The sequence below is a fragment of the Prionailurus bengalensis genome, chromosome B2 (assembly GCF_016509475.1).
Source record: "Prionailurus bengalensis isolate Pbe53 chromosome B2, Fcat_Pben_1.1_paternal_pri, whole genome shotgun sequence".
Taxonomy (NCBI): Eukaryota; Metazoa; Chordata; class Mammalia; order Carnivora; family Felidae; genus Prionailurus; species Prionailurus bengalensis.
In genome coordinates, this window is record NC_057349.1 from 70,943,156 (window position 1) to 71,015,244 (window position 72,089).

Sequence of the window (72,089 nt, forward strand, 5' to 3'; positions counted from 1 at the left end):
TCTGTGCACAAGGACCATAACTTGACTATAAGGAGGCGGTAAAGGCCCATGGGTTAGGAGCACGGGTTCTGGAGCAGACTGCCTTGGTGTTACCTTAGGCCATTTACTTAATTCTCTGTTCCTCAGTTCCCTTATTTATTAACAGGGGGCATAAGGATGGTAATAGAGTACCCCCCTGGAATAATAATGTGGATTACCTTGCTTATCATATATTCCACCTCCCTTCTCGGTCCTTCCTCTCTTGCAGAGGTTGAAAAGCTAAAATCCTGCATTTCTCAAACTGTTTTGCAGCTAGGAGTTTGGCTGTGATTTAGTTCCCGTCATTTAGATGGATTTGTTTGAAATTTGGAAGGCAGACACGAGAAGGCCATCCTCTCATCTCACTTGGCCATCTTACTGCTGGCACTAAAAATCCTGGAGGCGTGAGGTTTCATCTGAGCAGTGCTCCGGGATTCTTTTTCCAGCTGCCTGGGTGTCAAAAGTTGTGGCAGTGGTAGCAGCTTTTTGAATTTGGATTCCTGTTCTGGCACATGGTTTGTAAATTTACTAACTTCAGTAACCTGGAAGGTAACTGCTCTCCTCGTAGACCGGTTCTGTTATTTCTCTGGGAATCAGTTCTGGAGGCCCCATCTAGAACCTGCTCCTCTGGCCCATCTAATAGTTTCGTAAACACCCAATTCCCTGTCTTATATCCTACCTTGCTTAAAATACTTAGAAGGGTTCCTTTTGTTTTTTGTACTGAATCCTGTTGGAATCAATATCTCCTAGGGTTATTGTGAGAATGAAATAATGTAAAGCACAAAACCCAGTGTATGTAAGTACTCAATACTTGTGAGCTTTATTATTATGCAGACTAATGACCAAGAATGTGAAATGAACTCTTTCAGGATCCCTGAAGAGTTCCATTTTTAGAGATGAATCTGGCTCCAGCAATGTGTCACCAGCAGCAACTAAAGTGGAGTTTAGTCATACACAGTTAATTTGCCCACACTCCCCTCACATGCTAATTCAGGGAAAGCTATTTGGCCCTCTGCTGACCCCATTACACTGATAATTGCCATTTCACCTGGTCCTGAAAGGGCATAGCCCCAAGTGACTCTTTAGTTCTTGGACTCTCAACAAAGATGTTGTGGATGGAGACACAAATAAATGCATCAGGAACAGAGGTATTTTATTAAAACTCTCTCTTTTTAAATCAATTTATTTAGTTTCAGAAGCTAGCTAAAGATAAATTACTGGCTGTTCTAAAACAAATGCTAATATAAAAGGAGAAAGTGTGAAACAAAATTACACTTGGTCACTCTGAAGCTTCCTTTAAGATTTAAAAAGCCTAATTTAACATTCATTATTTCAACCCGAAATTCATTCAGTCTGCCTTTCCTATAAATTACCTTTTTAATGCATGCTTTGCATTGGAGCCACAAGAATTATCTTCCTTTGCTGTTCCTTTTATTGAGCCCCTGTTTTGAATCTAAAGTGGCCATTAACTTGCTGTGTATGAGGAATTTTCCCAACTCAACATCATTAATGAAAATTGAGTGCCTTCTTTTTGAGAATGGCAGATGTTTGTCATCAATGATGAGGATGATGATAATGATGATAATGATTTTTTGACAAAAGAGAGTTTATTTAACTAGATATTTCTGGAAATTATAATTCATGTTTACATTGACACCCTTGCACAATTGATAATCCATCATATCATCAAAGAGGAATTGCTGGATGCCAGGTGGAAGAGAGGAACCAGGTGGACTTTCAAGAGATTCTTCCTACAACTATTATTACCAACTTCGGGCAAGAATTATTCTTGAGTTCCTGTTTTTTCATCCATGAAATGAGAACAATAGTTTCTCCTTAGATTTATTATAAAGATTAAGGGTCACACTCTATATGAAATGCTTAGCACTGTGCCTTGGCACAGCAGATCTTTTGAGCTGTTCTATGTGACCAAAGGCAAGTTACTTTAGTTTTCTCACTAAAACTTCTTTGAAGAAGATTAGGGCAAGTTTGTGTCAAGGCCTAGCACATGTATGCATCTACTATTATGCATATTCTTCTTCTTTTAGTTTATTTATTTATTTTTGAGAGAGAGAGAGAGAAAGAGAGAGAGCGTGGGGCAGAGAAAGGGAAAGAGAGAATCCCAAGCACACTCCATGCTGTCCACACAGAGTTTGATGTGGGTTGATCTCACGAACCATGACATCATGATCTGATCCGAAATCAAGAGTTGGACACTTAACCAACTCAGCCACCCAGGTGCCCCTATTACATTATTCTTTACAAATAGTCAATGCTTTCTTTGAACTAAAGTATTTGGCTAACACAGTACTCCCCCAATACATTTATTTACAACTGTGTTTATTTACCAAAGGTAAAGGAGGATATTTTCCTTTTAGGCTCGGAAAAAGAAAAGAAATGCATAACTGGCAATTCAAATACCTTTTGATAGCATTTATGGATAAAGTCTGTATGTTATATATTGTAATTCCTACTAGGTGTTCATTGCATTCACTTCTTGCTCAACTGGACAATGAAAAAATTACTCACCCCCTACAAAGCCTCCTCTCTTTTCCTTCATAATTTCTCAATACCACTTGATTTGATAACTTTATAAACTCCTTTCAATTTCATATCCATTACTAGCTTATTGCTAAGCCTTACTCCTTTTCTCTTATCATATTGCCTCTAAAGGCTTCTCTCTTTTATTTTTTTAATATTTATTTTTAAGAGAGTGAGAGGGAGACAGAGAGAGAGAGAGAGAGAGGGAGAGAGAGAGAGAGAGAGCAGGGGAGGGGCAGAGATAAATGTAGACACAGAATCCAAAGCAGGCTCCCAGGCTCTGAGCTGTCAGCACAGAGCCCGACTCAGGGCTGGAACTCACAGACCTGAGCTGAAGTCAGATGCTTAACTGACTAAGCCACCCAGGTGCCCCATGGCTTATCTCTTTAAATTGTTCCTCTTCCATAAACATTGGGGTACAAGTGCCCCTATGCATCAGCACTCCTGTATCCCTTGGGTAAATTACTAGCAGTGCTATTGCTGGGTCATAGGGTAGATCTATTTTTAATTTTTTGAGGAACCTTCACACTGTTTTCCAGAGCGGCTGCACCAGTTTGCATTCCCACCAACAGTGCAAGAGGGTTCCCGTTTCTCCACATCCTCTCCAGGATCTATAGTCTCCTAATTTGTTCATTTTAGCCACTCTGACTGGCATGAGGTGATATCTGAGTGTGGTTTTGATTTGTATTTCCCTGATGAGGAGCGACGTTGAACATCTTTTCATGTGCCTGTTGGCCATCCGGATGTCTTCTTTAGAGAAGTGTCTATTCATGTTTTCTGCCCATTTCTTCACTGGATTATTTATTTTTCGGGCCTTTTGTAGCAACATGGATGGAACTGGAGAGTGTTATGCTAAGTGAAATAAGTCATACAGAGAAAGACAGATACCATATGTTTTCACTCTTATGTGGATCCTGAGAAACTTAACAGAAGTCCATGGGGGAGGGGAAGAAAAAAAAAAGAGGCTAGAGAGGGAGAGAGCCAAAGCATAAGACACTCTTAAAAACTGAGAACAAACTGAGGGTTGATGGGGGGTGGGAGGGTGGGGAGGGTGGGTGATGGGTATTGAGGAGGGCACCTTTTGGGATGAGCACTGGGTGTTGTATGGAAACCAATTTGACAATAAATTTCATGTTAAAAAAAATTATTCCTCTTCTCCTTTCTCCCCGATCATCTCATTTAAAAGATAGGAAACTGGTCTTGAAAGCCAAAGATATCTTCTCTATTGTTAAAGCTATTAAAAAATTTTCAGATAAAATATCAATCCACGCATTTATAAATTCCCATCTTGATTAATGTAAACTTCTATTGGCCTTACTTATAGCTCACTTCTGTTCACCAAAATCATTTTTCATCTTTGTTTTTGTAAGAATATACCTTTACTGACCTCTTTTGTTAATTCCATTCCTCTCTCAAGATCTTCATTACCTTATGAATCTAGTTCATCCTCCATGAGTATCTCTTGCAGTCTGTTTTGGCTAATCTTTTAAGTTTTAAGGTGCAAAGCAAGCCAAATCTGAGTGGACTGCAGTCTGTGTGGCTATCCTCTTGAAATCATTGTTTCTCTATCCATTTCAGAAAGTAGCACTCAAGCATTCACGTATTTACCAACTGGAGGGTTGGAAGCCAGGGAATGTGTTCTGTTCTGGTCATCTGTGTACCCCCAGCACATAACACAAGTCCTGACACACAGATGCCTCTTCACATTCCTGGATAACTAGCACCTTCCATGTGCCCTATAACCTGCTGGGTTCTGAGGACAAAAAGAGGAAGAAGAAACTGCCTAGGGCTTTGATGAGCTCATGATCCAACTTCAGGCAGTGTGAAAAGGACAAGTCATGATTCATTGTGATGAGTGCTATTATGGAGGTATGGGCCAAAGTGCTGGGGACTCACAGCCTGGGGAGGGTCAGCAAAGTTTCAGGAAGAAAGTGGCATTGGAACAGGGCCTTGAAGTGCTGGAAGGGAATCTAAGCAGAATAGGTCTATAGACAAATAAGCTGTTGAAGCAAGGTAGAAAACAAGTCTATTAAGAGCAAACATTCCGGGCTCTAGTCTTGTCTTTGCTATGTTGTAAGTCAAGATCTTGGATCTGTCACTTAGCTGTTTCCTATCTTTTAAATGAGAATGACACTAACAATAACCCTCTCAAAACTTCTGTGAGGATCACATGAGATGATGTGTGTGCAAGTGTTGTGTGTGCTTATAAATTCTAAGACACTATGTGAAAGTAGCTTAATTTTAATATATGCTGTACATATGGAATAAACATTTATATACCCTATTTGAAAGCCAATAGATAACATTTATGATTATAAATTACTTTAATAATATGTATTATTATATGTTATACTTAATAATATAATTTAATCTATAATTAATTATATATAATATAAAGTTCTATTTAATTACATAATTATATATAAAATATAAAATTATATATAATCATAATGTAATTATATATAAATTTTAAAAGATTATGATTTAAGCCATCAATCCCTAAGGGAGAGAAAAACATATTTTGAATTATGGATACATAATACCAGAGGAAATATCTGAAAGTATATACCTTTGGGGAAAGAGCTTGATGGGGAAGTATATAGCAGGTAACTGTTATGTACTACTTGACTTTCAAAACATTTAAGTAAAAAAATAATGTACAGGGGTATTCAGGCTCAGTTGGTTAAGCTTCCAACTTTGGCTCAGGTCATGATCTCATTGTCCGTGGGTTTGGGCCCCACATCAGGCTCTACACTGAGCAGAGCCCACTTGGAATTCTCTCCCCCTCTCTCTCTCTGCCTCTCCCCTGCTTGTGTGCAGGTTCTCTTTCTCTCTCTCTCTCTCAAAAAAATAAATAAACTTAAAAAAAAATAAAGTACACTAAAATTAAAAAGGTAGAATGGAAAAACACAGGAAAGGAGGTGTATTTGTGACCTTGATGCCATCAGGTCCCCAAACAACAGCAGAGGCTCCATCACTTGGGACCTAACCTCATGCCCAGATTCATTCCCATTCTGACTTCACCAAGAGGATACTAAAGTTCTAGAGTGGTGTTCCTTAATGGAGCCTACCCCTCTGCCCTCAGATGGTATTCTGGTCTTTTGTGGAGTCATTATTAGTTGTCACAATGATCAGAAGTGGGGAGGTGGGTGAGAGGTGTCTGGAGGAAATTGCTGGCATTTCCTGGGCAGAGACCAGAGGTGCTGGACATCCTGCAGTGTGTGAACAATCCCACAGAGTGTAGCATTCTTACATCTCTCATGATGTTCTCATGTCCCCATTGGATATTCATGTATATATATTTTTAATGTTTATTTATTTTTGGGAGAGAGACAGAGACAGAGTGCGAGTGGGGCAGGGATAGAGAGAGAGGGAGACACAGAATCTGAAGCAGGCTTCAGGCTCTGAGCTGTCAGCACAGAGCCCGACGCGGGGCTCAAACCCATGAACCGTGAGATCATGACCTGAGCTGAAGTCTGGTGCTTAACCAACTGAGCCACTCAGGCCCCCCAGATATTCAGGTAGATTAAAAAAGAAATCACGCTCATAAGTTTCTAAGCCTAGAACCTAACTCTGTTTTAACATATACATACTGAGTATTCTGAATACCTTTTGCACAGTTTTAAACACTGCTTAGTTTGGAGCTTTAACAAGTGTCGTGCACCATTTCAGAACACCACATCACCAACTGCAGCGCCCTTGTAGTATTTGAGTCTCTGATACGACTGCAGCTCTTGTGTTGCAATGATTCCATGCACATATAAACATATTTAACTCCTATTTCAAAGTTTCCAGTATAAAGGAGGTATGTGGATAATTCACTGAATTTGTGTTTTCTTCAATCTAAACTTATTTTGTGCATCTATCTACTCCATTATGTCTTCTTGTTAAATCATGATCAAACATTTACATACAGAAATAGTTTGTTATAAATTACTTTCCTTTTAAATTCTTCTGCATTTTGCAGTTAGAGCAGTATATTGAGTTTTTAAAATTACACCTATGGGTATATTACCTATAAGCATTAGTACAGTATAATAGAGGAGACAAATATTTGTTATGCAAAGGGGGTGGCTCTGATTGGGTCTAGTACAACTGTACTAAGAAGCCCTGGGTCCCTTCTGTCCCTGCTTAATGCCACTTTCCATTGGCAGTCATTTCCTCCCTCCCATTGGGGATGGAAAAGAGCTACTCAGAACAACCTTAATTAACATTTTCCTTCATTTTTTTCAAGTCCAAAAGTATAAACGATATAATATCTTATGCTCACCAGGTTTGGCATTACAAAGCCTTTTTGTGGGTATAGATTTGCATAGCTCATGGTTCAAAATCCATGTTCCTGTGCAATCAGCCAAAAGATGGCAGCAGCTTTTCTGCAGTGTTTTCAGGGCAGCCTTTCTTGAGTGTCCCCCACGGGCGCAGGACTGGTCCTGCTTCGTGATCTGTGGGCCTCGTATGTGTCCACCCCCAGTGCTGGGGCCTGCTGCACTCTGCATTCTGGCCTTCGTACTGCTAATTCACCAAGCTAATTAGGCTAGTTAAGGGTCCATAAAGGCAGAAATCTGTTGGAGTTTAGTCTCATTCATTTCTTTTAGAACAACTTGCAAGGAAGCTCCTGTCAGCTTTTGGAAAGGGAACAGAATCTCAAAGGCTTGGCATGAGAAACAGTCGAAGGTGCCAACCTTCTAGGCCAAAGATTCTAGTCACAAAGAGTCCCAATTCAACTTTTTCCCTTGAGGCAAACTTCAAAGTATGCAGAATCAAAAAACTCATATAATGAAAATAAACCGAGGGGTAACACACTTAGCTGAGACTTGCTTGAAACACATTTCTCCCACTGTACCTCAATTCTATCTGCTCCACAACTGCCTCACGGTGCTAAATTACTTAGAAGGAGGACAAAGGCGGGTTTCTCATGTTCACTCACTTCATTCCACTTGTGACCCAGACATTTCTTCTGCTTGTGTTAAAAAACTGTATTAAACAAAGTTATACAGCTTACTACGTGCAAGGTGCTGTCCTAAGCACTTTAAAAATATTAATTCATTTAATCCTCACAACACTCCTATGAGATAGGCACTTTTGGTATTGTGGGGTTTTTTTTAAGTTTTTTTAAAATTTATTTTTTAAAATTTAAATCCAAGTTAGTTAACATACAGTGTAATAATGATTTCAGGCCCTTGCACTATTCTCAGTTTATAGAAACACTGTTTCCTGTTTTCCTTTTGTAGTGTGTGTTTTTTTTCTTCTTTCTTTGTTTTGTTTCTGTTTTTCCTACATGAGGTTTTGGAACAGTGTGTAATTACGTTTTAGAATCGATTTGTTTTTAATGATTGAAAAAAATCAGAAAATGATGATAGCAGAGATCAGAGCAAAGCATAATGTCAAGACATAGTGTTTGGACTTGTGGGTTTTATGTTTTAGATGAAATATAAGTCACTTAAGGAATTCCATAGAGAGGCACATACTAAAACCTCTTAAGAGAGTCGTTTGGCCATTAGGCTCAAGTTAGCAGAATAAAGCGGCACCAGCGGTTTAATCTCTTGGATCTCTCTTGTTTTTATGTACTCTTGGCATTGCTTAATTTTTTCCCCCACTAGTGAATTGCTTACCTCCAGGCTTTTTTGGGGGTGGCAAGAGAAGAATAGCATCGCACAACCTGTGTAAGGGCATTGTTCACACATCAGTGCACGTATTCAAAGAGCAAATGCCCGACTTTGGTGACTACTGCAGACAGTCATTCACACTTTTTGCTTGCACCTATATAGTACCATTTGTCTGCAAGCTTTTGTGACAACTTGATTAAAATTGAACACATATTCAGCTAGTTGATTTACGAAATTACCAAAGTGCTTGCAAAGTCTTGAAATTTGTGGCTTGTTGAAAATTAGACCTTTCCCACTGGAACATTTTGAATTTTGCAAAGAAGAGTCTATAGGAGCTCCATTTGTGAGATAGGTCTTCTTTCCTCATCTTATTTTTTTTAGGGTGTTAAAGTTTTTACCATTCCTATTTTTGAATTCTGAAGCACATGTCATTTAGATTTGGATTACTGTCAACTATCAATTAGTGAAAAGAGGTGTGGGACTGCTCTCGCTTTTAAAGCAATTTTTCCATGCCACTGAAATTTTACAGCAGGCCTCCTATTAACTAGAATGGTCAGAGAATGTGGAGGTCTTGTTACTTGGATAAGGGGAACGTTTATGAGAAAGCCCATTCTGTTAGAATTCTTGGACTTCTTTATAAAATTAATTAGTCCACTTAATGGCCTTACAAAACAAAGTGAGTAGTATTAAACATCACTGAATCTGTCTTTCAGGGCAGTGTCTTGCTGTGCCTCAGGGTATTCATTCTGAAGGTGCATTATTATTATACATTTCTGCAGCTAGAGAATGGAAGACACGGAACTCAACCTACATTGCTCCCTGGACCTATGTACTCTGGAATTCTTTTCACTTGTATTCCTGATAGAGACTTGTTTCCTTATCAACAAGATGCACTAGCTCTGGAGCAGCCTGCCACAGTTTAAATTCTAGTTCCACCATTTACTCACTATATAAGCTTGGGCAAATTAGTTATTTGTTCCTAAGTTTCCTTATCTGTGAAACAGGCCACATAGTAGGTCCTACTGCAATTCATTTATGCTTAGGTTATGAGTATTTAACATTCATACAAAAATACTAAGGAGAATATCTGAGCCTGTGTTCATCAAACTGCAAAGCCTAATGGCACAATCTCCAAGACTGCGGTCACTTCTAAGACCAACTGCAAGTTCAAGGAGTTCTCAAAACCATTCCTGGGGTTGATAATGTGATAAAACTGGAAGGATTCACAGAACTCACCGGAAGTGAGTTACAGTCATGGTTATGATTTATTAAGGGGAAGAATACAAATTAGAACAGGCTATAGGAAGAGACACATAGAGTGGAGTCTAGCAGAGTTTCAAAGGCAAAGCTTCTGTTTTCCTCAGAATGTGTTACCCTGCTGGTATCGATGTGTGACAATACACATGCAATACTGCCATGCTGGGATGTTCACCATAGCTTTGGTATCCAGAGTTTTAACTGGGGCTTTATTACATAGGCATGACTAATTGACTGATTGCCCATTGACTGACTGCCCATCAGTCTCCAGTCTTCTTTCTACCTCATCCTCCTCCACTCCAGTTTGGATTGATACTCATGGCCCAAGGTGCCTACCAGGAATAACAAAAACACTCCTATCACTTGGGAAATTGTAAGAGTTTAAAGGTTTACTTCTCAGGAGCTTTGGGTTAGACCAATTTTTTTACTTCACAGACTGTCACAGAGTAAGTATTCTCCTAATGTGTAGGAGTATCATTAGTGATTATCACTATTAATTGTTCTCTTCCTCCTATAAGAAGATCAAAGGAAAACATTTCCCCCCACTTCTTTTCCAACTCTTTTTTATGAAAATATGCAAGTATACAGAACAGAATAATATAAGGAGTTCTTACATAAACCACTAGATCCAACAATTAATATTTTGCCATATTTGCTATATCTATGTAGATGGATATTTGTATATGTATGCGTGTGTACGTATCTGGATTATTTGAAAATGTTGCAGCTATCACAACGCTTCATCCCTAACAGCCTTCAGCATAGATTTCCTAAGAATAACTATAATACTATTTTACACCTTAGAAAAAACTAATCATAATCCTGTGAAACGCAATATCTAGACTATATTCTAATTAAGGGGAAAATATGGGTTAAAAACTGAATTAATTGCCAGAATCCTCTTCCTTGGATACCATGCTCATCCTGTGTCTTCTCAGGGCAAGAAGCCAGGGGGGCTCCATGTTTCTTGCTGGATCAAATCCAAACACTGGTGACTGCCATTCAATGCTTCCATGACCATGTAGAGCTCACATTCCTAGCCCACAGTATCACATTCCCACATACATTATATCACATTTCCTGAATTGCAACTGTGTGCTAGGCACAGTGCTGAGTGATTTATGTCCATAGTCTCAGTGTTCTCTGCTTCCTACCATCAATGCTCTACTCCGGTCATCATGTATCCCTGTCTTTCTGCACAAATTGAGCAAGTTTGGTAGTTGGGAAGAGTCATCCTGTCACCCAGGCCTTCAGAGATCCCTTGGTTCAACACACTTGGGTTCCATGGGTTCAGCCAATGAACGTTAGGAGCTGCCCCTAGGGATGAGGTGATGGTCAAGAGGGTGAGTCATACACCCCCCTGCAGTTTTCCCATCATTATCAAGAGAGAATTATTAGTACCTTACTGTTTTGAAAATGGTTTTACAAGCCATTAATCAAATCCAACCCAATCATTTTACATAAGGGAAGCAGGCAGTGGTGAATCAATTTTCTCAGGTACCCAAAACATAGTTTTGGGAGATGAACCTACTCTAGATATATTTGATACTACATACTTGCCTCCAGCCTTTATAAAGACTGTTCCCTTGTCTGACAGGTCCTCTTGCTCCTCTCTGACTCATCCATGCCTCCTTAACAAATCAGGAGCCTCCATGCTTTCCCCACCATTGAATCTTCCCACAGATGCTCAAGATAGTTCTGAACTGTACACATTTAACACTTAATATTGTATGCTAGGGTCTTTTTTCCTCTCTTATGAAGTGTTGTAGTTTTGCCTTCCTTTGAGGTTAGCAGGACTTTGAAAGTGGAGAGAAAAGTTTGACTTTTAATTTAGTGTACCTAAACATTTCAATAAACATTCATTAAGTAACTACTATGTACTGAGCACTAGGTAGGTGCTATGGAGAATACAAGGATGAAAGGCTCCTTGCCTCTGTTTCTACTTAAAGAAACAGACAAGGAAGCATTGTTTTATGGTACCAGATGAAATAAAATAAGTACAAAATATAGGTCAAGAAAAGTGCTATGAGAATGCAAGGGAAAAGCAACTCATTTTGACAGAAAAGGTCAGTAACGTTTCCTTTTGTTGCTATCCACCATGGGGCACATTGTAGACATTTCACAGTTGCTGACTTATGGAGGATTTTACTCTATCTCAGTTTTGATGAATCAGTATTCAACTTCTTGTAAAAAGAATCCAGAAATGCATAGAGCCAAGGCGTGTCTTATCTCATAAGACTGAAGCCAAAACTCGCATCTCTTTTTGGGTTTGTTATTACTTCTGTAGCAAAGTGCTCAGAACATCATAGCTGCATAACAGTTGCTAGTTCAGTGCAGCTCCTGGGACTTTTTGTATGTGCTCAGTAAACCAGTTTTTAAGTGTATCGCTCATTACCCATTTCTTAAATTGAATTCCATCAAAAACAGTACATATATAATTTTAAATCACCTTGTCCTGATTTGGAGCCTACTATTAAAAGACCTAAAACATTGTGCAGGAAAAAAAAGTTTTTTCTAGAATTCAAAAGAGACTTGGCTCTGAGAGCAAAGCTAAATCAGATGCCCACAAAGGTCAATCCTGTTTTGTGATTTCCAGCTCCTAGGCCACTTTCCTCCCATCCTCTGTTCCCTCAAAAATCTGTTTCACCTGTCAAGTTAACTTTCAGCAGTCATTTGTGGGATTGGAGTCTTCTAAGTCAAAAAGATATCCCTGGAAAAGGCATGAGAAATACAGGAGCAATTATCTCCTGGAAGAACAACGAAACATTTATTATGCCAAGCCCAAATTGTCATTTTTCACAGGTGCTTTATAGCAACCATGTGAATAATACTTTAAAAATGCTATTCAGTAAGTTATCTTAGTTTCCTGTGGGTTTGTTTGTGGCTAATATCTTTCTCAAAATGGAGTCCATTACAGGAACTACATGAAGGGTTTACCATGGAAGAGATTAGAATTCTGTAATTGCTCTTGTAAATATGTATTTATTTGTGTTACTAAGTAATTAATGTTGGTTTTCCCACTAAACTCTAAGCTTAAGAAGTAGGGACACTGACCTTCTCACTACTGAATCCCTAATGCCATGCAAAATGCTCAGCATTTAGACGTTCAGTGTATTTTTGATGAATGGATAAATCTGGAAGACAGACTTTGGTGCAGTCTTGAAGTGCTCTTTGCCTGGTAAACATACTTAAATTAGAGAACAGGATGAACTCACTAATCAAGTTTCCTAAAGGGGGAAAAACTGAGGAAAAGTGTAGGTTGAACCATATGAAATCACCATTTTTGAAGGTCCATAAGAGAAGATAGCTATTTCATACTGTTCAACCTAATGTGTTGAAATTTTGTTTCCATTTCTCAACCATCTGAATTTATGAGACTAATTTAAATGCATTATACATTTTTAAAAAGATCTAGGTCCAATACCATAATCCATAAGAATGAGAGAAACCGAAGTGTTTATGAGGCACCATAATAGGTGTTTTCAGACATTTGAGGGACTGCTGGGGGGGAAGAATCAGTTACTTCGATATGTCCCTGGTTCTGGTGGAACCGGGATCAATAGGGAGAGCTACGAGGAGATTGCTCTTGGCTCAATAATAAGAAAATACTTCCTAACTTTGAGAGTTGTTTGAGGGATAACTCCTTTATGACTCTTTGCTGGTCCTGTTGTAAATGGGAATCTAAATCGTATCAGAGAGGAACTGCATGATCCCAGGGATTCTTCCCATCTTCAGAGTTGATGATTTGGCTTCAAGGAACTCAATGAGGCCCATTACCTTAGGTCCAGGTGTATTTATCTCTAAGAGAATGTTCCCTGTTTAACTGTGAAGTACTCTGTGATCTAGAAATAAAGGAATTATAGATCATGGTGTATTTTTCTAGAAAAGTAAAGTTGGTTCTAAATTAAAATAAGTATGTGAGTACACAGGTTAAACAAGTATTATTATAAGAATAATACCACAACTAACAGAAAAAATGTTCTTAAAGTTATGGCATTGGTGTTTTAAAAGACATTAAATACAAACTAAAATGGATTAATTTTTATGTTAATTTCAAGGAAGACTGGCCAGAATTGTAGTTTGTATGTTTGATTTACCCCATCCAATTAGCTTAATTTGGAGATGGAAATAGCAATGGTAACAACCCTGAACTTAGTTCTCTGTCTCTGGAAGGCCACATTCAGTTCAACAAATATTAGTTTGGCCTCTACTGTGTGTTACAAAGGAGAATGAGACAATGCTCCTTTCAAGGACCTAACCTCTCATCTGCTCCACGTTTTGACCAAATATAATACTTCCTGAACATTACTTTGTACCATTAACATTTATAACATCCTATACAGTAGGAACTATTTTTCTTTCCATTTACAGATGGGAACTCTAAGTTATACAGAGTATAGATAGAGACTGAGTAAATCTGTCCATGGTCACACAGACAGTATTTAACAAAGAGGATCTGAACCCAGGCAGTCTGGTTTCAGAATTCATAAGCTTAACCATTACACTACATTGCCTTCTAAGTGGAACACAATTCTTCCTTTTGTACTGTTCAAAGGAGATTGACTAGAGGCTGACAGCCTACAACGATCATACATGATGTACACTCATCAAAGCCTACACGGCTCATTTGTATTCATCCATTTTCAATTCAACTGGCATCTATGGAAAACCTACTGTATTTTAGGCACTGCACTAAGTGATTTCTCCGTGACTATCTCATTCTATCCTAACAGCTTTGTCAAACAGGTATTAATTCTATTTTAAGGAGGAGAAATTGAGAGGCAGAAATTAAATGACCTATGTGGGTTCACACACTTAGTGAGTTAGCACTGAGATTTAAAACCAGACCTCCTGATTCTAAGTCCTGTGCTCGCACAGTAGCCTTGCAAATGTCATTTTTTAAGTGTATGCATCTGTGGCTCTTAGTATATTTACAAGGTTGTGCAACCATTATCACTCTTCCAGAAAATTTTCATCACTCCAAAAAAGAAACTCTGTACCCATTATCAACCATTCCCCACTCTCCTCTCCCTCCGGTTCTTGGCAATCACATACCTACTTTCAACCACTATGAAATTTGCCCATTTTGGACATTTCATATACTTGAAATCATATCAGTGGTTTTGGTGACTGCCTTCTTTCACTTAGCATGGTGTTTTCAAGGTTCATCTAGGTAGTAGCATGTATCAGTACTTCATCACTTTTCATGACTGAGTAATTTTCCATTGTGTGGAGACTATATTTTGCTTATCCATTCATCAGTTAATGGACATCAGGATTATTTCCAGCGTTTGGCTATTAGAAATAACACTGCTATAAACATTCATGTACTAGTTTTTGTGGGAGTATGTGTTCAGTTCCTTAGGGTGCATACCAAGAGTGGAATTGCTATATCGTATGGTAACCCTCCTTAACGTTTGGTTATGACAAACTGTTGTTTGTAGAGGCTACATTATCTTAGGTTCCCGCCAGCAATGAAAAGGGGCTCCAATTTCTCCACTTCCTTTCCAACACTTGCTATTTTTTAAGTCATCCTAGTGCATGTAAAATGGTATCTTATAATGATTTTGACTTGCATTTTCCTAATTAACTGTAGAGCATCCTTTCATTTGCATATTGGCTATCGATGTATGTTTTTGGAGACACATCTATTTAAAAATCCTTTGCCCATTTTAAAATTATATTTAAAAAGTGTTTGTTTTTGAATAGTAAGAAGAGCTCCTTACATATTCTAGATATTAGACTCTTATCAGATATATGATTTGGAAATAGTTTCTCCCATTCTGTGGCTGTTCTCTTTCTTGAAATTTTTGTGAAACTGTCCACTTTTTTACTTGCTTACTTGTACTTCTGGTGTCATACCTAATAAACCATTGCTTAATTCAACGTCATGACATTTATATATAAATATCATTTTAAACTGGAATTTCAAAGACACTCTTCTCTCATGAAGGAGAAATACATAATCACAAAGTTCCCTTAGCAGTTTTAAATAAGTCTGAACTCTATTTGGCATTGGAAAATTGGGTTCATTTTTACTAGGAGATGGAAACATTAAAATAATACAGAATTCACAAGTTTTCTCCCAAATCAATTTATGTAAGATATTTGTCACAGGGCATTGAATAAATTGTTTATTATTAATAAATTAAATAGTTTATATTATTTATATATTAATATATATTCACATATAATTTATATTAATAATTATTAATAAATTAAAACCATTATCTTTTTTCTGTTAAAAATTTTTTTTTATCATTTATTTTTGAAGAAAGAGACAGAGCACTAGTGGGGGAGGGGCAGAGAGAGAGAGGGAGTCACGGAATCTGAAGCAGGCTCCAGGCTCTGAGATGTCAGCACAGAGCCTGATGCAGGGCTTGAATCCATGAACCATGAGATCATGACCTACATGGAAGTCGGATGCTTAACCAAGTGAGCCACCCAGGCGAACCACTACTTATTATCTTAATCATTAAAGTTATTCTGAGAGATTTAAAGTCAATGTTCTGAATAAAATAATAGAAAACAGTATACAAGTTTGGAATTCATGATTAAGTGCAAAGCATTCAGAAGACATGTTTGTTAGCATATGTGACAGCTAAAAGTTGAGATGAGTTCCCTATGCCTGCTAGGATTGGCAAAGGGGACAGCACTTGTACCTCGGGCTAAGAATGAAGTCCCCTAAAATCTGGGGACAGGAAAAAAACAGTCTTTGTTTCATAACCTTGTTTCAAATTCCTGAATTATGTAAATGTACATTCAAGATTTTATGGGAGATTTCACCTATTGTTAGACCAATGGATTTTGACTTTCAGATTATCTTTTCTTAGAATTTAAAAATTGGAATTTCAGGAACATTGCACTCTAATACTACAATCCATGGGGCCATCTCCAGGGAGAATATCAGAACTAAAACGTATGATTATACAAGCAGTACACTGCTTAACCACAGGGAACGTCAATGACTCAAAGTCATTGTAGATTCATAGGGTTAGGATTTTCCGTCAGATTAGCAGATAGGTGTTTTGGAGAAGGTGGGTACTTTTTAACATGTATAAATTCACTGCTGAGGTAAGCAATGTGGCAGTCATGGGAAGGACCAAAACTTCCATCTGTTTGCAGGCGGTGTATCCAGACTCACAGCAGGATAACCATCAGATCAAATTTTGGGGAACCAAACTAGGGCTCTTACGTGATTTTGGTAGTTATCTGCTCTACAGTATTCCTTCACTTTGCTAATGTGGTAACAATAATACCCATAAACTTTAATACACACGTACCAATGACCTACAGAATCCCTGATATTTGTGTTTGCATAAAAGAAGTAATAGCATCAATGATCATTGTAAATAATCATTTTTTTGTGTGAATGACTAAAACACAGTGATCCCCAACAGAAAAGTAGAAAAACATCATCATTAACAGAAGAAACTCAAATGACCATTAAATATATGAAAAACTCTATTTTACTAGTAATAAAATAAAGATTTGGGGCACCTGGGTGTCTCAGTCAGTTAAGTCTCCAACTCTTGATCTCAGCTCAGGTCATCGTTCATGAGATTGAGCTCTGTGTTGGGTTCCACGCTAACAGCACAGAGTCTCTGGGATTCTCTCTCTGTCTGTTCCTCCCCCCCTCCTCTCAAAATAAATAAACTTAAAAAAAAACCACTAAAATTAGAACAGTGAGGCATTAGTTTTCATTACTAGACTGACCAAAATAAGAGTGCTGGCAAAGGTAAGGAAAGATGTCATTTATATGCTGTTGATGGAAGTGGATGAGTACAACTCTTTTGGCCATAGTCAAAATGTCAAATGTACATTCCCTTTGACTCAGACATTCCACTTCTAGAAAATCAGTTAAGTAAAAAAATCTACGTAGGCAAAAGCTTTGTGAACAAGAAGGTTTACTGCAGTATCACTGGCAGCACTGCAGTATTAGAAATAATCTTTACCTATAACTATAATTTATTGGCTGAATAAGTTCAAAATAGAATGTATACAACATTCTCCTTTAACAATTATATGTGCATCTACATGTGTGTGAATGTACATTCACAGATACACACATACATACACAGTCACAGAGAAAATGGTGTGCAGTGTTACCTCTAGGACATAGGAGTGCGGGAAAGGAGGATGTTGGCTTTTTTCTCCTTCTGTACTATTGTTATGTTTATTTAAAAAAAATCACCTGTGGCACTTTTGTTATTGTTTAAAAAGTAGACCTGTGGAGTTTACACTGCATTTGTGAATTGGAAGCAGGCCAGGAACATAGGTCAACTGTGTACTGACTGCACATTGAAAATATTTTCGTATTCACTGGATACCAGCTATTTTTCTTTGGGTAAAAGTGGTGTTCAGCATGTCCAACACAGATTAAGGTACATTTTATAATCAGAAACAAAAAAATGAAAAGAAAGAAAAAATGAAAAGAAAGAAAAAAAAGTAGTTCCTATGTTCCTGGCACACCTATGTCATTCCAGAAAGAGGAGCCTGTTATGGTCTGAATGCTTGTGATCCCCCTATTTTCCTATATTGAAATCCCACCCACCAAAGATGATGGTATTAGGAAGTGGGGCCTTTTGGAGGTGCTTAAATCACAACGGTGGAGCCCACATGAATGGGATTACTACTCTTGTAAACAGGTTCCAGAGAGCTTCCACAATGTAAGCACACAGAATTCTACAACCTAGAAGAGGGCCCTCACCAAACCATGCTGATACCCTGATATTACACTTTCAGTGTCCAAAACTGTGAGAAATAAGTTTCTCTTGTTTATGAGACACCCAAACTATCGGATTTTGTTACAGCAGCCTGAACAGACCGAGACAGGCTATGTTTAAAATTCGAAAGACCAGGTTCAAATCCTGGTTTTTCTCTTTCCTGAAGTAAGGCATAAACATCCAAGTCCCCATTTCTTAGCCTAGAAAGGACCTCTAATATTACTTATGCTACCTCCATTCTTCGCTTGATGCCAGGCTAAAATGTGGTCATGCTGGGTAGAGAGCTTTCAAGGCTGTGAAGTCCTCAACAAATGGGAAAGTATTTTAGTAAAATGTGATTTAGTATATTTTGAAATGGAGAGGTTTTCAAGGATCAGCACTAGTTTATGGTTTTTCTCTGGTTTAACAGAACTCTATGCTGTGTATAAAGAACTTTAAAAAAGTAATGTTTTATTAAAAGCTTATTATATGGTGATCATTGCTGACCACTTCTGATATAAAGTGTTTTAGATGTAATTCTTCCACACTAGCACTCATCGATGGTTTCATTAAAATAATAACATTTTTGCAGGCCCAAGAATTAAGAAATAATCCTACTTGACTTATTAGGAATGCTGTTATGGCACGCACTGGAAATATTCTTCACCTCTTCTGCAACAACAAAATGAAACACTGCCCAAGTTTATAGTAAAGACACTACTAAGAGGCAGGTATTTTGCAGGCAAGAAAACCTTTTATTTTAAACCACAAATAGTCAGCAGGTGGCCACAACTATCCATGTTTCATTAAAACCACATAAAACCTAGGTACAAAAGCACCACTGATTATTGCTCTAGAAAAACTGCGTGAAAAATTTAAATATGCACAGTAGAAACACCACAGTATCCACAGGACCCAATTTTTAAAGCAAGTGCATGGAATGCTCAATCAATCTTACACATAGCTTTCAATAATAAACTCGTATTTATTTTACTTGAAGATGATGGAAATTTCCAAAAAAGCATGACTATGAGAAGATAAAATGTCCATCCTTATATATTTTTGTATGCCAACTAGCAGAATCCTAAAAAATTAGCATTTACAAAATACTTGGTAAAAATAGCTTTTAAAAGTTGCCCCGAGAGGTACATAAAATCAACCCCAATTTTTCATGACAATTCATTCTCCCTTGTTATCTACAGATTCAGTTTTCTGTGCCTGTGAAAAAGAAAGGGGGGGGGGGGAGATACAGTTACTATTAAAGCTACTATCAGCCAAAAGAAAGTCCACCCGACCAACACACACACTCTGAACATCTGGTTTTTAGCAGCTCGATTGCAAAACCTATTTCAACTCTGGGTGTGAAACAGACAAGGCAGGAATATAGTAGGCAAACACTTGGCTGCATTTATTGCTTTCTGGTTTTAAAACGACCACAGAAGCTTTACCTGTAAGCTCCCACTGTTCATAATAAAAAAAAACACCACACTACTATCTGATTCTAGTCACTGCAAACATGCAGAATTTTCTACTGTACCCTTAACTCTCACTGTTTCAATCTGCCCCTTTACTGACAGTGTGCTGGGTGGGGTACCTCTGGAGGTTGAGACATTAACAGTTGAGCGAGAGATGTGGATCTGTAATAACATTACGGGCAATAAAAAGAGTCATTATGAACGTGCTATCACCGGCTGAAGGATTGAGCAATTTCTTTTAAGACACTGATTCAATCAGTGGGGGGTATTTATGGAAAGTACCTCTTCAGCTTTAGTTTCACCTTTTTCAGATGGTGCAGTACCTTCCTTTCCAGCTTCTTGCTTTTCCTCCTTCTTCCCTTTAGCACCTTTGTTAATCTTTGTTCCAGGTTCTTTCTAATAGAGGGAAACAAGGCATGTTAGACAGGGTGTGATGTCAGTAAAAATCAGCCAACCTCGCCCAAACACAAGGTAAAGCAAAACCAGGGCCAACATGGTGGCTTTCCAGGGGGAGGGGAACCCAATTTGGCAGTGCCTCGAGTGAGTTACACTGAGTCTCTGTGAAAATGTAATGGGCTGCTTAGAATATCCACTGACTTTCTCCTCTGGGAAAAAGGTGGTGATTCTCCTCATGTATTTGTTCAGTGGGCCTCCTCTCTCACTACAGAGAAGTGGTTCTGCCGTGGAGGGCACCAGCAGTGGGAAGTGATGGAGGAGGCAGAAACCAGGAAAGAAGCCAGCAAGAGAAACACCTCATGTGGGGACGTGGGGCTTGAGTGACTAGAAGGCTGAGAAAATGCTTGAAAATGAAGTACCAGGTGAAGAAAAGTTCCTGATTGTTAAAAACAAGTAGATATATATGTATTTTGAGAGAGAGAGAGTGAGAGCATGTGCATGAACAGGGGAGGGGAAGAGAGAGAGGGAGAGAGAGAATTCCAAGCTGGCTCTGCACTGTCAGGGAGCAGAGTCTGATGCGGGGCTCAAGCCCACGAACTGTGAGATCATGATCCGAGCCGAAATCAAGGGTCAGATGCCCAACTGACTGAGCCACCCAGGTGCCCAGAAAAGTTCCTGATTTGAAGACTAAGCCACAGGGGTGAGTTCTGCTTCAGAATCACCTACCCATGCCACAAATACACATCGTTTCAAACAATTCACAACACTGCTCTGAAGGGCAGAGTACAGAAAAGCAATTTGGGACAAGGTTCTTCATACCTCTCTGCTTGTTTCCTTGTCTGCAAAATGGGGTATGTGTACCTACCTCATAGGGTTGATGCGAGGGTTTCATAAGAAAAGCAAGTAGAACAGGGTCTGGCATAGTATAAGAGCCATATAAATGTTTGCTGATATTAATTGTTGGCTAGTGTTAATTATTACATGTCAGTCATCAGACTAAGCCACTAAGACCAGTTATATGAAGTCAGATCCCCTCCCCCAAGCCCTTGAGCTACTGGCAGCTGCAATACCAGGGCCCAGCCTCCCACCTCCCGAGCTGCCCTGGCGCACTGCTAACAAACCCTCCTGGACAGGCGGCTTCTCCGAGCACCATGCTCTGACTTCCTTCGCCTTTACTGACCAAATGGGAAACACTTTCCTGGGAAAGTGTAAAACCGTGCTTTATGCCTTTTGTAACAATGGTGACAGTTTCCTAGTCAGTACATTTAGCCCGAATCATTACATGTGATTTTTCCTTGGGGGATTTTTCGATACAAAATTATAATTTATTCATTGTTTAAAAGGCCAAAGTCAGTCAAAGGAGCACCTCTTACCTTAGCAGACGTTTTTCTTGGTTTAGGTTCAGGTTTGGGTGGAGCAGGTTTCTGCAAAGATAAATTACACAAATACTGAAAAAGGCAACCCTCGAGACCAAAAGGAATGCAACGAGACTGCAGAAGACACCAGTTCATTTTGACTACGATTTTGTTCATTTAAAAAAAAAACAAAAAACAAAAAAAAACCCTCTTTCTATTTTTGGCATCAGGTAGCAGCATAAAGATCCGTGCATTTCGTGACTATTTTCATCCTGGGTTCTCAAGTGAACAGCAGGTGAGATTTAAAAGCCGACTCTTTATTCCCCAGTCCAGAGTAGCTCTCCAGGAACAGGTTTAAGCTTCTAGCTCTGATGTCTCTGTACTTCCTTTGATCACAGCACAGCAGCAAGAGGAATGACTCAGGCCCTCGGCCAAATGACTCAATGAATTCAGTCACACTGGCCTTCCCAACAGTCTAGAAATCACAGCACAATTGCAGGCAAAGCCCATCCGGTAATGAAGACCGCTGCCTGTGAAGTATTTCAAAATCATTTCCACATCCTTCCACCTCTGATGTCAATTTCAAGTTCTGTAGCCAAGCTTCAGCTTCTTCCTATTCGCATCCTCTCCAATGCCAGCTCAAGGTGAGAAGAATCTCTCGCCCACCCAGACACTAGGCTTATTTGCCTCTAGAGCTTTTTATCAAGAACATGATTATAATAAAATGTCCACTGTTAGCTCCCAAAGTTTAAGACTTCTCTTAAACTTAGCCAAAGAGTCCACTAAGCAACTATTTTTCTCTTGCTTCATGCGTTTCTCTTCCCTGCTGCCATGAGCACTGCTTGCCCTGTGGCCATGGTTCCCTCCATAACATATAGAGCTTCAGCCCTCACCTGCTTTCCAGGGCACGGAGACGGGGGCGGGTGGGGGCACATGAGGACATGGGGGAAGATAACCCATTAAAGCCTCTGCTTTTCTATAGCTATTTTAGGGCAAATATTTCTCTCATCAAGCTAGAAAAAAATAAGTGTACATCTCTCCCAACACTAGGGAGAATGGCTTTTAAACAGAAAACACTGCCCAGGATATCCCCCTCTGGAGAAAATACATGTTTGTCCCCGGTGCCTGTAGGTGTTCAGGTTCATATTGAATCTGGCCCTGTTCATCAAACGCATAAAGTAAAATTGTAGACTGTTCAATTCCAGAAGATTGGCTGTTAGGACTTTTCAAATAAAAAAGGACAACTGGGTCTGAAAAGTAAGGGATATTTTTATTAAGCTTCTTACCACCTGAATCTGTAGTCTGTTCCCTAAACAGCAGCTTGCACGGCTACTAAGTTTTCAGAATTTAAAAAATTTTGTAATGTGAGGCTTTGACATATTGCATTGACATGTATTTGTTGTCACAATTCACAGCAAATGATTTCCTTTTGTATTTTCTGTAAAGATAGACCTCTCCTCCATTCAGCATTTAAGTGTTTTGATGGAACAGGAAAAGATGAGATTTTGCAGGCTGTAATCCCACTGGCCACCGAGGAGGCTCTGTGTCAGCACCACAGGCAATGATCTCAGTGGAAGGTGCTTATACTGCTGGTTCATGGTGCTCAGGAAAAGCCTTGTTTTAAATTTTGATTTTTATTTGACTTACAAGGTCTACTCCCTTAATGGGACAGAGATCCACAGAATACAAGGGCTTGTAGTACAATCTACAGCTAAGCCTAACGGAAGTTAAAACATAAGTACTGAACAATGGTGAGAGTTAATATTGGATAGAGCACACCATCTTGAGGGACTTCGGCAGAATCCAGATTAATTGTGTGCACACACAACTGCATCTCCCGGCTCTTCATCTTTCCAGTGGCTCTGATGTTGCTTCCTTAGGTTGGGCCTTACGTGAAACTGTCTCACCCAACCCCAGATTGGCTATACTTCGGAACTTGTGAGTGCCCTCATAGCCCTTTCTGCATTGATTCCCTATACTGTGCCAGGCACAGGTGTTGGCTGACATGAAATCCATGCTCCCTCGAAGGCTAAAGCAGCTAGCAGCTCCTGCCAGCCAAGAAGCCAGTGCCCTTCCTCCTACATCTCAGGTCTCAGCAAGGGCTGCGGCTATTTTAACCAACATCCTCCACCAGAGAGCCAGGCTGACCTCTCGTGGCAGAGTAATGGCTGGTACCTCTGCAGGGCGGCAAAGAGGACCACAAGAGCCAGCAGGGAGCACAGCCTGGTGAGAAGGCCTGGAGCGCATTCATGGCCAAGGCTTGGTCACAGCTGCCCATCCCAGCTTTAATGATCTTAACCCTGGTCTCTTCCCCAGGCCTGGCCCACAGAGGGAGACTCTGAGTGGCAAAGTGGAATCATTACTTTTCCAAAGATTCTCTAGTTCTGAAATGGGACTAGAGCGCATGGATTCCGATGACTTTTAGCATGTTTCTGAATAAAGTATAGGTGATGATCGTAATTCATCTCCACTTTAGCACATCATACGCAGAATCAGAAGGGTAGGACTTTGCTAATGTGCTTCTTTTGTTTCAGAGATCTAGAAATATCAAACACCTTCCTGGGCTTTGTACGCCTGGTAATGGGGCTGGCAGCTACTTTTCACTGACATATCTGATCAACTGAATTGCTTGGCAACACCAGTCACATTTGCCACAGATTGTGACCCACGTTGATTTCCAAAAAGGAAACAAAAAAACTCAAGGGAAATAACACCTTAATCTTCCTTCTGCTGCTTTGTCCTGAACAGAGGGAATATTTACTCATAAGAACTAACAACAAGGGGGTTCTAAAGTACTCACCGCTGACAATCTGGCAGACCGTCTGGTGGGCTACAAAGGAAATGGAAAAATACACAGTTTTATTAGACACAACCCAGCTGATTTTTAAAAATTTATTCTTGGTATCTTACTTTGTTGAAAGAGTGTAATGTATGACTCCCATTACCCTCTCCAGGTGAGCAAGCATACTGAAACATACTTCAAGTGCCCTGGGAACCATAATACTCAACAGGAAGTTTTCTAAAGAGGTGCAGACACACTATTCAAAGAAATGGCCTCTCCTAATTAAGGGTGTTGCGGGTAAGAAAAAGAAAGGAAGATTAATTTAGGTTCTGACCCGTAATCTACTTGTGTGATAAAAATGACAATACGAGAACTGAGGAGCTATTTAAGAACTAGTTCCGGTCTGACTCTTGTTCCTTACAAATAGAACTAAAACTTATAAATTAACACAAAAGAAGAGTTACATAATTGTGTAGAAACCAAAATAGGAGTTCCCTGACTTGTTACTATGTTAGAGAAGAGACTGACTATAAATCTTAGGCAGTTCACAAGAAATGCTTCCTCTTACCTGTAACAAAATAAGCACATTTATTTATCTGCTAAATGCATATGTTTAATGAAAGATTGAGATAGAGTAAAAGGTTCACTAATCTTTCCTTTTAATTTGGAAGTTGAGAAAATTTAGAAAAACTGGGTTGAGATTAGTATTTTTAAGGAAATCTTTTTCTCTTCAAGGATGCAAATTAAGCAAATGAGGCCGCAAAGAAAATTTAAAATAGCAACAACGGTTCTAGGAGTTTCAGAAATAAGCATACAGAACTGATATTCTACTTACCATCAGCAAAAGATGGCTCCCCAGGGGATTTCACATTCTGAAAGTATAACTGCCTTTCTTGAAAAGTGTTCCAGAAATAAATACTCCATACTCTGTCTGTTTTACTCACTGCTCTGTCTCTGGTAGAATAGTATGCGTACCACCTAGCATGTAGATTCTCAAAAATACTTGCTGAAAAAATGAACTCCAATCTTTTCCCTAATTCAGGCTGCCTTATACAGACTTTGCCCCCTTACAATAGCTTAAATGTTTCAAATAATTTCTTTAAGGGGGTCAGCAAAGATGGTCAGGAGGAACCCGTGCCACAATTGCAAGGAATTATGGAATTCTCGAAGCCGTGCTGAGGTCAGCATAGGTCAGCTGGTCAGGCCAAACTGGAAGAAATATTTCATGCCGTCTTCACACCTCAGAACTTCCTGGCTGAAAATAGCCAGAGGAAGCTAAACTCATCTCTCTTTAAACTACAGAAGGAAATGAAGGGCCAGAGCCTCCATGAATAATTTTAACCCTGGGGTCCTGAAGAAAAATCAGAGCTGGACTTAAGGCCAGCTAACAGAATGTGCAGAGACTAGGAGACTGTGTCGGTGAAGTGGTGGCCATGATATATTCACTGCACCAGGTAAGGGGATGTACAGTGCAACATGTTGTATGGGAGGCATGCCTGTATCACACGCCCCACAGGAAATACCACGGTGTCTGCTAGGATTATCGTAAGTGCACTGATGGGTGCATTCATGAAAACACACCCATGAGTCGCAGGGAACCAGAACCCAAATCCTGTGCTGCCTTTCTCAGTACGGTTAATTGCAATGAACTGGTTATCACCAAAGAAAAGACAACAGTAACAATCAAACCAGGCAGCAAGCGCGTAACTTGTGCTTCTTCAGATGCTCTTTTGAACACGGAAGAGCAAAGGAGCATCCACTGATTACCAAACAGAGTTCATCTTTGATGCTTCTGCATGGCCTGAAGAACTACACCACCATCTCCCAAGCGAAGCATAGCCAGCAGAAGAGTGCTTAGAAAATATACCCTCTAAGGGAAAAAATGGCAGCCTCTATGCTCAGAAGGGGTGAAAGGACCTTATTTGAGCCCCTCTCCACTTGGTGTTGACTTATGTGTACCGCCTTAGCCTTACCTCACTGTTCACCTCATCTATCTCACATCTGTACCCCTATAGCACTTTTCATGGGTAAGCACCAGAAATGTGTACTAGTGTGAACTTGAGGTGAGGTGTGCTAAGGCCACTACTCGGATACTGTCTAGTTTAGTGCCTGAAAAGAAGCCAATATATTAACTATTACTCATCACTGCCTTCCTATCCACCAAGCAGTTGTCCTGAGGAAAATCTCATTGAAGTAAAGCCAAATCATGTGACAGATTTTCCAACTCTGGTGCTGTTGCTCCTTTCTTCTCCATGGGAACACCTGGGCAAACTGAAGAGGCGGATGTCAGAGAGCCCTCTGGGATTTCCAGAAACATTCCAACCTAAGCAAGCACTGCTCTGCAGGGCCTGAAAGCTGTTCTGATCCAAAGGAGTCCCTATCTTTTTATAATTCAGGCCCAGTACAAGAGTTTCAAAATAAAAAGCCTAGGAAATTAATGCAAAAACAAGGCCTGCCTCTCCAGGCTGTCTAAACCAACCATCTCTAAAAAGCACATCTTTTACTGTAAAATCATTTTACGACTTCCTGTCTAAAATTTACCAGCTCTTCTTTCTATGCTATAAAAAAGGATTTTTCTCAAATTTTCCTTTCCAGCAACCATCATAAGAGATTTTCTTTTTCACTGCAAACAGTGGAGGCTGAGACGAACCTTTCACTCACAGTCAGCAGCATGGTTACGCATGCAAGCATGTACACCTTCCTGGAAAGTTCCATCAGCTTTCACAGCCTTAAAATCTATAAATGATCGGGCTATATTTATTGGATATAAAATAGACTAGACTGCTATTTTTTTCCTCCTTAGAGCACTAGAATTTTAAGTATTCCCTTGAAACTCAGACTGTTGGGCAGGGCTACTATGAAAAAAGAGCTAATAAGAATTTCTCCCGATTTGTTGATCGTGAATCTTCAGGAGAAGTGGCCAAAAGTGGTTATCAGAGGAGGAAAGAAGACTTTCAGAATGGTATGTCACCCAGAGTTACAGAGACAAAGAATGGGAGGGTTTGTCAATGTGGTGTATAGGTGCTGGGTACAATGAAATTCTTCAAAAAGCATTTGATTAATTCATCATTCCCTGGGTTGGAGCAAATTCTGGTGAAGGCTACTCCAAAAGACACAGAGCCTTTTACTTTAACGTCCTGGTTGCAAAAGAACATGGAAGTCTTATTTCGCTATGGCAAAGTTCACTGGTGCAGCTGGATTCAAGTAGAATCAGACTTTGCTGAATATTGCTTGAAACATATGTGCCATTCCCATGGAGTCTGGACGTATGTTTATTTTTATAAGATTTCTTAATGCTTCTAAGTTTGACCACGTACAGATTTTCCTCAACTTCCAATGGAGTTACATCCTGATAAAGCCAGTAAGTTGAAAATGTCTTAAGTTGAAAATGCGTTTAATATAGCTAACCTACTGAACATCAGAGCTGAGCCTCCCTTAAATGTGTCCAGAACATGTATATTAGCCTACAGTTGGGCACAGTCATCTAACATAAAGCCTACTTTATAATAAAGTGTTGAATATCTCACGTAATTTATTGGATACGGGACTGAAAGTGGAAAACAGAATGGTTGTGTGGGTACAGAAGGGTTGTTAGTGTATCGGTTGTTCACCCTCATGATCACAGGGCTGACTAGGAGCTGCGGCTCACTGCTAGTGCCCAGTGTCACAAGGGCACATCGTGCCACATACAGCTAGTCTGGGAAAAGAGCAAACCAGGAAGCATGGTTTCTACTGAATGAGTATTGCTTTTGCACCACAGTAAAGCCAAAAATTGTAAGTCAAACCATCGTGTACTTGCAAACAAACACCAAAAGTCAAGTTGCTTTTAATTTCCAAAGATAAATGAGGAGCCAAACGGAAATTAACTTCTTTGCTGGGACACCTGGGTGGCTCAGTTGGTTGAGCTCTGACTTCGGCTCAGGTCATGCATGATCTCACGGTTTGTGAGTTTCAGCTCCGTGTCGGGCTCTGGGCTGACAGCTCAGAGCCTGGAGCCTGCTTCAGATTCTGTGTCCCCCTCTCTCTCCACCCACCCCTGCTTTTGCCCTGCCTCTCTCTTTCAAAAATGAATAAAAATTAAAAAAATACAAAAGAAAAGAAATTAACTTCTTTGCAAAAATGGGAAGTGGGGAAACATGGATATCAGAGCATTGGCTAAGGAATGGAGAGGACAGAGAAAAGGCACTGGATAACCATGTTTTTATGATTACCACAAAAGTGGCATGAGGACAGAGGATTTTGTTTTTTATGTTTATTTAGTTTTTGAGAGAGAGAGACAGAGACAGAGCACAAGTGGCAGAGGGGCCGAGAGAGAGGGAGACACAGAATCAGAAGCAGGCTCCAGGTTCTGAGTTGTCAGCACAGAGCCTGATGCGGGGCTTGAACTCACGGACCATGAGATCATGACCTGAGCCGAAGTCGGACGCTCAACCTACTGAGCCACCCAGGTGCCCTAGAGGACAGGATTTTGAATCAGGGCTCAGATAATTTTCCTGGTTCTGCAATATACAAGTTGTGACACCTGTGGAAAATAATGTATTTTTCTCAGGACCTTGTGCCCTCTAGTAAAGCTGGACATAATAACATCTGCCTATCTGTTAGCAAAAATAGCAATTCTCTGATATTCATTATTCCCTTTCCTGGCTTTATTTTTCTTCATAGCAAATATCCAATGATTTTATTTTACTCTCTTTCTCCCCCCACTAAAATGGAAGCTGCATGAAGGAAGAGATTTTCCTTCTTTGGTTCACTGTGGATTCTGCAGAGCCCAGAACAGTGTTTGGAACATTAAAGGTACACAATACATTGCTGTTGAGGAATGAATGTGCTCTGCCCTCATTTCAGGGTTATTAAATGGATCAGATAAAATAACAAATGTGAAAGGGCTTTGCAAACTGCCAAGGGAAATGCTTTTAATGTACTGTTTTGGTCATTTATTATCCAAAAACTGTACTCTGCACCATGCCCTTCACACATCATGGCAGTGGAAGAGGATTTTCAATACAGGATCCCACTTTGTGACTGATATCTATTCACTATAGTCAAGGCTGTGCATACGCAATGACATAACTAGAAAATTCAGTCAATTTTGGCGGTGGTGGGGGAATCAATCAATATACTGTTTAAGAGTTCTTACCCTAAACCACCAGCTGGCTGACCTTTTCACTTTTCAAACAAGCGCGTTGATGTCCTGAAGACAAATCATGAGTTTTAATCTGGTCACAGCTTACATGACCGGGAAAGAGTGTTTTCTAGGAACGATTTTTGTTGGCCACGATGTAGTACGTGCAATAATATAAAATAAAAGATTAAAAATAATAAAATATATAAATAACATAAATAACTAAAATTCTGGGGCTAACAGAATATGCCTAAGACAGCTGTATAAGCAAGAATCTTTTACATATATTCTAGCCAGCTTGGCTGCTCCGTGTAGAAGGCTGGAAAAGACAGTGAGCACTATCCAAGATCTATCATGTGTAATGGTTTCTAGGTTTTCTGACTGACAGATCCATTTAAATAGCAGTTCCTAAAGGAAAAATCCAAACGCATTTGTGTCCAAATCTAAAAACATTAAGATCTGTTATACTTAGCCAACTGCCCTACAATTTATAGTTTTGCCATTTTTAAGAAAATCCAAGCACATACCATTTTTTGGTTCGTCTGAGCATGTGTTTAGTAACTTGACCTGAGATTAGAAACTTCACCTCCCAAACTCTGTGGCACTAAATGCTGGGTCAATGCATGGTGGGGCCTTGGTGACAGGCAGTTTTGTTCGTTTGGCTTTTACATTGATTTAGTTATAGATTCTGTTAAAGGTTTTCCATTTGGCAGAACAAATTTCCGTGTACACATTTGTGGAGCGGTTCTGCTATGCATGACAAACTCCTCTGAATTATTAAACCACAATATGAATCCCTCAATCAAAGAATCTGTAACTAAATACTGTTTCTGTCTTTCACGTGACCTCTTTTAGTTTATAAGTTCAAGGGTAAGAACTGCAATTGTTCCACACACTGTAAAGCTCTGTGCAAAAGTGAATGGCTGTCATCAGAGTTAGCCTCTAATTTGCTACTTTTTCACCCATCTCCTTTTAGAAGTTCATGATATTACCACAGTGGGTAAATGCAACCATCTCTCTCAATTTCTTAGTTTTTTGGAGGTTTCTGTATTTTAATACAGAGTTTCTTTGAATTGTTGCCCAATTCATTATCCAAAGCCCTAAGAATATTCCTGATTAAAAAAAAAGAAAAAAGTTCAGTATTTCGACATTTCGTGTGTCCTTCCACAGTTTTTGACTCTAGAGATGACTCCTTTTAGGCAAATATTCAGAACTAAAAAAGAAATGTGTAATTCACTCACTGGAGCAGAGAATTTATTAAATCAACCATCTTTCATTTCCTTGCTGTGAAAGGCAGACTTTGTTCTCCTTGATGAATTTACCTATTATCTTGCTCTTTGCCCAGAAGGAATTCTCAGTATCTACTTTAACAGACAGCAGGACCGACAGGTAGAAACATAAACAACATAGTAAGTGGAAAATGTCTCATCAGTGATCTCAACTGAAATTTACCTGCGCCAAGCAATGCTACACAGTGACACTTTTATCTCTGGTTTATGTAGTCTCAACAGCCTTATTCAGAATTGCATTCATTCAGATGCATACAATCCTCACAATGTTAAAAAAAATTCCAGTTAAAATAATTAAATACAGGAAGTCAAAGATACACTTACCTCCTGTTTAGTTACTTTGGATCCATCCTTGCCCTCTGTATTCTCCGGAGACTGGAAAGAAAATATTTCAGTGAACTGTATTTAAACTGGAAAGCACACATTAGAGGCAGATTTGAAAAAAATAGCTCTTTCAATTCTCCAGACCACGTAAGTCAACAGATATTTTGTGGGAAAAAAGTAAGTCTGTAAGAGGATACATTTTATATATATACATACACACACACACACACACACACACCCCACAGAGCATTTAATCTGCGTAACTGCTCTAATTTTAAAACAGGAGTGGTGCGAGAACTGATATGCACATAAAAACTGATGTGTTTTTAAAGTGCGTTCACCCTCAGCAATTTTCATTGGATTGTTGAGGATTTCACCACTAGTTAAAGGACAGGGACCCAAGAGGCAGTGGCAGCGGTGCCACGAAGCCACCACATGCTCCAGTGACTTTGTTTCTCTAAGATGAGAGCAGGATGCTAAGAAAGCCCAGCCTGAGCACAAAAGCATATTTCTGTCCCATACTTGCCTAGTTTTGATGTCTAGCCCACTTCTTGATACGACTTGACAAATGTGTCACGGATTATTATTCTTTCAGCATCTCGACCAAATTCACAGGCTTGGCAGGACAGCCAAACGCCCTGCCACTCCAGCTAATTTGTTTCCTAATTTTGATCCACGCCCCCCTGGGGCAGCACCTGCCCACTCTGGTGACAGCTCAAACCTGACTACTTTCTAGGGGGCATACGACTCTGGGAAAAATATGCTTACATTCATGTGACACACCCTGCAGATCTCAATGTATTTTTACTGGCTAAAGACAGTAAACAAGGTGAAAATGACTAAACTAGTTACAATGTTAAACTATTTCACATATTTTAAAACCATACAAAGGTAGTAGGTGAATACCCAATCTCTAGGACACAAACGGGCAGAAGATATGAATAAGAGTTTCCAAGAGAAAACAGCGAACCGACATTTGCCATGATGTTTGGCTTTAGCAAAATGAAACAGCTATGTAGTAGTGCCTCAGCTGATAAAATGAGAAAAACGTTTTAAAGATCATAAAACCCACTCTTTGGTGGGGCTGGTGACACAGTTAATTAACATGATATTTTCAAAAAACACCATGCCAATATGAGAAAGACACACCGACTAATCATATAAAGATCCAGTAATTCCTATTTTGGAACCAGGACACAAAGAAAGCCTGTAAAAACATCATTTTATTTGTACTGTTTCTAATATGGACTAACTCAAAACAACTCACATGATCAGCAAATGACAGAGAAATATTTAAGTAAACTATGTAACTATTAATGCAATGGGATTAAAAAAAGTTAGGCTATGTGAATACACAGAAAGTCCACATAAAATAATGCTAACTTAAAAAAATTTAGATTATAAAAGAACATGTAAAACATAGGCTAGAAGTATACAAAGACTTTTAGAAAGTCAAAAGCTTTTCTTCAAGGCAGAGGACACAGTAAACCTTCAACCCAGAGTCTGTCAGTTCACTTCTCTCCAGAACCTCCCACATTCATGGAGTTCTTTCTTGTTTCCCAAACAGCCGACTGTTTTCCCCTCTTCCCTGGAAACTTCTCTGTCATGAAGGGAAACATTGCTTCTCATCTTGCCCTATTAGCCAGTCAAATTGGAGACAGCAAAATCTTAGAAAGTGTCAGCATATGAAGATAGTCCCTACATGGGCTATTTCCCTTTGCTCAACTCCATGCTGCAAACTCGACTTTCTGGACACAAACCAGCCACTCCGTTGTCAAGAAGCACTGGGCTCTCATTCATACCCGTTAGGCCACTTGGTAGATTTCAATTCACCTGTAGCTGGTGGGCATTTAAAGAAGCAGCACACAACTATTCTGATGTTAACTGACATTTAAAAAAGTTAAAAATGGATGTTAGTGACAAAATTTTCAAGATTCTTCTATGCAGTAGATTAGTGACAGCAATATGATTGAGAGATCACTTTCTAAACACTGACCAAATGTCTGTGTCAGGTACAAATTACTGAAAAAAAGAAACCCAGAAAGATTCCACATAAAAAAAAAGCAGGTATAACTAAAGATGTTAATGGCTTCAGGTGAATGAACATAAGACTAGAAATGTGAAGAGCTACAGCTCAAGGCTAAGCTGGTTTCTCTGGCAATCTCTCCATAAGGGCTTTCTATTAATAAGCCCGTAACCAATTTAGTCAAAACAAGCCAACTCATCTTTATCCTGGGTCAGGACCCGGGCCTGAGTGTTGGCTCTCTACCTAGGAGCTGTAGTGATCTCGGCCAGTGACCTGATCAGTGGCTCAGTCTGTTCATCCATGAATGACAGAGGATGATGATGCTGAACTCCAAGCGTCGGGCTTATGATCAAGCAAGATGTTAGAGCATTTCAGAGTCGGTGAGTTGTTATGCAGATGTTATGCAACGAAATATGTATCTTAATGAGTCTTCCAAATGATTAAATATCAAATTATATTCAACAGACCCTTAAAGGTGAGCACATAAAACTCCCTGTAACCTTGTTATCTGTTTTTGTTGCACAGAGTAACAGATACACTATTTCAGAAGGACTTATCATTTCAGGCTGTCTTATCACACACCCGGTCTACCATTAACACTTAGCCATGAGGCCGGAGACAGGAAGCAGGACATGGTATGAAGGGATTGAAGCAGAAGGCCAAAGTTTTTGTCCCAAGGGGCTGTGAGGAATAAAGACAAAGAAAAGGGGGAAATGAGGACTGGGGGTATATGGCGATGATCTCAGATGTACTTCAACCTTCTGGGAGGCTGATGGGAAGGATGAGGCGAGTTAGATCTGAAGAATTCCAAGACAGAGGGGTTCTCAAATCATTTCCCAGGACAGAGCAAACTTATGCTAATCCAGTTTGAACCCAGAACCCATGGTCAAGAGAGTAAAGAACCATGGTCAAACAAAAAGGTCTCATTCACATATCTGAAGCTCCTTCAGCACCCAAGAGGCAAAGGTACTGAACTGAGAGCCAGCAAGGTGGGGAGGGGGGGAGAAGACATACACAGTGGCCAGATGCAAGGCCCAGCAGAGATTCTAGGAAGTTTGGAGTACCAGTGAGTGCTGATTTGAGGGCAAGGCGGCAGGACGGTGGATCACTGAACACCTGGTGACCAGATGGGGACAGAGAATCGGCATTAGAAGGCCTGAACTTTGGCAAAAACCAACAGGTAGTTGAACATCTTTGAATTCAAAATTCTGAAAATAAAAGTAGACTCATTGAAATAAAAAAAAATTAAAAAAAAAAAAAAACAACCTCTCAAAACAAACTCTAGACCAGGGACAGAAGAAATAGTAAATTGTCAGAGAGTGCTGAGGAATTAGCCCAGAATGCAACAAAGACCAATAAAGGAATAAACAATACGCAAGAGAGGATAGCAGATATGGTGGTTAATTGAGAAGCTCCAAATATACTTAACAGACATTTCAGAGGCCAGGAACAGAGGTACTAGTCATAAGTCTCCAGGTTGAAAGCTTATGCCAAGGAACAAAGTGGAAACAAAACAAATGGATACCATGAAACATGTTGTAGTAAAACTGTAGTAAAGTGAGAAAAATCTTAGAGTTATCGGAGTAAGGGGTGCCTGGGTGGCTGTTGGTTAAGCATCTGACTCTTGGTTTTGGCTCAGGTCATTATCTGGTGTTCCGTGAGATTGAGCCCTGTGTTGGGCTCTGTGCTGACAGCATGGAGCCTGCTTGGGATTCTCTCTCTCCCCTGCTCTCTCTACCTCTTCCCTGCATGCATGCTCTCTTTCTCTCAAAATAAATAAATAAACATTTAAAAAACATGTTATCAGAGTTAAAAGATGGATTATCTACAAAGAATTACTCAGTCGGTTAAGCGACCGACTTCGGCTCACGTCATGATCTCACAGTCCGTGAGATTGAGCCCCGCATTGGGCTCTGTGCTGACAGCTCAGAGCCTGGAGCCTGCTTCGGATTCTGTGTCTCCCTCTCTCACTGACCCTCCCTTGTTCATGCTCTGTCTCTCTCTGTCTCAAAAATAAATAAACATTAAAAAAAAAAGAGTGCTTAATTTCCTTACAAAGCTAGTGACTACCATACTGGATGGCACAGTTCTAGACCATAATAACCACAAAAAATGACAGGAGGATGAACAGATGAGAAGGTAAAGCATGCTAGGGTCCTGGTTTTATTCTGGAGGATGATACAGTCACAGAATCATTTAGACTTTGCTAAAATAAAATTTAAAGATAGCCATTAAAATTTTTAACATAAGAAACAGGATCTATAAACTTCCAAATCAAGAGGAGTGAAATTAAGCAATTATTATATTAATAAGGAAGGAAAAAAACAAATGACAAAAATAACACCCCACAAAATAAGTCATTAGAAAAAGTCCAAATACATTAGTAATCACAATATACCTAAACAAATTATACTTATCCATTATAATGTCAAGTGACAGGAAAAAACAGAATAATATATGCATATGACTACACTTTTACAAATTTTAAAACATGCACCAGTCAATATGAAGGATTTATATATGACATATATACCATAAAAGTATAAAATCATGGAATGGAAGGATACACAACAAATTCATGATAATGGTTACTTCTAGGGAGGCTGACAATGGGAAGGAGACCAAGGGAGGGGGGGGTTCTAAGGAAAACTGAACTTTACCTGCAACATTTTATTTTATTAAAAAGAAACCTGAAGCAAAATGATAACATTAAAATGTGTGAATTTGAGAGGTGGGTAAATGAGTATGTTATATTATTTTCTGGATTTTTCTGTATTTAAATTTTTTTCTCAAATAAAAATATTACCAATAATGAGAGAAAAAAAAAGAGGCAAACTTGTTCCATTAAGTCTAGTTTAACAGGGCCCTCACACAAATTCCATGACTAGGTTTACTCATAGCATTTTCTGCATTTCTTAAATGGCTTATAAACCTGGCTTATATACTGCCTCTTCCTTTTCTGTTCAAGACATATTCCGGGGCTCCTGGGCTCAGTCTGTGAAGTGTCCAACTTCAGCTCAGGTCATGATCTTGTGGTCCGTGAGTTTGAGCCCCATGTCAGGCTCTGTGCTGACAGCTCAGAGTCTGGAGCCTGCTTTGGATTCTGGGTCTCCCTCTCCCTCTGCCCCTCCCCCGCTCATGCTCTGTCTCTCTCAAAAATAAACAAACGTCAAAAAAAAATTTTTTTTAAGAAGACATATCATTCATAATTGTTTCATCTGATATGAAGGCTCTGGAGTGGGGCAAGATGGGAAGCCAAGGGCACTACCACAAGGATGCAGAGCTCTCCTTGGGCTAGCGTAGGAGAGCTGACGGGGAGCACAGATTCCTTCAGCAGCTGACCAACTGTTCCATCCCCATTCTTTCTTTACGCGGACATACCTCAGCCCCGCCCCTGAGGACACAAAAATGCATTGAGGGGACACAACTGCATTTTCCGGAAGACTAAACAGGACCAGCAGTCCTTTTAGGAAACCAAGAAAAGAAACTTGGAATTTTTATCCCACAGACAACCCATAAGGAATCAACAGGGAAAAACTCCCCAACTGCCGAGTTTCTCTTCCAATAAATAGCAGTTATCACTGGACTGAGGGGCACCAGTGGTGGCAGTGGTCAGAAGCCAAATTTTCTCTCTCCAAACTCAGGAAGATATCAGAGAAGATGGGAAATTCCTTATACCCTTCAACAGTTGCTTGGGAACAGTTCAAACAGCATGAGCCTGTGGACTTCTCACAGCAGAGAGATATGGAGGGTGTGGCAGACGGCTGGACGTGGTGAGGCTAGTACCCGGCTTGTGCCATGTTTCTTCTAAGCTACACAAGAGAAGAAAGGGGAGGGCTCGGGAGTCTCAGCAACAAATGCTGGGCCTTATGTCAAAGTTCCAAAAAGTCTTAATGATTGGTAAGTGTCGGCTCTCAGAGATTTTCTTCTAAGACTGAGAGACAAGGGCTATTGCTTTATAAGTGCACTACCTGAGAGCCTACAGTATCTATGCAATTCAAGCAATCATTTTCCAGCAGCCACAGAACAAATCCAGTCTCAACTCCTGGGTTGTCCATGCCAATGCAGGAAATTAGGGAGCAGATATAACAGTGCAAATAAACCAGTAATTACTTCTTTTAACCCAGGGAAGGTATTACTTTGAGGTGATTCTTCTCTAACTTGCTGGCCAGTATTTCTTTTTTAAAGTTTATTTTTTGAGAGAGAGAGAGAGACAGAGAGAGAGAGAGAGAGACAGAGTGCGAGCAGGGGATGGGCAGAGAAAGGGGGACAAAGGATCAGAAGCAGGCTCTGCGGGGACAGCAGAGAGACAGATGTAGGGCTCAAACTCATGAATCGTAGATCATGATCTGAGCTTAACCTACTGACGCTTAACCTACTGAGCCACCCAGGCACCCTGGCCAGTATTTTTTTTTTAATCTCTTTATCAAAATTTCTTTAAAAATTAATTTTATGTTTTCTGTTATAAACCCAAGGCTACAGGAAAGAAGCAGTCTAATAGTGAGCTGGTTAGCAGAGGAAATTCTGGGACAAAAAATCAAAGTAATCCACACAGAGAAATGTGCCCATAACTAACTCTTATCACTCTTCGGCTAAAATGAACACAGAACTCAACTTAAAAAAATTTTTTTTTTCAACGTTTATTTATTTTTGGGACAGAGAGAGACAGAGCATGAACGGGGGAGGGGCAGAGAGAGAGAGAGACACAGAATCAGAAACAGGCTCCAGGCTCTGAGCCATCAGCCCAGAGCCCGACGCGGGGCTCGAACTCACGGACCGCGAGATCGTGACCTGGCTGAAGTCGGACGCTTAACCGACTGCGCCACCCAGGTGCCCCAGAACTCAACTTTTTAACACAGTGTGAATTCCCCCCCACTTCCTCAAATGGGGGGCAATGCCCATGAAATTCTGGAGGTTTTTAAAAATAACAGGTAGTTCTCCTAAATTCAAATATTCCTATGACACATGAAACAGATACTAAAATATTGATTCAAAGCCACAGGATCATTATTTAACATTAGCATGATTGTTTTTCATTCATCCCATAGGCCTATGTTTGGGATCCTCCAATACTTCACTGCTTTGTAAAATAATCTTTAAAAACCCAATACTTACAACTGAGAGATCATTTTAAGAGGATTAATAATCAAACTAATATTACATTTCTCTGCTACCTCCTTCCTTGCTTATGTCTGTTAATTTCATCAACTTATATAAATCCAAATTGCAGTTATTAATGTCATGTCAGGCCAGTATGTCTTCCCCAAATTTTATTTTGTTGTTAGAGATAAAAATAATTGAGTTAAAAACTCTGCTTTAGAAGACTTTGGATGAACTGAAATAAATAGCAACTATCTCTTTTCTGAGGGATACTTTTAGGGAAAATATCTCACATTGTATTCAGGTACAAAAGATAACCAAAAATAAAGAATAAGCCATGTTCTAGGATGTTCAGTGAAATTTTATTAGCATAAATATATATATAATGCAATAACGGAAGTATATCTTTAATGAAATAGTCTTAAATATTTCACACATCTCCTTGGTCTGAATTGCCTCTTCTACCCGAGTTACGTTTTTCATGTGAGTTGTACTGCATCAATGGGAAAGCACCTGGTTGAAGTCAGAAGCCTGAATTCCAGTGTGGCTCACATCTCACTTCCCTGTGCCCAAGTTTCTTCATGAGTACAAGTGAAAGAGACAAGGGACCAAGAGGAATAATAATAATAACAAACAATGTATACTGCACTTATGTGCAAGGCAATGATCTAAATGTTTTAAACCTCACCACAATCCTGTAAAGTTGATAAACTAGCATCATATCCATTTTATAAATGAGGAATTGAGACCAGAGAGGTTAAGTAACTTGCTCCAGATTACCCAGCTGGTAAACTTGCCTGTAAGTGAAGACCTGGGATTTAAACCGAAGTAGGCTGGTTCGGAGTTCATTCTCTCTCTCTCTCTCTCTCTTTAAGTAGGCTCTATGCCCAGCATGGAGCCCAATGTGGGCCTTGAACTCATGATCCTGAGATGGAGACCTGAGCTGAGATCAAGAATAGGACGCTTAACTGATGAACAACCCAGGTGTCCTCAGAGTTCATTCCCTTAACTACTACAACACGCAGACTGATTTGTTAGTTTTCCAAATTTAAAAATTAGGTGCAGATCTAGGATGCTAGAAGAGCAAAGGGTTTCCAGATTGGGAAATATTTTAATCTATAGATGTAGCCAACAAACACATAATATGTAGTGGAGTGTTTCCTATTTCTCCCTCACTGGTGAGCCTCTTGGAATAACAATAAACAATGTCCCATTAAAAATACTGTATGTTGAGATGCACATAAATGTACTATTCTGGGTTTCTAAACGGTTACATACACAGATAAAAGTATTTTTATCTATTAAAACAATCAATTTTTGTAGAACTTTACATTTTTCTTTTTTCTTTTAATGTCTTTATTTATTTTTGAGACAGAGAGAGACAGAGCATGAGCGGGGGAGGGGCAGAAAGAGAGGGAGACACAGAATCTGAAGCAGGCTCCAGGCTCTGAGCTGTCTGCACAGAGCCTGATGTGGGGCTCAAACTCACGGACTGTGAGATCATGACCTGAGCTGAAGTCGGTGGCTCAATGGAATGAGCTACCCAGGTGCCCCGCTCTTTACATTTTCAATGTACTTTTACATTGTTGTTGTATTTGGTCCTCTCAATAGCATGGGAATACAGAGGTGTGACCTTAAGAGTCCCATTTTACAGATGAAAAGTAGAAGTTCAAAGAGTCAAGTGACTTTCCCCTTCTAAAGAGTGGTGGAGTCCACACTACACCCAAGCCTTCCAACTTTTATACCAGGGATCTTTCCAGATGGTTACTTTATTTTCCTATTTGCCCTGGTATGAATTAATTTCTAGCAAATGGTAAGCACAGTTACGATGTCCTTGTATTTTTGCAAAACTAATCAGCTAGCTCTGATGTGACTGACCTGTGGCCACAAAAAAGGGGGATAATAAAATTAAAAATTATAACTAAGAGGTAAAGGAAAGCCATGAGAAGTAGAAAGAATAGAGTTTTAAAAAATTTATTATATGGAATGTAGAACTTCAGAAGGAGCCTTCAAAGCTTCACATTTTGACCACCTCAAATCTTTGGTATGTTTATCGCCCACATACGCCACGCTTAATACTCATGATTTCCTACAAAATAGAATTCTGCCCAGTATTGTAAAAAAAAAAAAAAAAAACACAGCTTATATCCGCAAAGAAAAAAAAAGAGAAAGAGAAAAAAAGAAAAATAAATAAGGAACCCAGGGTAGACTTTGTATTTATCTTTGCATGGGGTCACATAATCAAATTATAATTTTAAACTAATATCACTTTATAGTATACCTTTTAAAAACAAATTTTGTGGGGAGCCTGGGTGGCTTGGTTGGTTGAGCCTCTAACTTCAGCTCAGGTCATGATCTCATAGTTTGTGAGCATGGAGCCTGCTTGGGATTCTTTCTCTTTCTCTCTCTCTCTTTCTTTCTCTCTCTGTATCCTCCTTTCCCTCTTCCCCTTCCCTGCTTGGACTCTGTCTCTCTGTCTCTCTCTCAAAAATAAACAAACATTAAATTAAAAAAATAAATGTAATTAAACATTAAATAATTGGTAAACCAGAACTCTGAAATAAAAATCCACTCAGTCCTAGGTTCAATAGATTTTCCAAATTATAAATCTATTCTATTCAAAGAGTTCCCAAAACAAAAGCACCGGCTCATTTTTTAAACCCAATGCTTAAGTAATGGTAATGTAATATTTACGTTGCAACCTCTCAATATATTGTATAATATACAAGTGTACTTATGTATTTCTGATCACAGGGGAGTATCTCTATTAGCCTATATAGAACAAATTAATGAAGACAATATATCTTGGAAATAGTAAATCCAGCAGTTTATTGTAATTTGAAGAAACACTGAATCTTAGACTTTCAACACTCAAAGATATTAATACTTGGGTGAGGAAATTGTGCATGTATACATATATATCTTATATATGGCTCTACAGTCTATTAGTTACTGGCATACCAGAGCCTTCACGATAATGTATGTGCCTCTCTCAGAAGCAGAGGCCTGACCCTGAGGCCAACCTTAGGGCATGATCATAAATAATAAATACTTCTTGGGTAACTTGTACTGGCACCTAGAAAAAATGGCCATCAGCCTATGTCTATTAATAAAGACAACATTTTAATCAAAGGAACATTTACGTATTTATATAACTCTTGATTTTTCCTTGTTTCATTCATTGGGCATCTTAGTTTAAGTAAAACTACATGAGGTTCCTAGATACAAACATTTATGGGACGTACTGTGGTGTAATGGTTAAGAGCAAAATTCTTGGGTAAAGAGGGTTGGGTTAGAATTCCTGGATCTATTACCTCCTAGCTGTGTGACCTGGGGGGAATTCCTTAATCTTACTAAATCCCAATATTCTCTTCTGTGTATGAGAAAGGCTGTAGGGCTCGGCGGTTAAAAGCACAGGCTTTGGAGCCAGACTGCCAGGACTGCATCCCAGCTGGGCCATTTCTTATCATGGGGGCCTTCTGTGAGACCACAGTCTGAAGAGTACATACCTTACTGGGTGGTTGGGAGGGTTCGGTTCATTAATGCAGAGTGCTCAGAACAGTGCCTGAGTTCCAGAAAGCCATCTAAATGTTAGTTATCGTGGCTGTAGTTACCGTATCTGTGAGATGAGAATAGCCTCACATAACTGTTGTGAGAATAACATGAAATAATATGAAATTACCCCATAATACTTCCCATATATGTTTGTTTCTAGTAGCTTCACATACTTGGGTTTAAACTAATGAATGTAAAGCATATAATAGCTAAGGTCTGGTACATCCAGGCGTTTAATAAATGGTAGCTATTTAAATTTTAATAGTAATAAATGTATTTATATGTTGTTACTGCTGTGTTTCCCTTGAAATATTAAATTTGCAACTCATTTTGAAATTTAAAACTGTTTTTTCTATTTCCCGACTTCTGAATAGTGTATCATTTACTTTAAGTGTGATCAAATATGCATTTGCCTTAGGCATCTCTAAATGGCCATTTCTGAATGTGTCCACAAGATATAATAACACTGGACTCAATAAATACCATGACCAGGAACCAATACTTGATTTGACTGAACTCTTCTAAGAAGACAGTGAAATGTACAAAAAATAAGCAGCCAGTGAAAAAGGAATTCAACATTTTGATTTGGTTTGTTATCTTCAACACTGATTTTTAAATTACTCAGGAGACTAACATCATATTTCAACATACTAGGTACTGTGAAAGCAGACAGCTTAAATGGTGTTTATTTCAGTCACCATTTCCAAATTGTACCCTGCAGGGAAGTGGAATATATTTAACTTGGGTATAAACAAAAGCAGTGTTTTAGGTGGAAAGTATAGGAAAAGAGGATCACTTGATAACTGATTTGCCAAGGGAATTTTAATGTTATATGGAGATATTTTTAAACATATTTTTTCTTTGAGAAAACACAACCCTGTAAAAATGCACCAGATTAAAGCTTATATTCCTTCAAAAACACTACATTTGTTATTCAGTTGTTGAACATCTATTTCTGTAACTGCAGTTAATTAAACTGTGCGATCTACCTGTTCCCTATCCACACTGTGTGCCATTTTATCCTCCTACCAAATGGAAGCATGGTGCTTATTTATTATTATTTCACTGTAGTTCTCTGAATAATTGAAAATATCATTATCACAATAAGGAACACCCCATGTGTTCTACACATGGCAAGTGCTATGCGAAGTACTCTGCATTCACAATCTCATTTAATTTCTCCAACAACCCAATGAGGTAAAGAATATTTGTATCCCAGTTTGATAGACAAGAAAACTGAGTCTTAGAGAATTAGGAACTTACAAGTTTAGGGGGAAGTGAAGTAATGTGCCCTAAATCATACAGCCAGTAAACGGTACATGTCAGAACCCTACTGGACTACCTCCTCAACAAACATATGAAATAATTAAACTTACTACTTTCTTCCCTTGGAAATGATTCACTCATGCACTTGTTCAACAAATAGTTATACTACTTGTGCTAGGTGCATGGGATATGAGAAACATCAGAGCCATCAAATATTTCACAGTCAAGTCAAATTAGGAAGATTACAAAGTTAAATCTAAATTAGGTAATCAAACAATGTGTCCCAATTTAGAAACATGGTGCTTATCAGACAACTACCTTTAAAATAGAAGAGAGTAAAAAAATAAAAATAAAAATACAAGACAGTAGTTAAAAGAAAGGCACTAATGAGGGAGGGTAGTTACTGCATACAATCTAATCTCAACTGTTAACAGGCCTTGAATTTAACTTCCTCATATTTCAAAGAAAGCAAGACTGCACAGAAAAACCAATGACAGATCACCTTTAATAACAAACTAGCACTGATCCTCTTGAGATTTAAAAAAAAAAAAAAACAAAAAACAACCTATCACCTTCAACCCTTTTAACCAAACAATTTCTTGTCAGTATTTTTTCTCTGGACATGTGGTCTGGCCAAACCTTTCAATGCTTTTATCTTTTCTTGTGGCTCATTATCATTTCTTGCCATAAATTATAAATATTTACATGTGTATACTACCTACCCTATCAGACTAAAGGATCCTTAAAAATAGGGGCATTTACTCATTCACTTCAAAAAGGGTTGGAAAAAAATCCAATTCACTTATTCTCCCAACATGATAATACTCTGCATAAAGTATGATGCAGGTGATACTCAATAAATGTTTATTTAACATGGAATGAGTGAATGAATGAATAAAATGTACAACCCTGCCATTTTGGAGCCTTTACTCAAACATAGGTACCATCTCAATATTAACTCAATTAAACTCAGTAAGCATCTGGATGGCACACTACCCGTAGTTAGACCCTTTCATATTCATACTGGAAACCTCAGTATGTTAAAAAGGCTATTCACCCCAGATTGATTTACAGATTCAATTCAATCCCTATTAAAGTCAAGGGAGGTATTTTTGTAGAAGTTTATAAGCTGATTCTAAAATTTATATGGAAATGCAAAGAATACAATAGACACAACAATTCTGAAAAAGAAGAAGAAAGCTGGAGGACTGACACTACCAGATTTCAAATCTTACTCTAAAACCATAGTAAGCAAGATAATGCAGTACGGATCTAAGGACAGGCATATAGACAATGGAATATCACTGACAGCCCAGAAAGAAACCTTTACATTTAAGATGAACCGATTTTCCACCAGAGTACCTAAGCAATTTAGTGGCAAACGAATAGTCTTTTCAACAACTGGTGCTGGGAAAACTGGCTATCAACATGCCAAAAAATAAAAAAAGAGAGAGAGAAAGAGAGTTTAAACCCTTATCTCACGCTAGGTACAATATTAACTCAAAGTGGATCATAGAACCAAATATAAGAGCTAAAACTATAAAGCTTTATGAGAAAATAATTGTGACTCTGCATCAGGCAAAGATTTATTAAACATGACACTAAATGGATTTATCAAAATTAAAAAAACCATCTGTTTTTCCAAATTTTAAAAAGCCACAGATTGGAAGAAAATATCTACAAATCACATAGCTGATAAAGGCCCTGTGTTAGAATATTTAAAGAACTCTAACAACTCAATAAGAAACAACCCAATTAAAAACCGGGCAAAAACATCTGAATAGACATTTCACCTAAGACATACATTATGCTAGTAAGCACACAAAAAGATGCTCATCATCATTAGTTATTATGGAGATACAAATTAAATTTATTAGAATGGCTATAAGCATAAAAAGTGACAATATCAGGAGCACCTGGGTGGCTCAGTCGGTTGAGTGTCTGGCTTTGGCTCAGGTCATGATCTCACGGTTCAGGAGTTTGCCCGCATCAGGCTCACTGCTGTCAGCATGAAGCCTGCTTTGGATCCTCTGTCCCCGCTCTCTCTGACCCTCCCCCACTTTTACTCTCTCAAAAATAAATACAAACCTTACAAACCTTACAAAGAAAAAAACTAAACTAAAACTGACAATATCAGTGATGTTGAAACACTGGAACCCTCATCCGTTGATGGTATGTACAATCACTTTGGAAGACAGTTTGGAAGTTACCTAAACGTTAAAAATAGACTTTCAAACCACCCACCAGTTCTACAGTTAGGAAAGTTCCCAGGACAGATGAAAATGTGCCCATGAAAGACTTACATATAAATATTCACAGCAGCGTTATTCATAATAACTAAAACCTGGAACAATCCAAATGTCCATCCATTTGTGAAAGGATGAACAATGGATGATCACTGGGCAACAGAAAAGAACGAAATTCTGATTCATGCTAGAACACATATGGACCTCGGAAACATTATGCTGAAAGAAACCAGACACAAAAGACTACATGTTGGGGGCGCCTGGGTGGCGCAGTCGGTTAAGCGTCCGACTTCAGCCAGGTCACGATCTTGCGGTCCGTGAGTTCGAGCCCCGCGTCGGGCTCTGGGCTGATGGCTCAGAGCCTGGAGCCTGTTTCCGATTCTGTGTCTCCCTCTCTCTCTGCCCTTCCCCCGTTCATGCTCTGTCTCTCTCTGTCCCAAAAATAAATAAACGTTGAAAAAAAAAAAAATTAAAAAAAAAAAAAAAAAAAGACTACATGTTGTTTGATTCCTTTTATGTAAAATTTCCAGAAAAGGCAAATCTCAGTAGATTCGTGGTTGCCTAGGACTGGGGTGGGAGCAGGGACTGGCTGTAAAAAACTTGAGAAACCTTTCTCCAGTGATGGAAATGGCTCAAAACTGGATTATGGTAATGTCATACAACTCTATAAATGTATGTAAAATTACTGATTTGCATAGATGAATGGACATTATGGGAAGTAGATCATACCTCCAATAAAGCTTTTTTTAAAAAATATTTATTTATTTTTGAGAGAGACAGAGACAGAATGCGAGTGGGTTAGGGGCAGAGAGAGACACACACACAGAATCTGAAGCTGGCTCCAGGCTCTGAGCAGTCAGCACAGACCCCGATGTGGGGCTTGAACTCACGAGCTGTGAGATCATGACCTGAGCTGAAGTCAGACGTTCAACCAACTGAGCCACCTAGGCACCCCAAGCTTTTTTTTTTTTTTTAAAGTAAATTATATTCCCATCCATATAGCCTGACTGCTGCTAGAGTGTCAGTACAATGCAGCACTTAGCAGTGATACTTATAATCTTTTTTACCAGACTGGTTTTTTAAAAAATCACATCTCCTTATTCTTAATAATATACATTTCTTTGATTTCTAGCAAATCTAAACATTTCATCTATTTGGGTCTGCTAGTTTCTAAATATACATCTTTCCCATAAGAACATGTGAGACTCTTTTATATTTTTAAACTAGCAAACTTTTTTCGGTGATCTGTGGTACAAATATTTTTTCCCAGTTTTTCGTAAGTTTTTAGATTTTATTAACAATAGGTTTTTCTTTTTGTCATACAGAAATATTCATTTTCATGTAGTCACATTCATCTGTATTTTCACTTCCAGAGTCTGTCTCTGGTGTTTTGACATGTGATATTCTTTTGAAACATTAATCAGAAACCTTGAATATTGTTAGTTAATCATCCTCCGTGCCAAGCCCAGCACTATCGGGCCTTTCTACTTTAAGAGAAAAAAACCCTAATTTCAAATTTCAAAGCTAGAGGCAGACAGCCTTTTCTTCCTTAAGCCTTTAAGTGTATAAAGAAACACGAATGTTTATACCCCAAATTCATGGACAACTGCCTCATTAGAGAACTTCTGATGTGATACACTAGATATTTCCAATAGTTCTAGTGATGAGATACTGGAAAAATAAAAAGAAGGATGTGAAAATGTGTTTGCTGTTGCTAATCATGCCAGGCTATGACTCTAGGCCTCACTGGCTGATGCCTCTTTGTAGGACATCATATCATCATATAACAATGTGACCAGTGTAGGCATTCATGGATGTCTGACCAGAACACTCTAGAACTCAGTCACTCATTATCTCACAACCACTGCATTCATGCATATTATCATTTTCCTTGCTATGTCACTCACTATTAATAGATGGTGAATGACCCATCACCCATTAGGTAATAAATACAGGAAACTGAATTTCATTCTTATTTTACAAACTCAGAAGGAGATTTAATGCTAACGAAAGAATTCCTTATTGTTGAGTGCTTCAAAAAATTCTACAGCAGTTATAAAAAAAAACACCTATTTGGTTTAACATAGCTATAACTATCACACAAAGAGATAAAACAAAGATATGATTAAGAAATAAAAGAACATTTTATATTAATGTGGATATTATGGCTTTTAAGTTGTATAGCTGGTTAAGAAATAATCAGAAGAGGCATTGAAATGCCGGATAACAGAAAATGACTGTTTTTCTCTGTATATATTTGAGTCCCACCCACCCTTGCAAGACCAGCCCAAATTCAACCTTTTTTCCCTATCAATTCTACAGCATTTAGAATCTATACCTATACTATATATTCTGGCACATATATACAGTCTTAACATTATTCAAGTGTTTAGTGCCTGTCACTCTTATCATCTTCAATGAATTAAATATAAGTTCCATGAGAGCAAACTATGTATCCCTACGACATTAAAGCAGTGGTAGGATTCCAGATCCTACACTACAGAACAGCCTAAACAGGTGTTCATTAAATAACTTTTCTTGATTTCCGGGAAGTGTTGAAAAAAAAGGGCCAAGATGGAGAAAAAAAAAGGTATTGTGGGCACTTTCCTCAAATGTATTATAATGTAGAACAGGCAGTCCCTTTAGTCAAGAAAAATAATGTGGAGTAGTATGTAAATGCTTTAGCAGTTGCCCCAGCTTTACATATCTCAAAAAGCTAGGCACAGATTGTTTTCAGTTCTTCTCTTTGCATCCAGGCAGGCTTTACCTAAAGATAGTGCTTTCCAATGTAAGCTCCAACAAACTCCAGGATTCTATGAGGCAGCTCTAAGGTCTGACTGATAGATGGGATGGCCACGTTAGCTATGTTTAATTTGTGGCTGCTTCTTTTCAGGTATCAACTTTGGGCTCCAGGTATAAATGAGGAGCCTTCTTACTAATCAAGGACAGTTTTTCCATCTCTAAAGAATACTCTGATGTCCTGAGGGATGACATTCAGGTACTTGTACACAGGTTTGTCTCTAGTCCCAGGATGGCTGGCTAGCTTCTTCACAGGGGTGCTCCCTGCCTTCCAGGGAAATAAAACAATAACCAAAAGACAGTTCCTCTACTGTAATTCTTTTCTTCCCTACTGTTTCCTTTAGAAAGGTGGACAGCAAGGGAAGGTAAGAATGATTTCACCAATTCTGGCCCTTTAACAACAAGGACTCCAGCACATCAGGGTCCATTATAATAATGGGTTTTGTGCATATCTAAGTTACTGTTCATTTAAATTTGTTAATAATTCTCAGGAAAGGGGAAGGCACCATTCACTCTGTAAGGATGTGACTCTACTAGAATTCCCAACCCTGTCACTGAACCTCAGATAAAATGCTGAAAATAGTGGCCATCATTTTAAATATCTTAGTTCTAGTAAAACAGGGCTAGAAAAACAATACTTTCATAAACATTAACTTTAAATAATGAATCTCAAATATTAGTAAATGCCATCCATTTTCTAGGGCTGGGAATCTCTGCATTTCCTAAATTCCTCTTCACCTACCACCACTAAATGAAAAGAATGAGTGAATAATGTTTGAAAGTAAGGACGCTGAACCTACAGTATCTAATTAAACCTTGGTTACTAGCAATTGGTTGGTGAAATGTTGGGTAACTCATGTCTCTAAGCCCTAGTTCAATGGGGTGTACTGAGGAGTAAATGAAATCACGCAAGCCAAATTCTTCCCACAATATGAAGCACATAGTATGTGCACGATAAACTCTAAGAAAAAAAAACACTTTCGTTATATTTGTTAAAAAGTGGCGACAAGTTTCCACCAAATTCTTAGTAATGGTAGGTAAGAAAGCAAAACCTTCTGTATTTTTAAAACTTCAATATTTTAAAGTAACGCATTCATTTACACCAATCAGTCCACAGTTTTTAATTGATAATGCAGGATATTATTTGTAATTTTGCCTCAAATTTAATACACTCACTGGCTCACACTGCTGGCAGGCGGTGGGAGGGTGCAAAGCATTTTCTCAGAACAGCCGCCACACACCGGTTTTCTCAGGGTGGAGGCAAGCCTTCCCTTCCCTCCCCGGGACAATGACGGGGTCCGAGCCCGGCACCTACGGAAACGTGCGCCGCGGTGTGCGATACTTGGTGTCCGCGACCCGCGCGGAATAGTCCAAAAGGAACCGAAGCCGAGACGAAAATGATCCCAGTTCCCGGTGAGCACTGAGGGACTTGGGAGCTCGCGCGCCCCGCCTTGCCCGACTGAGGGTGGGCTTGGGTCGCCAGAGTGGACCCGGTGGCCCCTGACCTTGGCAGCCAGAGTGGGCGCCACTGGCGCCGTCCCGTCCGATGCGTGGCTAACTCCGCCGCTCCCGCCGCGAACTGCGGGCAGGTCCCGGCAGCCCGGCCCCGCCTGCGCCGTCCCCAGCCCTGATTGACACTGGAGTTGGTACATACGGGTCTGCAGCGGAGGCGAGCAGGGGGGTGAGTGCTATTTTAAACATGGCTTTCCCTCTCTCTTGGCCTCAGAGCCAACGCGGCGCGCCCAGCCGTGGGCTAGGCCCACCTGGGAATAACCCCAACATCTGCCCGACTTATTTATTTTTTTCGATCTCTCTATGCATGGACTTGTTTTCCCCCAATCACTGCTTTTCCACAACCCGGCAGTTTCAAAGAGGAAACTCCCCTCCTGGAAAGGGGAATGGAAAGCGCTTTTGCTTCTTCTTGTTAGAAGGTGGAAACCATTCCAGTTACCAGGAGTTCAAAAAAGAAGGGAAGCGGCGTCGCTGGAGAGAAAGTAACATTCAGAAATCCTTGGGGACCGAGGGAGGAAGGGAGGGAAGGAGGAATGTCTGCAACAGGCATCTGAAAACAAGCGTGGAGAAGCAAAAAGATTCGCAAACCCGGAGTTACTACCAAGTGCATTCCGCGCAATCCATTGCAATGACAAGATCTGCTGTAAGCACAATTTGAAGGCCTTTGAAATCTTTTTGGTGAGACTTACCTTTCTCTTCGGCATAATGACTACGTTCGTGCAGCTAAAAAGTAAAGCAACGGGGTGGAACTGCAGACACCGCCGCTGGATGCTGCCGCTGCCCCTGCAGCTGCTCACGCGCAGGGCACAGCGGACCCGGCCTCTCCGACCTGCACCTCCGCGGCTCCCTCCAGGGGCCCTCTACTCGCTCGTCTCCTCGCTCACCCAATGAGGAGCCCCGGCAGCCGGCCGCGAGGCCCCATTGGCTGCGGCAACATTCTAAATTCCACGAGGGCACGCCCACCTCCGCGCACACGGTAAGCGCTGTTGTAGTTTCCACTTCATCGAAAAAAATCTGCCTGGTGACTGGGCATGCCCAGTTCAACTAGTAACCTCCAAGCTACGGGGTCCTGGAGTTTCATTGTTTTCCTGCTCTCTTTTTGGATTGTGTCACTAGAAACAGCGTGGGCCTTTAGAGACAGGAAAAAGAGTAAGGATGGACACATTAACTTTATAGTGTAAGTATACGCACAGCAGGCACTTTATAGGTTTCCTACCCATAAAGGCTCGTAATGAATGTTACGTGATGGAGACCTGTAAGAGAGGGAAGATACCCTGTTCTGGAAGAGTGGCAATTTCTAAGGGTCTCAGCTTCCCGTTCTAGATATCTAGTGACAATAATCTCTAAAATTACTTAGTTTTAATATCTTAAAATCTGTGATTACAAATCACTAATTCAGTCAACTTCAAAAAAAAATTTGTTTAATGTTTACTTATATTTGAGAGAGACAGAAAGACAGAGTGTGAGCTGGGGAGGGGCAGAGACAGAATCTGATGTAGGCTTCAGGCTCTGAGCTATCAACACAGAGCCCTATTGGGGACTTGAACTCATGAACTGAACTCATGAATGGTGAGATCATGACCTGAGCAGAAGTCTGAGTCTTCACCAACTGAGCCACCCAGGCACACCTTAAAAAAAATTTTTTTTAAATGTTCATTTTAATTCAGCCAACTTCAAACTAGGCTCAAAGATGAATAGGATATATTTGTTATGGAAATCAGAAAAAGAATGAACAAGGTCAGAACAGATTATTTTACATTTGAAACATTTAAATAAGCATATTTAAAATATACATATTTTAATGTTTCTCAAAGTTCTGCAAGGCATTAAACAGGCTTTGCAGAAACACTTCCGAATTTATTTTATGTGATCAGTTTTACCCTGATACCAAAACTGGTATAAGACCTCAGAAGAAAAGAGAGCTAGAGACTGATATCCTTTATAAACATAGACACAAAAATCTTGAACAAAATTTTAGTAAATCAAACCCAACAGCATTTAAAATGATAAGACATCATGACCAGTGAGGTTTATCCTAGGAATTCAAAGTTGGTTCAACATCTGAAAACCAATCAGTGTAATTCACCATAATAATAGAATAAAGGAAAAAAACCAATATGATCATTTCAGCAGATACAGGAAAGCACTAGTGAATGGGTGAGCAAATTATGGTAACCATATACAATAGAATATTACTCAGCAATTAAAAGGAATAAAATATTCCTTCATGAATGAATGCCAGAAACAAAATGCCACGTGAAAGAACTCAAATACAAAAGACCATATTGAATAATTTCATTCTTTTGAAGTTACAGAAAAGGTAAAATTAGGAAAGCTTAGTTTCATAATCATATTGAAAAGCAAAAGTTCACATCATAGGAAAATGTATTGAAGTCTTACACCACAAACATGGCCAAATTCACTTTGGTCATGCAGATGCTGAAAATTTGCATTAAACAATGTCATTAAATAATTTTAATGCTTGCATTTTTTCTTTATTAATTTTCAGAATAACAAATTAGCATCCTAGCAAACTCTAGAAGTGGTCAATGACTTTCTTTTTGTAATATCTTTAGGAACTCATGGATTTTTATGTATTTGGTACACTTCAATCTATTGCTATTATTATTATTTTTTATACTCATATTGCCCAAATTGGTCATTTTGACATGATCCCAGTTGTCTTTGATAGATTTTTCACTTTCAGGCATTCAGTGGATCACAATATACTAAAAATAATCTGAATAAAACCAGTTCATTGCTTGAGAATTGGATAAAATTTGAGGTTAATAATTTTACCACAAAAATAATATTTATAATGGAGTTGTCTTGGAAGAGAGTTAATTTGCAAAATGCTTGGTGGTTAAGAAAAAAGCCAGTGAAGACACTTTTAATGAGATATGTGTGGAAGGATGCTCGGTAGCACTTGTAATCTGGGTTGAAAATTTTTTTCTTTACGGAGATGGAAAGACTTCACAACAAAGGTAGTCTAGGGTGAATTTTTCCCTCTGTGATGGTAAGTGCAAAGTTGGCTTCTTTAGTTTATATTTTTCAAGGCTAAACTATCAACAACAACAAACAAAACTGTGAATGTTTTTACTGCACATAATAAAATAACTGCAATGAAAATAAAACTAGCTAGTTGGATAAAGAAAGTTGATTGTGGGAACCTTGGGTCATTTGAGCCTCTTAGTGCATTTATAAGTGACAAAAATAACAGGTTAGTTTTGAAATGAATAACAGCATGAATTCTCTTTCCTTTGAAGTGGATTACACCTGCTTGAGCAGAACACTGGGGAATAGAGAGTTCTCCCTGTATCTTCAGTATCTTCCAACGTCTGAGAAAATAAGCACAGACCTCTGGAGGAAAGAAGAGTAGGCAAAGAGAATGATTTAGTGGGTAGCTAGAATTCCAGATTAGGAGATAAGACACTTGAGCAGAAAGGAGCATGCCACGTGAGGAGGCAAGGTCAACGTGGTAAGAAGTAAAGACTCATTTGTTTGGCAGTATATTCTGCTGAGTGTTTCTCTTGCTTTGAAACATCAACCTCTAAGCCAGTAAAGTCTTCTCTATAAGATGAGACTATTTTAGTGAAGACAGATGATGGATAAATGCAGGGAGTTACTGCCTGAGGAAGAAAGAAGGAAAACTTAGTGAACAAACCTCTTTTCCAATTCCAATTCCTCTCTACTTCTTTCCTACTTGAAACAGTTGGAATCCTAAACCTGCCTCAGCATTTTTCAAACAGCAGGACAAAGTCATTGATGGTATCATGAGTATCATTAAGAAAGAAAGAAGGAGAAGGGAAAAGAAAAGAAAGGGCAGAGCATGGAAAATATCAGAGTGTTTCACATGGTAAAGTTAAGTAGTGTTTTATAAAATGTTTCCATTTTTCACACATTCCCACATAAACATACACACCACACATGTACACATATAGTTGTGTGCATGTGCGTGTTTGTGTGTGTGTGTGTGTGTGTGTGTGTGTTCTAGGTTGTAACTTGAAATGTATTTTAAGATGGGTGTTGGTGAAAAAACTTTAAAGCTACTTCACAGCCCTAATGAATCTTGTGGATCTTTGGGGTTCCAGTAATTTCTTCCTCTGGAAGAAGGGTGTTTAATCTTCAAATCTTGAAAGGAAATTTTGAAGGGAAAGGATCACCTCCCTCTTGATCTGTCACTTCTTCCCTCTTTCAGGCAGGCACAGGCAGGATTTTGCTGTAATTAATGGCAAATTTCTGGAGAATTAATATCTAGAATCTGTAGACTGTTGCTTCTGATAACTCTAATTCTGGAATAAATTATTCGGTAATCGGCCAAAGAATTCCCGAAGTGAATGAATTCAGGAGTATAACAAAACAACGTCAAGAACAATTGACAAGAGGTAGCAAAGGAATACTCTATTTTGTTTGTATTTTTATCAGTCAAATCTCTAGTTTGATTGGATGCTAACTTTTAAAGACACCATGTTTAATTTTACAAAGTAACCAGGATACTCTAAGAGCCATGAATCCCAAATCATAGGAGCTGCCTGATGATAATGCAGGTACCCGGGCCCTAACCCGAGCTTACTGAATCAGAATTTTTCATGCCTGGACCTGGGAATATGCACTTCAAACAAGTTTGTCCTATGATTTTTATACTAGAATTTGAGAATTTTAGACTCTACCTTAGGTCTCAACAAATTTTTGTTGACCGCTGGTACTTAGATTCAAATGATATAAAAGGCTGCTGCCTCCTTAACACACTTCCAGAGAAGGAGCATAATTCTGTGGATGAAATTTCCCTGCCGTGGGCCTCCCCTGTGCTTTCTCCTCAGTTCCAGCTTAGCCTGGCACTACATGCTTAGTCCACATTCTTCTCCCTCCTCTTCTCGACTTGCAAGGAGCCTGAAGGATCATTGAAAACTGTAGACCCTGAGGTCCCTAGAATAGCGCCTCTTCCTATCTTCCCAGGCAGCACTCTAGGCAGCTCCCTGAGCCTCTGATAAGATTAAATTCCCTGACCCCACATCCTCAAAGGGAACCTAACCTGCCCAAAGCTCCACAAACCACACCCTTTCAATGTTGTATTATTTCAGTGGTTGTACAAGCATACCTTGTAATTGCATTAACAGCAAGGGGGCCAGGGCATTCTGTAATCTTCCAACAGGAACCGACTTGTTTTTCCCAGCCTTCAATCAAATTTAATCTATGTGCACATTCTTTACCCTATGTATGTTCTTCTACACAGTTCTTCTATACAGTTTTCCCACCCCCAGTCCTTTTCAGGTTCAATCTCTGTGTTATCTACCTCTTCTTCTTCTTGTTGCTGCCGCTTAAACTCATCAGAGTGTAATTAATTTGCTCTTTGTAGCTCCCAAATGACTATTTGGGGATGAATTAGCCATGCTCAGTAACTAGAACCGGGGATTGGGCTACATTTGTTCAGCCATCCCTTTCTGCCAGATTGAGAACATGTCCAGTGCCAAGATCCAACCATGTTCAAGGAGGTTAAAGTTAAGGGAAGGGACTCCTGAAGCTTCATGGTGAGGACACAGCAAGGAAAAGACACATCTCTTCCCCTTTGGGGAAAAGCCACAAGCTGCAAAGTGCCAGAGACTAGTTTAGGGGTTATTGCAGATTTCTGAGACAGAGTTACACATTCTTGTAGACTACTGCCATTGCCAGTACACTCTCAGTGAGGACCACACCCTGCCTTCTAAGCTGGGGAGCTTGGCTACCCATGTCCAATGTCTTCTGCATTTCCTTCAAACCTCAGAATCCTTGGAATCTTGTAAGAAACCTCCAAAAGCCCCATTCCTGTCACTGTTCACAGTGGTCCTGCCTTTCAGGGCAGATCAGACCATTTCCTTTTCTCAGTGAAAACAAATAAAAAAAATCGAGGCTTAGAGAAATGAAAATCATTCTGAAAAACACCATAAGGCAATTGGAGATAATTTTTCAGGTTAGCGTGGTTAATAACTTTCATAATTCTCAAGGCAATACATTTTTATACAGCAGTGGAAAACTAGCCTGAAATGTGCCATAGTCTTTAAGGCTGCTTTTAAGCGCAGAGTTGTTGCTGTTTTTGTTGTTGTTTTTAAAACATGGAATTGTGTTATTCCCACATAAAATCTCATCCTTCCCCTCTTTTTCATTCCTACTCCCACTTCTGCTCTTTAGAAAGTTTAACAAAAAATTTTTTTTCTGATTAATCCAATTTATCTCTTTATATATATTATATGTCAAAAATTTTCTGAAGTTTTAACTATTTTTTTGCATAAATGCTTATCCAAAAACCTGAATTTGGAGTCATAAGGCTTGAACTCAAAATCCCAAGTCATCGAACTGCAATCAAATTATTTAACCTCTTTGAACTCTGTTTTGTTGTTGTTGTTGTCGTAAAATGATAATAATGTTTATCCAAGGCAGACACTGCTAGTTACTGGCCGAGTATTCACACTAGTCTTCTGTCTTACTGACGGAATTCTGATTTTGGCAATGGGCCTGGCCAAAGCGAAGCAAAAACTTTACCTCTCTGGTTCCCCAGCAGAGAGGTTGCTACATGACACTGTTTTGGTGAATGAGATGTGTGCCAAAATCACAAGGTAGTGCTGTAAACACCACCTATAACAGGGACAGGGGCAGACCCAGCCCCACAGCTGCCTTCTGCCTTTGTTCTTCCCCCTCCTCCATCCTGGAAGTTGATAATAATGTCTAGAAGTAGAACATCTATCTTGTGTCCAAGAGAATGAGAGCCTGACAAGTCAAGGATGAAAGAGAAAGACATCCCGGGCCCTGTACTGGCTACCACTCTACTACTTTTTAATGCATGGAAAATAAACAGCATGCTTGATCCAGCCACTGTAGGTGGGTGCCTGTGACATGCAGCTGAATATAATCCCTAACTGGTAGACTACCTCACAGAATTGGTGTGAAAACCGGAGACAGTAACTATGCGAACGCTTGTATGCCTGCAGCATAGTACTTACCATATTTTGTTTCAAGAAAGTGTATTATAACCCCCCATAGATTATAAAAGAGAACACAGAAAAATTTTAACTTGCCCTGAATCCCTGAGGGCCTGATTATGAATATTTAGTGTAAACCTCTTAAAATTACTTTAAAATAGGCAGAGATAAACATTATAAAATGATGCTGTAGAATGTGCTGCCCTAGACTATGGCCTAAGGCCAGGATATTTTGGCTTGTTGTTCAACTCCATCTTTGTGGTAGTAGGCCTCCTTGTACTGTAGATGCTAGAATCTAAAAAGCATATCCCAGAGCTCGCTGCAGCTCGGGTTTTGGGTGTGATTTGGATTTGCCCAATTAGATGCACTAGCGTGAAATTTGGCAAGTAGAGATTAGGAGGAGGCCACACTAGGCTACGTCTGCTGTGTCTGCTGCTTTCTGTTTTCCTGCAACAATATCAGCAGAGATCCCAGGCACTGGCTTTGTGGGTTTTGATAGACAGGACTCTCTGCATCCACTCTGTACACGTAGACTGTAGCAGGTGTGGTGTGGTCTGGAACGGGGAACAACAGTGGCTTCCTGACTGAGAAAGCATTGTTATTATCATGGAGTCTTGACACTGGTGGAGTCCTGAGGGCAGAAAAAGCACACAGCTCCTTTGATGACCTGGTTCTGGGGTGTGACTTTGGGGGAGTTTCCTGAAAGTTCAATGTCAGGTCTATTTCTTTAGCCCTCCCTACCGTCCATGAGCCATTGATTCCTTGAATGTATTTCTTCCTCCTTAAGTTAGGTAAAATGGGTTCTGTTCCCTGCATCTGAAATCAGAGCTATAGAACTTCTCTTAGTGTTGTTTATGAAATATTTCCAGCTTTAAGGGGCACCCTCTCTTCCATTTGAATCTGTGGTTATAGAAGCAGATGTTGAGATGCAGACTGTCTATGTGTGTCCCTGAGTGACCACTGTGAGCAGAGCCCTCTGAAGTCTCCTCAAGTGGATATGGGACACAGGTGAAAATAAACCTTTTATTTAAGCTGTTGATATTTGGGGGGATTTGTTACCACAGGTTTATCTATCTTATTACAAAGTGACATAGAACTTAGAACCTAAGAGCTTGGGGTGCTGTTTTAATAATAAAATAAAGCCTAAAATATGTGGCATTGACTTCATAGTTGGTCAGAGAGTATGAAAGAAACCATTGCTGAAGACTGGAAGAATGGATTTTCTAGTGGTGAAACGTTTGGTAAAAGTGTTGCCTTCAGTAAATTCGAAGGTATTACCTAATTTACCTAATTTTAGGGAAGAGATTGAAAACATTATTATTCCCATTTAACTGGCTGCCAGCAACTGCATTTGGCAAACTACAAGAGAGAGATAAGTTTGGAGAAAAATTGGTCCGTTTGTAAGGATAAAAAAGAAAGTCTACAAATTCAGGGATTCAAATGCAACTGCTTCTCAACCCAAACATTAAAGGATAAAATTGATACTTTGAGCCACAAGGGACTATTAAAACTCAGCTTTGTAGCAAGGATCAATTCACTGAACATGGATTAGGGTGTGCTGGCTTGAAATTCCTTTCAATTGGACCAAATGGCTCAAAATAACATGAAATGGTTCAGGGGGAAAGGTATTGTCACTACTAGGCTCAAAAAGCCTACAATTAGGAAGAGAAGGCAGGAGGGAGGGAGGGAAAGAGAGAAAGAGGGATATAGACAGACAGAGAGGAAGACAGAGAGGGAGAGGAGGAGGGAGAGGGAGACAGGCATTGGGGCAAGAGAACACAGAAATATGGCAAAGGCATATGTCTAGAAAGGAAACATGAGAGCAGGTAAGAAGTCAAACAAGTTTAAGTTTGGAAGATGGTTTTACTGATAAAGAGGCACCAACCTGGATTAAATGCCACTGTAGCTGTATGAGACTTAAAATGACCCTTAGGTTCCATACCTTTGATGGATGAGAAGTATGCTGAGAAAACTGCTCAATCTCTAAGGCAGATATATTCTTCAGTGCCTACTTCAGACAAGGCGCCCAGAAGGGTAATGGAAAAAGAGGAGCTTCCCAAAGGGCAGATCCAAGTACCATGGAGTTGAATAGACAGGGGAGCCCCTCCTAGGAAACCTACATGAAACCTATTCAGGGAAAAAATCCCTCACCTTTGGGGTAGGAGGCCAACTTCTGCTGAGTCTAATATCAGAATTGTAATAGGCCAATGACTGCCATGTGCTTCCCATTCTTCCTATTTTCATATGAGTATTTATTGACATCATCCCAGGGATTGACATCATCCCTGTTCCACCACTACAGGGAGGGGCAGGTCCCTGGATTGAGAGGACATGCACATGGACCTGTTGCAGAGGCCATTATTCTCTGATATAAAGACTACCACACATCACCCAGAGACCCTGGGCTTTGAGCTTAATGTCATCACTGGGACTTTCGAGTTCTCTTCACTGCAAAGGGATTTAATAAGTGCATTTTGTTTGCAGGAAGGAGAGTGAAAGAAAGATTTCACTTCCAGAAGAGGAGGCTGTGATAATAGTCAGTACTGTTCATCACCTGTGTCAGCTTTACTTCTAATGGGATTATCATTCTCCCCCTCCCACCTTATTTTATTTTATTTTATTTTATTTTATTTTATTTTATTTATTTTATTCTATTCTATTCTATTCTATTCTATTCTATTCTATTCTATTCTATTTCATTTCATTCCATTCCATTTATTTAAAAAAATGTTTGTTTATTTTTGAGACAGAGAGAGACAGAGCATGAATGGGGGAGGGGCAGAGGGAGAGGGAGACAGAATCCGAAGCAGGCTCCAGGCTCTGAGCTGTCAGCACAGGGCCTGACACAGGGCTTGAACTCATGAACTGTGAGATCATGACCTGAGCCGAAGTGGGATGCTTGACTGACTGAGCCACCCAGGTGCCCCTCACCCCCTGCCACTTTTAAAGTTAGGCATAGCTATATAACTTACTTTGGCTAATTAAATGTGAACATAAGTGTTATTTGTCTTTTCTGAGCACCATTTTTTTGTGTGTGTGGTAAAGACCACATAACAAAATTTACTATCATAACCACTTTCAAGTATACTATTCTGTAGTGTTAAGCATGTTCACATGAACATGCTTACGAAACAGATCTCTATAGTTTTTTCATCTTGCAGAACTGAAACCCTGTACTCATTAAACAACAACTTCTCTTTCTCCCCCACCTGCCCCAGCCCCTGGTTGTACTTTCTGTCTCTAGAAATTTGACTACTCTAGGTACCTCATATAAATGAAATCAACTGTGCAGTATTTGTCTGGACTGCCTATTTTACTTAGTATAATGTCTTCAAGGTTCATCCATGTTATAGTATGTGACAGGATTTTCTGCCTTTTTTTTAATTAAACATTTTTTTCTTTAAATATAATTCATTGTCAATTTGATGGCATACAGTGTGTAAAGTATGCTCTTGGTTTTGGGGGTAGATTCCTGTCGTTCATTGCTTACATGTGACACCCAGTGCTCATCCCAGCAAGTGCCCTCCTCAGTGCCCAACACCCATTTTCCCTCTCCCCCACCCCCCCATCAACCCTCAGTTTGTTCTCTGTATTTAAGAGTCTCATGGTTTGCCTCCCTCCCTCTCTGTTTGTAACTAATTTTTTCCCCTTCCCTTCCCCCATGGTCTTCTGTTCAGTTTTTCTTTATTTTTTTATTTAAAAAAAAAATTTTTTTTTCAACGTTTATTTATTTTTGGGACAGAGAGAGACAGAGCATGAACGGGGGAGGGGCAGAGAGAGAGGGAGACACAGAATCGGAAACAGGCTCCAGGCTCTGAGCCATCAGCCCAGAGCCCGACGCGGGGCTCGAACTCCCGGACCGCGAGATCGTGACCTGGCTGAAGTCGGACGCTTAACCGACTGCGCCACCCAGGCGCCCCTGTTCAGTTTTTCAAGATCCACATGTGAGTGAAAACATATGATATCTGTCTTTCTCTGACTGACTTATTTCACTCAGGATAATACCTTCTAGTTCCATCCATGTTGCTGCAAATGGCATGATTTCATTCTTTCTCATTGCCAAGTAGTATTCCATTGGAGAGAGAGAGAGTGAAAGCGAGAGAGTGAGCCTGAGTGGGGGAGGGGCAGAGAGAGAGGAGACACAGAATCTGAAGCAGGCTCCAGGCTCCCAGCTGTCAGCACAAAGCCCCATGTGGGGCTCAAACTCACAACCTGTGAGATCATGACCCGAGCCAAAGTCAGACACTCAACCTATTGAGCCACCCTGGATTTTCTTCCTTTTTAAGGTTGAATAATATTGCATTGTGTGACTATACTACATTTTATTTATGAATCCATCTGCCAATGGACATTTGGGTTGCTTCCACCTTCTAGCTATTGTAAATAGTGTGCTATGCTGAGCACCATTTTTAAGAGTCAGTGTATGATTCCCCAAACTCTCTTTTTCCTGCTGCCATGAACAAAGAGGCACACATGAAGATGAGCTCCTCTCAGCCCGGATCCTTGAATTATTGAAATGAGCAGTGCTCCCTGCTGACCTGCATGGAACATGCACAGTGAATAGAAATAAGCCTTTGTTATTTTAAGCCACTGAGATTTGGGTCCTTTTTCCCCCTACGGAAAACTGATAAGGTTTTAACTTTTAAAATTAAAATTTGACTCTTTCAAAGTTTGCAGAGAAAAATAATGAACAGGCTCTTGCAGTGGCAAAGGCTGCTGTATTTGAACCTTGTACCTCCATTGTGTCTCTTTGGTTACTTACACCTTCTTCTTGAAGGCTTTGTTTTGTTTTGTTTTGCTGTGTTTTGTTTGTTCTTGTTTTGTATTCTATGGTCATACACATGACTTTTTTCTTCTGTAGCTGGCCAAAGCCTGGAGAAATCCCAAGACCCCCTGTCTTCTTCCTTACTTGTTGATCTTGTTTTGTATACTTTGAACGGTCAATGTCATTGCACGCTGCATTTGATATAAGTATGTTTGGACATCAAAATCCCCTAATAACAGAGGCTAGGAAGATAGAAGATAACTTTTTTCACATTAAAATCACAGGGTTGATGTGGTAACTCCATGACAAATTAGGATTCAGTCTCTTAACTCATTACTCTGTCATCCTCATTATGCAGCTTCTATGTCCTCTTCCAAGATGGCTGATCCAGCTTTATTCCTTATGTGTACATTTTAGTGAGCAGGAAGGATAAAAGAGAAAGAGAGAATTGCTCTTTTTCTTTAAGGCAGCTTCCAAAAGCTGCATATAGCACTTCCACTTATATCCTACGGTAGAATTTAGTCACGTTAAACATATTAAAGGAAGCTAGAAAACATGGTTCTCTTTCTGAGCAGTGATGTTCCCTACTTTCAGTAAATAACATGGAGGTTCTACTTTTGAAGGACAGGAAAATAGATATTGAGGTTTAACTAGCTATGACAAGCAGAATAATTGCCCCCCAGAGATATCCACACCCTTATTCCCAGAATATTCCTGTGAATATGTTACTTTTCATGGAAAAAATGACTTTGCAGTATGGACCTTAAGATGGGGAGATTATTATTGATTATCTAGGTGGGCCCAATATAAAAACTTAAAAGCAGAGAACTTTTCTTGGCTATGGTCAGAAGGTAGATGCGACAAGAAGGAGGGTCAGAGAAGTTCTATGTGAAGAAGACCCAACCCACCACTTCTGGGTTTGAAGAAAGGGGACCATGAGCCAAGGAATGCAGGTGGCCTTTAGAAGCTGGAAAGGCAGGAGAACAGATTATTCCCTAGAGCCTCCAAAAAGGAGGCCAGCCAATGCCTTAATCTTAACCCAGGGAGACATGCTGACCTATAAAACTGTAAGATAATAATTGTTTGTTGTCTTAAGCCACTGTTCGTGATAATTTGTTACAGCAGCAATAGAAAACGAGTACACCAGCATCTCTGGTAACCCAAATATCTGTGCACACCTTTTTTCTTCACATAGAATAGACTCCCTTTCTGTCCAAGGGAGAAATCCCTTAAATCCCACACATCTCTTCTACTTAGTAGAACCCCTCTGTAGATCTTTGGTCTAGTCTGGCATTTTATACTATTTTGACTCACATCTCTTGCTAAGCCAAAGAGGAAAAACTCTAATGAGGCTTCATTTTTGCTTTTGACCCAAAATGGAAACCATGAGAGATTTTAGTTACAAGGTGAGGAGCAACTGACTTTACACAGGAAGAATGTGAACAGCTCTTGTCCCACAGTCTGAGAATTAGCACTGCTCACAGAATTGTAGCCCATTTCTAAAACTTTCATTTTGGCTACCTCCCTGTACTGAGACCCCCTTCAGAGTAAATGACCTGTGTGTCAGTGTCTTTACACTGGAGAAGTAATCTTCATTTCAGATGTTGACATGCTCCTTCTTTCTTAAAGGCTTAAATCAAACATATAAAATCCCTGTATGCTATTGATTTTTCCCTTTATCAAAATGGCAAAATTAAAACAAGTGACATTCTGTTCCAGTTATGATGTAGACAGTGTGACAATCCCTTCCATCCTTAAATAGAAAAAAAATTACATGAACTGAGAAAATCATATTTTAAAAAAAGAGAGCTATTAAATGAAGAAAAAAAAAAGAAAAAGCCAAAAGAAACTAAATTCCATCCTAGCAATATATATAAATATATAATAATGATAGCAATGTAGCTTAATTTTTAAAGAAATCCCTCAAAAGTGTTATTTTTAAGCAAAACTAAAGCTATTGAAAAAAATAAAATAATTTCTTTTTAAGTAAACTTTAGTCCTTTGCTTGATATGAAAATATAACCTTTCATTTAGCTGCTAATTTATCATGCAGATATTGTTGAATTTTTTCTTTTTAGCACTTGACATAAGTAATAAAATATCAAATAGTTTTCATCAAGTTAAGCGGTAAAATATGATCTATTTTTATTTAATTTTCAAACTTCAACTGGTACCCAAAAGCATGAGGAACAAACATAAATAGCCACCAGGCCAACAGCATCCCAGAGCCATGTGCAGGCCACCTCTTACAATGCAACTTTGAGATCAAGATCAATTAAGCAAGAGAAAGTCCTCAATTCGCAGCCTTCTATTAGCCATAGTTTTGTAGAACTGACCTGGAATACATTTGGTACCCTCTGTGAATTCAATGTCAATGCTGCTCGTGTGATACCCCTAAGGACTCAAAACCCAACGAAAGGAATGAAATACGAAGGAGTAATATTTTATAAGGTACAGTTACACTTTGGAGAGCCACATACCACTATAATATTAAGTTGTTGTTTTTAATTTTTTTTTTAATGTTTATTTATTTTTGAGACAGAGAGAGACAGAGCATGAATGGGGGAGGGGCAGAGAGAGACGGAGATACACAGAATCGGAAGCAGGCTCCAGGCTCTGAGCCGTCAGCCGTCAGCCGTCAGCCGTCACCCAGAGCCCAGAGCCCAGAGCCCAGAGCCCGAAGCCCGAAGCCCGATGCGGGGCTCGAACTCGCGAACCGCGAGATCGTGACCTGAGCTGAAGTCGGACGCTTAACCGACTGAGCCACCCAGGCGCCCCAGTTGTTGTTTTTTTTTAAACACTCCTCAAGGAATAATTTTTGTCCTGTTTGGTGCAACAGTGCCTCACTGAGAATGCAAAATGTAAATGAATTTAAAACAGTAGAAGGGGCAACTGGGTGGCTTAGTGGGTTAAGCTTCCGACTTCAGCTCAGGTCATCATCTCGGGGTCTATGAATTTTGAGCCCCGCATCAGGTTCTGTGCTGACAGCTCAGAGCCTGGAGCCTGCTTCGGATTCTGCGTCTCCCTCTCTCTCTCTGTCTTTCCCCTGCTCGCTCTCTCTCTCTCTCTCTCTCTGTGTCTCTGTATCTCTCCCCCACTCCTCTCTCTCTCTCTCTCAAAAATAAATAAACATTTAAAAAATTTAAAACAGTGATAGAAAATATTTATAAAGTGAATATTTGCAAGAAAAATATATTTTCCCTTCAATTACATAATTTAATTTTTTTGATCTCTTACATATAATTTTACATGGATAAGGGATGACTGCCCTCCTCCTAAAAAATTTCCCTAACTTGATTACAGAAGTCATTTAATTCATTTAATGAATTCATGAAATTCATTAAATAGAAATTCATTTTGGAGTGCACTTTTTCTAGGGACTTGGGGAATCATCTTGTGCAGTGTGTCCAGTCTGAGATCTTTGAATAATTACAAAGGTAATGGGATGTCGTGAGCTATTTTCAATATTTCAAAATGCCTTGACAAAATCATACTCTTGCTGGGCTTTTTTCCCCCTAGTGTGCTCAGTTTTATGGGTCTTTGTTCTATAAAAACAGGACATCAAATTGTTGCTTAATTACTTGATGAAAGTGACATCTCCTTCTAGCCTAGTCACCTACACTGCCCTCTGCCTCCCACAGCTTCCTCTGTCTGTGTGGCTGCCATTCCTAATCCCCCTTAGAGATTTGTCAGAATTTTTAGCAAAACGGAAAATGAAACAATTATTGCTCACTAAGTGACTTTTTCTAGACGTAATATTTTGAAATACAAGGTCCATGGTTAAAAATTGTTAGCAGGAGAATTTAGTAGTGAAAATGTTTCAACTACTTATCCGGTTTAACGTTCTACAGAGGTAAAATGGGGTCAAGTGCATTTTCTAAGCTCTTGCAACTGATTAATGATGGGGATAGGACTAAGTCCAAATTTCTGACTAACACCTGTCATTCTTTTCACTACATTAATGCTGTCCTCAGCATTGACAGTATTAAATGCTGTGCCATAAGTGGCATGAAGTCCGTTTTTTGTGGATAGAGGTTAGTGGCTGCCTTCACACCCTAAGGCTTGTAAGAGCTACTTCTGCATGCCTGCTTGTATGCCAGGGCATTGTCGTCAGCTCAGACACAGCAGAAGGCTGGGAGGCAGAATACTGGTGCAGCATTTTTGACAGATCGCTGAAAGCAAGCTCGTGTTGTCTGTGACTGCTGAGTTGTGCTGTGATAATTGTGGTTTGCAACAATGTCCCTAAGGCACTGCAGGTTCTCAGGATGTGATCTGAAGTTTCAAAGACTTATTATATTTGGAACAGTTTTAGCATTTACTACATTTGATAGCATTCTAAGGTGACAATATGGCAAGTCTCAGTCAAACACGTTTTGCTTAATTAGACTCTAAAATAAGATTTCTGGAATACAATATAATAGAAGACTCAAGGTCTAGACTCATATTGCTTGTTTTTATAGTTTATACTTGTTATTATAGTTTTACTTTTGCTTCATGAAGCCTTTGCTTATGATTGTGGTATGGATTTCAATGTTGTTTTTTTTTTTTTTTACTTGTTCAAACTAGTTAATCTGTTGAGTTCTTTAAAACACAATTCATCAATTATGGATTCATTCAGTAAATTATTGAGCACTTACTTTGTGCCAGATTTATTCTAGATACTGGGGAGATACTGGTGGAAAAAAGACACATACAACTTAGGGACTATAGAACTTACAGAACAAATAATATAAAATTACAATTGTGATGAGTGTCATTGAAGGGAGGGTATGGTGATGTTACATTTTATTAAAGGCAGATTTGATAACATTGGGGACAACAAAAAAAGATCCCTTGAGGAAGGAATGATTAAGCAAAAATCTGAAGAAATAGCATTTAAATAAGCAAAGAAGGCAGAGAAGGGTCTTCCAGGCAGAACAGCATGTGCAAAGTCCCTGTGGTGAAAGGATGGCTCAATGAAATAAAGGGCAGTGTTGCTGGAGTGCAGAGAGAGTTGGAGGTTTTTATAGGAGATTATGTGAACTAGGACCAGATCATGCATAATTTGTAGGCAATGTTATGCCTTTTTGCTCTATTTGGAGAGCTGCTGAAAGCATTGAAGGAGGTGAGGTGATCAAATTTTGTTTTGGAAAATCAGTCTGACAGCTTTGCAAGGAACAGATCAGAGAGGCAAGAAGGAGGTATTGAGAACTATCAGGAGATTATTTTAGGAATGCAAGTGATAAATACTAATTGTTTAGACCATGAACTCTTCATAGGGGCGATACCACTCCCAACAGAGCCAAAATCGGTTCATTGGGGAAAAAAATCTTCAGTATTATTATTATAGTTTGTGACCCTCCAAAACTCAACTCTAATTGATAAAATCTTATTCCTCAGTATTTAATGTCTTTCATTGCATTTTAGTGTTGTTTTGAGGTATCACATGAGCAACATTGGCATTGGATTTATGGATGATACACAAAATGTATGCAAGATCAGTGCTGTATAACTACAGTAATACGTGGCTGTAACTGGGGACTTTCTCTTGTAGGATTTTTTTTATCTTGAGTTAATTATTGCAAGAAATTGTCTGAGCTTGGGTAAAGGCTGCTTTTGGCTATCTTGTAGATGTTGTTTGTGTTTGATCTTAATGATCTTGTGTGTGAGTTGGGCTTTGAGAATTAAGTAAGAACAGTTTATATTTTGTTATTTAACTTGACAGAAGTTAATCAACTCATCATTCATCTTGTCAAATGCTGAAAAGAAAAATTTTAACAATATCTGAGTAGATATCTAGCAGCCAATGAAGCTAAATTTTATTTTCCAATATCAAGCAAGAGTCAAAAGTTAACTAAAATAATTTTTAAGAAATTAATTCAGTTCTTAAAGTTATACTTTTGCTGGAAAATACAATTTAATGATTAAAAAAGAACTTGATTCTGTGTCTATTAATAGTATGTATTTATATAAATCACTCATTTGCATATATGCACATATTTGATACTTTATGATTTACATAAGCATATAAATTACACTAAAATTTACCTCGTGTAAATTGGGAAAGGGAAAGGACAAAAGTAGAGGATTGCTATTTTCCATAGTAAGCTGCATTTAACATTTAAAACAATGTACATATACGATGTTGATAAAAATTAAATATTGTAAAAAAGATTAAATGACATGTTTCAAAAGCATGTATCAGACTACCTGGTTTGTAATGAATAGCTAATAAAATTTTCTTATTTGTTAAAAAAGAGTTACTCAGCAAATATAGTTTTAATGTTCAGTTAAATGTTGATAGCTTTCCAAATTATCTTTTAACTTAAAAATTTTACTCAGCCATTCTTAATCCTGTAGTAAACAAAAAACTCCTGTATTCAATATACTTACTGTTTTTATATATAAATTACAGCTATGCAATATATTTGTGGTGCTTACATTTTGTGGATGGGGCAATTAGAAAAAATGCCTAAAAAGGCTTCTTAGGGCATAATAATAAGGAAAAGATTAGTAAAGATGATTTAGATTAGGGTGATGGAAGTAGAAATGCAGAAATGCAGAAAATTTGGGGGAGGTAAGGCACTATGATTTGATGATGAGTGACATTTGGAGAATGGGAGAAAGGAAAGTGTGAAAGGTAATTCCTAGGTCTAGTTTGCACAATAACAAATGATTCAGCCAGACACTGAGATACAGGAAGCACTGGAAGAGTACCAGGAGTTTGTCATTTGCTTGTTTATTTTGTAGAATCTATTAGTGTGTGTGTTTGTGTGTGTGTGTGTGTGTGTGTGTGTGTGTGTGTGATTGTGTATTTGTGGGCAACATTTAATAAAAAGGTTTGGACATAGTGACTTTTAGGTGCCTGTAGTAGGCAGAATAATGGTCCTTTCAAACTTTCCACATCCTAATCTCTAGAACCTGTGAATAAATTATGTTATATGGCAAAAAGGAATTAAAGTTACAGATGGAATTAAGGTTGTTAATGAGCTGAACTTAAGATATTAATGGTAATCCCCAAGGAAACCACTAAGAAAATAACTAAGATATATAGTAAAAGATAAAGTCTATGAGGGAATTAAAATAGTACACTACAGGGGCACCTGGGTGGTGCAGTCGGTTAAGCGTCCGACTTCAGCCAGGTCACGATCTCGCGGTCCGTGAGTTTGAGCCCCGCGTCAGGCTCTGGGCTGATGGCTCGGAGCCTGGAGCCTGTTTCCGATTCTGTGTCTGCCTCTCTCTCTGCCCCTCCCCCGTTCATGCTCTGTCTCTCTCTGTCCCAAAAATAAATAAATGTTGAAAAAAAAAATTTAAAATAGTACACTACAAAGTATTTAACACAAAAGAAGGCAGTAATTGAGGAACTGAAGAACACAAAAGACATAAAACATATATAAAAGAAACTGCAAAATAAAATAGAATAAAATTTATTATCTATAGACCTAATACACACCCATAGATAGCAAATCCTGTTTTATCAATAATTACATTAAATGTAAATGGATTAATTCTTTACATAAAAGACAGAGATTGGGGGGCAAAAGGCAGAGATCAGCATATGGATTTAAAAACAAAACAACAAAAATGATCCAACAGTATGCTCCTAAGAGACTTACTTTAATAGACAAAAATATGTTAAAAGTGAAAGGATAGAGGGGCACCTGGGTGGCTCAGTCAGTTAAGTGTCTGACTCTTGCTTTCAGCTCAGGTCATGATCTCATGGTTCATGAGTTTGAGCCCCGTGTTGTTCGAGCCCATGTTGGGCTCTGTGCTATTAGCATGGAGCCTGCTTGGTATTCTCTGTCTCTCTCTCTGCCCCTTCCCTGCTCATGCTCTCTCTCTCAAAAATAAATAAATAAACGTTAAAAAACAGTGAAAAGAAAGAAATGAGATACTTGTAAATAGTAACCAAAAGAGAGTTGTAGTGGTTGTAGTAATATCAGACAAAATAAGCAAAAATAAAAATTATTTTTATAATTTATAATGCTAGAGACAAAGGTGGACATACTATAGTGATGAAAAGTCAATATACTAGAAAGATACAACAAATATGGACACATATATACCTAATAGAGACCCAATATATATGAAGCAAAAGCTGACAAAATTGAACAAAGAAATGGTCAATGCAATAGTAATACTTGAAAACTTTGATATCTCATTTGCCATAATAAATAAGGAACTAGACAGAAGATCAACAAGGAAATAAATTTGAATAACACTGTAAACCAACTAGACTTAACACATCTATAGAACACTCATCCAACAACAGCAGAATACATATTCTTCTCAAGTGCTCATGGAATTTACCAGGATATACCATTATGTTAGGCAATTATGTTAAACACAATAAGGATTGAAATTATACAAAATATGTTCTTTCAACGACAATTGAAGGAAATTAGAAATAAAAAACAAAAGGAAATTTTGAAAGTACATGCATATGTGGGAATTAAACAAAACATCTGCAGAACCAGTGATTCCAAGAAGAAACCACAATGAAATTTAGAAAGTATTTGGAGATGAATGAAAGTGAAAGCACAACATACCAAAACTTATGGGAAATAGGAAAAAAAACTGTTAACAAAGGGAAATTTATAGCTTTAAGCTCTGAGGAAAAGAAGGAATGTTTCAGATCAATAATCTAAACTTCTACCTTAAGATATTGGAGAAAGAAGAGCAAATAAAACCCAAAGAAAGCAGAAGGGTGTAATAAAGATTAGAGCTGAAATAAACAAAATAGAGAATAGAAAAATAACACAGGAAATGAAAGAAACTAAAAGCTAATTTTTGAAGAGATCAGCAAAACTGACATTTAACTAGACTGACCATGATAAAAAAAAAAGAGAAGATTTAATTACTAAAATTAGGAATGAAAGAGGGAACATTTTAACCAACCATATAGAAATTTAAAAAGCTTAAAATGAAATACTATGAATAATGATATGCAAACAAATTAGATTACCTAGATAAAATGGAAAAATTCTTATGAAGATACAAATTACCAACACTGCCTCAAGAAGAAATAGAAAACATGTATTGCTCTATAAGAAGCAAGGAGATTAAATCAGTAATCAAAGAACCTTACATCAGAGAAAAACCCAGGACCATTTGGCTCCACTGGTGAATTCTACCAAATATTAAAAAAAATTTTTTTTCATGTTTATTTATCTTTGAGTTGGGGGGAGGGGAAGAGAGAGAGGGAGACACAGAATCTGAAGCAGGCTCCAAGCTCTGAGCTGTCAACACAGAGCCTCATGTGGGGCTCGAACTCACAAACCGTGAGATCATGACCTGAGCTGAAGTCGGATGCTTAACTGACTGAGCCACCCAGGTGCCCCTAATTCTAACAAATATTTATAGAAAAATTAGCACCAATCTTTCACAAACTCTTTCAAAAACTGGAGAGAAAGGAACCCTTCCTAACCCATTCTATAAGGCCACCATTACCCTGATACAAAAGCCAGATAAGGACATCATCATGTGAAAAGAAAACTACAGACCAATATCCTTGTGAATCTTTAACAAAATACTCTAAACCAAATCCAGCAACATATAAAAAGAATTATACAACATGACCAAGTGGGATTTGTTCCAGGAATCCAAGGTTGTTTCAACATAAAAAATGAATCAATGAAATACACCATATTGTAGAATAAAAGAAAAAAACCTTCACATGACCATTTCAATAGAAGCAAAAAAAGCATTTGACCGAGTCTAGTACTCTTTCATGATAAAAATATTCAATAACTAGAGGCAGAATGGAATATCCTCAAACTAATAAACATCTATGAATAACCCACAGCTGATATCATACTTAATGGCAAAAGGCCCAAAGCTTTCCCCCTAAGATCAGGAACAAGTAAAGAATGTCTGCTTTTATAACTTCTATTCAATGGGGGGAAGGGAAGAATCCAGATTGGAGTGGAAGGAGTAAAACCATTTCTGTTTGCAGAAAAGCTGTTGTGGTTAATAATAACAAGGTTCAGCAAGTTTGCAGGATACAAGATCAATATTCAAAAGTGAGTTGTGTTTTATACAATAGAATGAGTAATCCAAAAATGAAAGTAAGAAAATTCTTTCACTTGTAATAGCATAAACAAGAATAAAATACTTTGGAATAAACTAAGCCAAATAGGCACATAATTCGTACACTTAAAATTATGATATTTCTGAAAGAAATTAAAGAATGCCTAAGTAAATAGAAAGACACCCAGTGCTCATGGATTGGAAGACTTAATATTGTTAAGATGGATATTAATCTACACCCAAATTAATCTACAGATACAAAATTTGCACTGTCAGCACAGATACCCATGCAGGACTCAATATCACAAACTGTAAGATCATGACCTGAGCTGAAACCAAGAGTCAGATGCTTAACTGACTGAGGAAACCAGGTGCCCCCTTTTTTATTTCTATAGCCATCCTAATGGCTGTGAAGTACTATCTCATTTGATCCTACAGATCAAAATTTCAACTGCTATTTATTTATTGATTGATTTATTAACAGAAATGGACAAGCTGATCCTAAAATTCATATTGAATTATAAGGAACTCCAAATAGTCAAAATAATCTTAAAAAAGGAGAACAAAGTTAAAGGACTCACACTTCTTTATTTCATACCCAACTTCAAAAAAACGATAATTAAAACAGTATGGTACCAGCATAAATATAAATATATATTTATATAAATAAATATATAAATATAAATATATAGATCAGTGGCATAGAATATAAATATATAGATCAGTGGCATAGAATCAGAGTCCAAAAATTGACTCATACATCTATGGTCAATTGATTTTGGACAAGGGTGCCAAAACCATTCAAATGGGGGAAAAGTAGTCTTTTCAACAAATAGTGCTGGGACAACTGGAGATCCACATACAAAAGAATGAATTTGGACTCCTTTTTCACGTCATATGCAAAAATTAATTCAAAATGAATCAAAGACCTACATGTAAAATCTGAAACTACAAAACTCTTAAAACAGAGCTTTAAATATTTAAGACTT

The 72,089-nt window shown here is 38.9% G+C and overlaps 1 protein-coding gene across 5 annotated transcripts; it reads right to left on the reverse strand.

Annotated features, from left to right (window-relative positions):
- Positions 1–18,861: 18,861 nt before the first annotated feature.
- On the reverse strand, positions 18,862–50,329 carry HMGN3 (high mobility group nucleosomal binding domain 3). Of its 5 annotated transcripts, none has more exons than XM_043591869.1 (7): positions 50,064–50,317; positions 30,871–30,921; positions 24,154–24,183; positions 21,372–21,422; positions 19,885–19,998; positions 19,665–19,764; positions 18,862–19,345 (listed from the first exon to the last, which is right to left on the reverse strand). In XM_043591869.1, exons 1-7 carry the CDS (start codon positions 50,076–50,078, stop codon positions 19,332–19,334), a joined length of 375 nt encoding a protein of 124 aa, XP_043447804.1. In that variant the 5' UTR covers positions 50,079–50,317; the 3' UTR covers positions 18,862–19,331. The 5 variants fall into 5 exon arrangements, 4 of the variants coding, with proteins under 4 accessions (XP_043447804.1, XP_043447805.1, XP_043447806.1 ...); XM_043591870.1 differs by having other exon boundaries at positions 19,722–19,764; positions 50,064–50,274; XR_006298979.1 differs by having other exon boundaries at positions 19,722–19,998; positions 50,064–50,267.
- Positions 50,330–72,089: the final 21,760 nt, after the last annotated feature.

What these genes read in the sequence shown, in the direction of transcription:
- HMGN3 (XM_043591868.1), bottom strand. An exon ending in GGTCTGCCAGATTGTCAGCG is followed by an intron (nt 21,423 to 24,153) that starts GTGAGTACTTTA and finishes TTATCTTTGCAG; the next exon opens with AAACCTGCTCCACCCAAACC. An exon ending in GTGAAACTAAAGCTGAAGAG is followed by an intron (nt 19,765 to 19,884) that starts GTACTTTCCATA and finishes ATGTTATTACAG; the next exon opens with ATCCACATCTCTCGCTCAAC.